The sequence below is a fragment of the Moschus berezovskii genome, chromosome 14, assembly GCF_049115385.1.
Source record: "Moschus berezovskii isolate FMDL1 chromosome 14, NW_MosBer_1.0, whole genome shotgun sequence".
NCBI classification, from domain to species: domain Eukaryota; kingdom Metazoa; phylum Chordata; class Mammalia; order Artiodactyla; family Moschidae; genus Moschus; species Moschus berezovskii.
In genome coordinates, this window is record NC_142473.1 from 53,699,626 (window position 1) to 53,771,714 (window position 72,089).

Consider the following 72,089-nt stretch of genomic DNA (forward strand, 5'->3'; position numbering starts at 1 on the left):
AACCTTTGCACGCACATGGAACTCTTCTGTTTACCAGCTCAAGCAAAAATCTTCAATTCCCACTGGGAAATTTGACCACAGAAATGAATGGTTTTGTTCAGCTGAATGAAAAATAAAATTATTGTCATTTGTTTTGGTCCTAAGAATTATCATTTTTAAGCAGATAAGTAGACTGTTTACCTGGATGGACTAAAATAACTTCACTCTGTGTGTGTTTAGTCTTTCTGTGCTTTTAATATGCATAGAAGTCCACACAGTGGTTTTAAATGTTTGAGAGCTGTGCTGTGCTGTGCTTAGTCGCTCAGTCGTGTCTGACTCTTTGCCACCCCATGGACTATGGCCTGCCAGGCTCCTCTGTCCATGGGGATTCTCCAGGAAAGAATACTGGAGTGGGTTACCATGCCCTCCTCCAGGGGATCTTCCCAACCCAGGGATCAAACCTAGGTCTCCCGCATTGCAGGCAGATTCTTTACCAACTGAGCTCCCAGGGAAGCCCCAAATGTTTGGGGGACTAATACACAATTAATTTGGTTTTGACTATTGTTTGCTTGTTTGAACTCTTTGATAAATTTAGGGGATTCTCATCTTCCTACTCCTTAAATTTAACTGAAATTGTCTTAGTAACTGCAGTGCCTGCCTGAGGATGACATGAATATAAATCCCTCTCCTACTTAAATATACTTTATGGACTGACAATTTCTCCACTTCAGTCCCACGATCCTCTAAGACCCCTCACATTACGGCTCCATGAACGTTTAGTGTGAAGCAGCTGGAGCATAGCCTGGCGGATCGTCCTGGTCTTCAAGCTGTAAATGATAGGGTTCAGTACAGGTGGTAGGAGCAAATAAACATTGGCCAAAATGCTACAGATCACCCTCGGAGTAGAGCTAAGGAGGCGATGTGTAAAGGACAGGCTGATCATCGGCACATAGAAAATAGTGACAGCACAGATGTGACACACACAAGTGTTGAGAGCTTTCTTTTGCTTCTTGGGGGCCACAATGCTCAGGACAGCACGGATTATCAGGACATAGGAGACAAGAATGAACAATAAGTCAGTACCAGTCATGTAGAGCTGGAGAAACAAGCCCAAAAAGCTGTTGATCCAGGGGTTGGAATATGTATCTCTGATTATATCTGGATGGTAACAAAATGGATGGGAAAGCTCCTTTCTTTCCTGGAAAGATACCCTCTTCAAGGCTAGAAGCATGAGAAAGATGAAAATTAGTTGCCGTACGCAAATGACTAGTCCGATCACCATGATCATCATGTCTTTGAGGACAGTGGCATATTTCAGTGGGTTACAGATAGCCATGAAGCGGTCAAAAGCCATAACTGCCAGTACTGAGGACTCCAGGAAGGAGAAAGCATGTACAAAGAACATCTGAATGAGGCAAGCTTTAAAGCTGATTTCCCGGGCATGAAACCAGAGAACCCCAAGCACAGTGGGGAGGGTCGTGATGGTCAGACACAAATCAGCAGCTGACAACATGGAGAGGAAATAGTACATGGGCTTGTGGAGACGCTGCTCAACCAAGATGACAAACAGGATCATACTATTTCCCAAGAGAGCAATGATGTAGAGACAGCAGACAGGGATGGAGATCCAGACATGAGCGAGTTCCAGCCCAGGGAATGCAGTGAGGAGGAAGGTTGAAGCGGAGGATGTGGTGTTATTGAAAATCATCATGGTGGGTTGAGGACACGCCCTGAAAAAAGAGAATACAATAATAGTATTTGTCATATTGATCCTTTTTCAAGCACTAACTCTTCTATAAACTCTTCCCAAATTACACAATGTATCTCTGTATTCAAAACCTCCAATTTAATTATGATACCTATCACATAATTCTACAGTATCTTAAATTTTTCTTATCAGACCTGGCCCTATTTTTCTTTCTCTACCATCTCCCAATGAAAACCATCAATCTCTCTAGGTTCATCCCACCCTATTGCCCGGACCAGCCCTGACTTGAAGTAGGAAATACTTATAGACTTATGTCACACACATGCACACACACAAACAAAACAACAACTGCGATCACAACTGTTGGCTCTTAGTATTAAATCTCCAAGCTGGGACTTCTCTGGTGGTCCAGCAGTTAAGACTATGAGCTTCTGCTGCAGGAACAATGGGTTCCATTAAGATCCCACAGGCTGCGTGGTGCACTCAAGGAAAAAAGTCTCCAAATTATATGAGTTGTTATAGAAATAATGGAGAAGTGCTTAAGGGCACTTCTTAAGGGCACTTGTGAAAGCATACTTCACAATGTTCTTGCTGGAAGATGGGCTAGGATTTTATATCCAGAAATACCCTTGTACCTGAATTATTAGCCATTCTCTCCTAGTGGACTCTATTAGAAATGTCCTTTAGGTATCAGAGCTTCTTTATTTCTTTTCCTTTAACGGAACAGCTTCCTTAATTCCTCTCTCGTCTTCTCCACATCATCTTGTGCTCTAATTCTGTTTCTCCGTATCCTTTTCCTGGTCTACTGAAATAACAAGACCTTGTCTTCCTTTTGTCCAAGCTTAGGTCTCTACCATGTTACTTGTAAGCAACTCACTGACTAGATTGCCCTAATAATCCTGTAAAAATTTCAAATAATATTCTAGAATACATGATTTCAAGCATCCTAATCTAGGGATCGTGGGTAAGGCTAGACAAAATACTCATATAAAAAAATGTGAGAGGCCCTCAGCAAAATGAGATGAATGACTTTAAAAAGCATTAATGGAGAGGAAGTAGGGACCAAGAGCTTAAAGAGAGACACTCAGAGACAGACGGGATGAGGTGCTATCTTACACTGGAATATCAGGTAGTTCACTGAGTTAGAAAGCCCATAGAATAATAGCTGCAAACACACACACACACACACACACACACACACACACACACACATACCCACAGAGATGATGTCATGAGGGAGGCAGAACCTGCAATTGATATTTAAGACAAGCATTGCAATTCTATTTAGGACTGTTTCAGTGAGCTCTAATGTCATTGCTCATTTTAATTTTTCACTTGGGACATTTAGTTATCAAGAAAAACAACAAAAAGGAATGATATGCCTAGCCTAACCATTGTGTAGATATAGCCAATCATAATTTTCTTACTCTTATTTTTCACTAGTCTAGGCTTTCTGTACCAGTGACAGAGTAGATACAAGGAATTTGTGCATAGCAGATCCTTCCAGTTGTTTTATAAAGAAAAATGAGGGATTGCTGGTTATTTTCTTCCCATCCTTCAGTCTACTCTGGATGGTTATGGATAAAATTACTTGTTACACCAAAGAAAAAAATTAATTGCTTTTTCTGCTATAATATTTAGTATTGTTATATTATACTTGATTGAGAATAAAAGAGAAAGAAACAGGAAGACTAGTGACAACTTCTTTTCAATTTGATAACAAAGATATTAAAAGTGAATTCCTTTTCTGTGATAACCATCCTGGAATCTCTCTGCAATAAAGTCGCTCAATCTATTGACTGTCTTTCAACAGTGCTTTACATATGCTTTTTATTACATTAATAGTGTATTGGTTGATCACATTACTTTCTTCCTTCCTCTAAAATTCTGGCTCTCTGGACATAAAACATATGTGTTCATCTTTATGTTTTCTCCAGAGACAAAGCATGGTGATAAGAGTTCAGATAAACTAATTTTCATTAGGTGTGTTAACAGGTGGATAGATAGATAACAGAGAGATAGATAAAGCCTAGATGAGAGAAATACAAATTGAGACTGGAAGTTTTGAGGGCAAATTGTTTCCTTATATATGGGGAGCATAAGGAGAGTAATTAATCCTCTTATTGATTGGGAGAAGAAGGAGGGTAATTTAAGAGAAAAGGAAAAGAATTAAAGTCTTTTATATTGTTAGCCAATTTACATGTAATTTTATATAATATCAAAAATTGATAGATATGTTTATGCTTCTATTTTAGAGAAAGGAAATGAAACTGACAAGGTAAAATTATACATATACATTCAAAATTCAAAGCCAAATTTACTAACTTCAAAATCCATTAAACCATTTTTTATTAAACCATAGACCATTCGAGAAATCAGGCTTATGAGAGAAGTTAAACAGTTGAACACTGTGATATTCTTCCTTGAAAATGAAAGAACAGTTTCTATTATATACTTGTATGTGACTTAGAGGAAGTATAGAGATGAGAAATAAGTAAAACAACAATGTCCTTATGGCTTATTTAAAGAATATTTGTGGAGTTGATCAGTTTGCATAAAATATACGTGGATCTTCACATATATTTGTATCGTGTATACCTCCATATGCTACTGGACGTAGGGAGTTTTAGAATGGGAATGTAATCAAAAGATGACAAAAATCAGATCCCAATTATCTTCTCTTATTTGAACTGTATCTCATAAAGGACAAAAAAATAATATGGGATGATATGAGGGGTTAGGAGGAAAGGAGACTCATTTCAGTTCATTATGCTACTGGAAAAAATTGTTTCCAATGGGATAGGGATATGTAGGCAGGAGAAGGTTTTCTCTCCAGCTCACATAAGCCCATGCACTCTGGAACAAGTTATAGGACAAAACTCAGTGCCTAGTTTTGTCAAGATTTTCTCTGTACTAACTACTAACCAGAAGACTAGGCTAGTGCTTTATAGTACCAGTTGTTCACCTGACTGGTCAGGCAGAAGGTAACATCTATCAATTCACATACAGAAAGCAAGATTGAATGACTTGGAAAAGATCCACCCAAGTAAATAATGTAGTGGTCCAAAGGACAGCATCACTGCTTACTGGCATCAGTAAAGTATAGACCAATCCCCACCTTCTTCTATTCATTTCTCAACACTGAAATCTATTCTCTCCACAATCTGGAACCCTGTCGTGACAGATCCAGGCCATATTAACCTGAAACTTTGCCTCCACTTCTCTGTACCACTTTATGGTTGGATCTTACATTTGACTCAATAATGAGGTCTGGTTAATATCGATCGGTAAGTTACATATGCAAGCACCATCTCCTTTTTCTGCTTTGAGTGTGAGTTTCTTAAAGGTTTGGAAATGCCTGATTTTCTTCTCTTAGTGCTAGCTACATAAAGGAGGATATGGAATAACATAAATCGGTAATTATTGTTGACTAATTTCTAAATGATCTTGACCACAGGCAGAGAGTTATGAGTTCTATCCCTTTTTCTCTTCCTTCCTCCCATTCTCTCATGTCCTTCATTTCCCTGTCTCAATTTCTTCAAGGCTCCATCACACCCCTCTGTTTATTGATCCTACCTTATTTATAGTTTCCGTAACTTCATTGATCTTCTCTTTCCCTCTTTCTCCTAGCATTTCTCACTTTTTAATCCCTTCCCTTCTGTTCCTACCCACTAATGCATTCTCCTTACCTGCTCAAGTCATCAGGAAATGGCACCAACTTCTCTTCAATCCCACCACCGAGCAGGGACTGAGCCAGCTCCCAAGAGTGGGCGCTTTAGAGGAAGATTAGTAGAGTCACCAGGCAACAGAGGGCTGGTGAACGAACTGGTTGGATCAAGAGTTATGGCGCCCATAAGACTATGTTCCTCTCCAACAGCTCAGATACATCTCCCTGACACGCTTCCAACCCTGCTCCCAGGCCCAAGCAAATCCCATATATCAGGGGCTGTAAGCAAAGCCCTGGCCCTGGGGGCTGACAGTAATGGGTGTCTTCAAAATCTGCCTGCCTGGGTCAGAAAACTGCAACCATTCCTCTTCACCCTGCCTTCGGCTACAGATTCTTAGCCCAGGATGCTCCCTGATGTCAGAGCAGGCTCAGGAGAGTGCAGAGAGAGTCATCCCTATGTTCCCAGCTCCAATATGTGCTCTTTCTAACAAATCTTGTTGTCCTTCTTGTCATTCCTATGTTCCTCCTCTTACTCAGGATCCCTTTCTAAGAAGCCATCTTATTAACTGAATCACATCTGCAGCCTACCTACCCTTCTAAGCATAATTAAACTAGCATTTGATGAGGTCATAACACTTGCCAAAAATAACACTAACCCTTGAAACACATTGTTGTATTTATTTATTATCTTGCTTATGGGTTAAGTATTATTTTCCATTATTCCACAGTTGAGGAAATTGAAACTCAAAGAGGTTTTGAATAACTGTAAAAATTAGCTAGTTACAAAACTGGTATTCACCCGTGTCTATCTTACTCTAAAGCTGTTAATCTTAAACAATATGCTATACTGCCTTCTCTGGTCAACCGCTTCCACTGATATTTCAGAAAATGTGATTGTAATACATGGTTCTAGATCTATCCATTCTATATTGCTTGATTCTCAACTCCATTCTTATAGCTCATTTTAGCCTCATTTTGACAAGAATCTGTCTCTAAATGGCAACCCACTCCAGTACTCTTGCCTGGAGATTCTCATGGACAGAGCAGCCTGGTAGGCTACAGCCCATGGGGTCACAAAGAGTCGGATAAGACTGAGCAACTTCGCTTTCACTTTCACATAGTAGGCAGTAAATTAATAATTCTTACCATATCTAATGGGCTTCCCAGGTGGTGCTAGTGGTAAAGAACCCACCTGCCAATGTAGGAGACTGAAGAGACATGGGTTTGATCCATGGGTCAGGAAGATGCCCTGGAGGAGGGCTTGGCAGCCCACTTCTTGCCTGGACAATTCCCCGGACAGTGGAGCATGGTGGGCTGCAGTCCACAGGGTCCCTAAGAGTCAGACACACCTGAAGCGACTTAGCATGTGTGCAGCATATCTAATAATCCTTGATTTTTTATCCTTCTTGAAGCATTTTTCCAACCATGTCTCATTTTATCATAGCCAGATGCACTGGGCAAAGATGGAGATACCTATCCCAATGTATATCTAGAGAGATTATGTTGTAGCATATACTTTTTATACAACAAGTAATGTTTGGATTTATATATAAATACCATCCTTTCCCACTGGCTCTTCTCAGCAAAAATGAATGACGCTGGAAATTTCAAATGAGACTTATTAAAATTAAATGAGACAGAGAAGTTAGGCAGCATGAAATCAATCTTGATAAAATAGAGTTTTCACTCATTCATTAATTCACAAAGGACATATCTTATGAACTATATTCAGTACATACTTGACATAGACAGATGCAGTATAAAAAGGGTCTCTTATGGTGTGGTTCTTATGAAGTACGTAGAATAGCAGGGACACAATGCTATTAGGTAATTAGAACATATATACTGTGAGAAACCCTAACATAATAAAGGGCATGTTAGAAAAGTCTTCTGGACAGAAATAAAGTTGAAGTTTATATCAAAAATGTATCCAGAGTTCCCTATTATTGTAGCTCACTGAATTCATCATACGTTTTACTTGCTATTTTATTTGTAATATATTTCTCTCCTGCTTCCAAACCATTATATATGCCTACACTATTTTTATGAAATATATTTACAGAACATATAAATAAACACTAAAGACAAAAGAAAACATATCCTATATTCAACAATATACATCAGCATGATTATAATGGAGCAAAAACAATTGGAGAATTTTTCTTAAATAAGTTGTTAAAGGTTGGCATTCTATAGAATACTAGTCAGTAATAAAGAGAAATAAACTACAAAGACCCACAACAACATGAGTGAATCTCAGATGCATTGCACTATGAAGCCAGACATGGAAGATTATGTGCTGAAGGGCCCATGGCATTCTGGAAAAACAAGAATTATATGCATGGAAACAAATTAGAGCTTGTCAGGGTTGGGCATGGACAGAGGGGTTGACTAAAGGGGTAGCATGAGGTAATTTGAGACAGTGATATAATTTTTCTGTATCTAGGTATCAGTGGTGGTTGCATGACTATGCATCTGTGAAAACTTAATAGAACTATATACCAAAACCAGTAAATTTTATTGTATATAAATATTGAGAAGTTGCTATACACCATTTTGAGAAAGAAACATTCGTATTTGTATCAAGTTAAATTTTTGCTTTCATCAAAACTACTATGCAATGGCATATAAAACGCTATTAGATCCTTCTCTCCACATGTGACCATTTAAACCTTCATTTCAATTTATTAGAATAGAATATAATTAAAATATTCAGTTCCTTGGTTGCACTAGCTAAGTATCAGATGCTCAGTAGCCATGTGTGGCTAGTGGTTACTATATTAACAATAGAGATTTAGAACATTTCACATCACTGCAGGAATTCCTATTGGACAGTGATGTACTTGATCCTATTCTCTGACTTGATTGTGTTTGCACAGAAATCCTAAGAACCCACCCTGCCCCCACGGAACACTTGGACAATCCACTGACGGATCTGCTTGGTCCTAACACTGTATACAATCAGACTGAGCACAGGAGGTAGTGGAAGTTAGGTACAGGCCATGACTGTGTACTACGGGAGACACATGCTTCCCAAAGCGGTGAATCACAGTCATGCCAATGAGAGGTAGACAGAAGAGCAGCATGGCACAGATATGAGAAAGGCAGGTATTGAGAGCCTTGAATCTGTCTTCCCAGGAAGCAGTGCCCAATACTGCCTGGAAGATTAGAAAGTAAGAGGCCAAGAGGATCAAGGCATCTAGCACAATGATGAAGATCAACGCCAGGAGGCCGTAGATGCTGTTGACATGGGTGTCAGCACAGGCAAGCCTCATGGCATCCTGATGGAGGCACTATGCGTGGGAGAGGGTGTTGGAGAGGCAGAAAGGTAACCTTTTGATAAGGAAAGGCACAGGGAGCACAGTCCCCACACTCTGCAGCAGGACTGCTGCTCCAATCCTGCCAGTGACTCCATGAGTGAGAATGGTAGCATAGTGCAAAGGAAAGCGAATAGCCATAAAGCAATCAAAGGCCATGGCCACCAGAACACCTGATTCCACTCCCTCAAAGGTGTGGATGAAGAACATTTGAGTGACGCAGACATAAAGGGTTACTGAGCACCAGCTGAGCCAGTGAACACTGATCGTGATGGGCATGGAAGACAGTGAAAGGCTGAGGTCAGTGGCAACTAGCATTGCCAGAAAATAATACATGGGCTCATGGAGATGTTGTTCAACTTTGATGACAGCTAGGATGGTGGCATTACCCAGGAATGTGAAACTGTAAAGAAGAAGAGGGGCAGGGCCAACCAGAAGTCCTTCTCTGGCATTCCTGGAGTCCCAGTAAGGGTGAAGGTCTGATGGTTATTAATAGTTGGGTTGAATGACAGCACTGTGGATCAAAGGCTTGACTAGGCAAAAAGAGAAGAACTCATTAAGCCAATCAGCTTCAATTACAATCACTGACAATAAGTTTTGAGATGTTAACCATGAGAGGCAGTGACAAATATTTTATGTTCACATTCGATACAGAAACTGATATCCCCACCCCCATGAAGCAATTCTATTACTGACCGCCATATGCTAAAGTATCTAGGAGAACAACAACAAAAACTTTAATCAACACCTAAGCTAGGTGAATTGGATTACAATTCACCTAGAAATATGAAGTAATTGCTTGCCTCCTTCCTGAGGAAAAATGATACTGTACATTTATCTGGGTCATAAAAACTGATGCAAATAACCAGAAAAGAAATATTATCAGGCACAAACAAGACATAAGGACTGTTCATGAACACATATATGAAGACCTGTATGTATCTTAATTAAGATCTTAAATTGTTGTGATTTAGACAAAATCCTCATTGAGATTCAAGTCTTCCACTTGCATGATGTGGGACAGAATGAGAAAGATAGTCTTCAAGGACTAAACTTCTGACTATCTGCATTCCCAGTAGTGTATGGGTACTAAAAGGACCTGAGATTACCGTAGGTGATGAAGGAAGAAATTACTTGGCTTTCCAAGGAATTTTATAAGGACCCACTATGATAGACAGAATAGCAGTCTCTGAGGATGTTCACCTCCTAATTCTTGAAACCTGTGAATATAGTGGCTTGCATGGCAAAAGAAACTTTGAAGATGTCATTAAAGTTAAGGACTTCAGATGGAAATTTATCCTGGATTACCCAGATAGGTCAAATATGATCATATGAGTTCTCAAAAGTGAACAAAATTCACCAGCTGCAGAAAACCAGAGAGACAACAGCTTGAGAAAGACTCAGCAGGACTTGTGAAGAAGAAGGTGGGGAACCAAGAGCCGAGGAATGCGAGTAGCCCCTAGATGCTGGAAAAGGCAAGGGAGTAGAATTTTCCCTGGAGTACTCTGAAAGGAATGCAGACTTGATGACACCTTGATTTTAGCCCAGTGAGAACAGTGTTGTTCTTCTGACATGCAGAACTGTAAGATAATAAACATAGGTATGCTGAGTCACTACATTCATGGTAATTCGTTGTGGGAGAAGAAAACTAATATCCAGAGGAGCCAGAGGAGAGTTGCTTTAACCCCTTTTCAGAAATATTCCCATTCAGTCTCATGGACTCAGACCCTGTCCTTTTTCTTCATGGAAATTAGACTTCTCTGTCCTAAGGTATAAAGAAAAGAATTCTGAGATCCATTTCTGTGTTACACCTGAAAGAACAGAATGCCAGATAGAACTTGCGATGAGTTTTACAACTAAAAACTGATCCAGTCAGGTGAAATCCACCTCTGGAGAATCTCCCAAAGGACAGGTTCAAACATTACTCAGATTGATATAGTCATTGGCCTTGGTGTTGAGAACACAATTGGACTTAGTTTCCCTGTTCTTGCATAGAGATCTCTCATTCTATGCGTTCCCACTACTGTGCGGCTACTTTGGTAATCTCCTTGAGTTTCCAGCAGTTCTATTTCTTATTGTAATCCTGAGTAAGACCTAGATGAACTTATAAATCATTCTAGATGTTAGTGCCTAACAGTTGCAGTAACAAAGACCAATATTAAAATCTTGGTGTCATACAATTAAATATCTTCTATTTCAATTGCTTGTTATCTTTAGGAAGATGTATCCAAATGTACAGCTGAGATATCACTTTTGGGGGGTCAGTCTAGCCACAAATGATAAGAATTCAGGATTGAAGGAAGAACAGTGCTGTGATGGACAGGGAGGCCTGGCGTGCTGTGATTCATGGGGTCGCGGAGAGTCGGACACGACTGAGCGACTGAACTGAACTGAACTGAGCCATGTGTTATGATCCTTACTGAGCATCTCATAATGAGTTTCTCAAATAAAAGTATTCATATATTACACATACATGAATACAAGCAAAACTCTGCATAAAAATTAAGTGAATTCACATATTATTGAAGCCCATCTCAGGATCCAGGTTGAAGAAAATGGAACAGAAGCCTGAGTCACAGAAAGAACAAAGTCACTAGACAAAATCAAGGGTTGGACATAAAGGGCAGAAAACTCTGGATGCTCGGGAATAAATGCAGACAGGAAAGAGTTACTCCAAGTTTCTTGACAGTCGATAGCTTAGTGCTGCACTGTCCACTCTGGTAGCCACTAGATACCTGTGCCCATTTATCTTTATATTAATTAAGCTAATGACATCATCAGTACCTTAGCTGCCCTCGCTGTCTGTCAAGTATTCAGTTGCTACATGTTGCCAGGGACTGCTGTATTTGGAAAGTACAGATGTAGAATGTTTTCCTCATTCCAAAAAATTCTATTAAGATTTGAAAAATCAGTGATGCAGACTGCAAATTTAGAGAATACCAACATTCTAGCTGACCTTTTGCAAAATCTTAGCTCCAAGTGGATTTGAGTCTTTCATACTGCATAATCTCTGCCTCTCTTTGCCTCTCTGTCTTTGTCTCTTTTTGGGGGAAATTAAATAGGAAAGTACCACTAAAACTGAAGATTCTGGAGAGAGACCACCTGGGTTTGAATCACAGTTCTATTTCCTTAGACAAGTTACTTAAGAATCTCTGTGATTTATTCCTCACCTCTTTAAAATGAGTGGGATAGTTAAGAGTATCAACTGGGGATATTGGGCATTTTGTTAAGTACCAGGCAAATTAACACTAAAAATTTAGCTATAATTAATGAGCGTCTTTTTTCTCTGAACTTTGTCATATTTGGCTAACTGTGAGAATTAATCTCAAAACTATCAATAGGCTGTGGAATTTATTTACACACTGAGAGATATATCTACCTACTCATATATTCCGTTCCGTTCTGTTCCGTCGCTCGGTCGTGTCCGACTCTAGGCGACCCTGTGGACTGTAGCCTACCAGGCTTCTCCAACCATGGGATTCTCCAGGCAAGAATACTGGAGTGGGTTACCGTTTCCTTCTCCAGGGGATCTTCCGACCCAGGATTGAACCAGGGTCTCCCGCATTGGAGGCAGACGCTTTAACCTCTGAGCCACCAGGGAAGCCCACTCATATATTACTGATGTATTTTAATCAAATTCTGTATCATCTAAATCTTTGTCTCCACCAGTGAATTTATCCCATCACTCAGTATCAGTGGCTTGAATGCTGTGACTGTTGCAGTGCTCAAGATCATGAATTCCACTGACTCTTCACTTAATCATGAATGCTTATTGTGAAGAATTTATTGCAAGCAGATCCTAGACAAAATAGAGATGAAAGGATAATATACTAGTAGAAATCATAGGTAGTGAAAATCAGTAAGAGGAAGAGAGGAATAAAGAACATTGATTCTGAGAGACTAGGAGTACAAAACAAACACTGCACTGACCATCTGAGGAGATTCATCCCAGAGATCAACACAGCCCATCCACAATTCAAGATGAGGTTTGCACGTAAGCCTGTTGATTCCTTAAGATCTGATGAACCCAGGAAAAGCTTTCATGTTTAACTAAGTTACTGATAAGTGACTTTGTTGAATGCCTACTAAGTTCGAGACAAGTCATAATAATCAGAGGATCAAAATGAGATTTTTTTTTCTTTTTGCCTTCCAAGACCCTTAGAAAAGAACACATGAAAAACAAGATCAGAAAGAAGAGTGGAATGTGTGCCTGGGGTTGAATAAAAACAAGCTTTACAGATGGGTCAATATGTTCACCTTGTTCACCTATGTATCCTCAACTGGACTCAAATTCACTCTGTCTCCATCAGTAGTAGTGACAGACAATGGAGAAGATGAAATGTAAACTTTCCTCACAGCAAAAGGACAGAAAGTTTATGGCGTAAGAAGAGTATGTGGGGAGGTGGAGGAGAAGTAGGAAATGAGATTTTTCGCTTTTCCACCCACAACATTGAAGAACATTGACGTATTATTCAAAGTTCTTTACCACCCAGGCAGTCAGGGAGAAGAACTCTACCCTGAAAGACTGAGAAATCTATACTCTAAGTGTCTGAGCTACAGGCTGAAACAGAATTCTGGTCCCTTGGATTTGTCTTCTGAGGAAACATAGACTCGTCTTTCACTTTGAGAAGAAATGTATTTGCTATTGGCCTTGAGCTGGCACTTAGGCAGGAAGGGCAAAATTGTCAGTGATCTTGTTACTTCTCTAATTGGCCTTTGGTAAAATGACACACTCTCCACCTAATTCTCTCATTTAGAGAGAGAGAGAGAAGGAAGTGGGACTTCCCTAGTGGGCCAGTGGTTAAGAATCTGCCTTCCAATGCAAGGTATAAAGGTTCAATCCCTGATCATGGAATTAAGATCCCACATGCCACTGGGCAACTACTGAGCCCATGTGCCCCACTAGAGAGAAGTCCATGTGCCTCAACTAAGACCCAACAGCCAAAAAAACAACCTTAAAAAAGAAGAATAGAAGGAAGTGAAATAATTCTCGCTGAGACTCTGATGATTCGAGGTTTTTATAGAAATAGAAGTCACAAGCAATAGATTTATATTGTCATAGATAGACAATGGCAGGGATAATGGGCAGATATTTTAAATTAAATCCTTTAATAATAAAAACATCTAAAATTTGCTCAGTGCTTATTTATGTTCCAAGTTTTCACATGTACTCCATTCAAATGATCATGAATACTTAATGGAAAATTACTGTTTATTATTGCCACTGTATGCATGAGTGAAAAATAGGGTCAGGCAAGTTAATTAACGTGACCCAAATCCCAAAGTAAAAGTTACATTGGGGTGCTCTAATCATTTTTCTTTTAAGTTCTATTTGATCCTAAAAAAGAGGATGAACTTTTAACCACAGAGACAACTTCTGTCATCAAATTCAAGAATGAACAGTAGACGGACCTCAATAGAGCTGACTTCCTTCACTCCCACCACTCAATCAGTTCAGTTCAGTTCAGTCGCTCAGTCATGTCAGACTCTTCAACCCCATGAACCGCAGCACACCAGGCCTCCCTGTCCATCACCAACTCCCGGAGTTTACCCAAACTCATGTCCATTGAGTCAGTTGATGCCAACCAACTATCTCATTCTGTCATCCCCTTCTCCTCCTGCCCTCAATTTTTCCCAGCATCAGGGTCTTTTCCAATGAGTCGTAGTTCAAAAGCATCAATTCTTCAGGGCTCAGCTTTCTTCACAGTCCAACTCTCACATCCATACATGACCACTGGAAAAACAATAGCCTTGACTAGACGGACCTTTGTTGGCCAAGTAATGTCTCTGTTTTTTAATATGCTGTCTAGGATGGTCAAAACTTTCTTTCCAAGGAGTAAAGGTCTTTTAATTTGATGGCTGCAGTCACTATCTGCAGTGATTTTGGAGCCCCCAAAAATAAAGTCAGCCACTGTTTCCCCATCTATTTGCCATGAAGTGACGGAACAGGATGCCATAATCTTAATTTTCTGAGTTTGAGCTTTAAGCCAACTCTTTCACTCTCCTCTTTCACTTTCATCAAGAGGCTCTTATTTCTCATGATGTACTCGGCATATAAGTTAAATAGCAGGGTGATATATACAGGCTTGAAGTACTCCTTTTCCTATTTGCAACCAGTCTGTTGTTCCATGTCCAGTTCGAACTGTTGCTTCCTTACCTGAATATAGGTTTCTGGTATTACCATCTGTTTCAGAATTTTCCACCGTTTATGGTGATCCATACAGTCAAAGGCTTTGGCATAGTCAATAAAGCAGAAGTAGATGTTTTTCTGGAACTCTCTTGCTTTTTCGATGATCCAACAGATGTTGGCAATTTGATCTCTGGTTCCTCTGCCTTTTCTAAAACCAGCTTGAACATCTGGAAGTTCACTGACTTCTTTCATTTTTTCCCCTAAAAACTATATACTGCAGCTCTCTACATTCTGTGACAGCATTCTAGAAAAAGTACCACCCAAGTTTTGGTCTCCAACTTAATTAAAACCCAGTCTAGGAGATGAGAATCATTTCTGATGCTGACAACTACAGCAGTAAAACTGGGATTATAAACTAGCAGCATTTAGTCTAGAATCCCCTCTGCGGTGATCCTCTGGAGACAAGAGTATCAGTCTTGCTGAAGATGTCACCAGGGGCATAGACCATATAGACCCAGGCTTCTGGGCATATCGAACCTAATTTTCCCTGATGCAAACCTTTGATGACAAACATTCAAATACACAATCAATCTGAATCTCATATGAATGGTACTTCCCCAACTATATCCAACTACCGATATACTCTCTTGCCTAATCTTTCCAATTCAGTCTAAGAAAAAAAAGAGGGGAGGGAGGGAGGGATGTGGGGAGAGAGAGGAAGGAAAGAAAGAAGAGAGAAAGGGAAAGAAACTAAAAGAAAATGTGGAGCTCAGTCTTGTATCCACATACTTGTTTTCTTTTTTCTGCTTCATGAGTGTAGAGCCCTGCAACGCTGTGCTCCGTGGGCCCTCTTCCCACTTGCTTCCCATTTTCTCTTCAGTCAGCCTCGGTGAGAGCTCCTTCCCACTCCTCTGACATTGTTTTTGTGTGTGTCATCAATGTCTGCTTATTGCCAAACATTCCTCATCGTACTTTCCTTTTCAGCAAAATTCAATACAGTGGAAAATTGCCTTGATGTTGAATTGCTTTCTTTTCTGTTTTTCTCATTGTTTGTTTGCTTTTTTAATGTGTGTTTCACTATGTTTTTCTCCATCTTTAATGTCCACTCTTCAATATCTTTTGGTGGCTTATCTTCTTCCTACATCACTAAATGTTAGTGTATCTCTTATTAGGTCCATTCTCCTACTGAATGATATTATCAAGTCCCATTGCTTCACATACCAGCTATACACTAATTTAGTTCTGCCTTAATCTCCAGGAACAGCTTTCTACATGATAATTCCACTCGGATATCAAATAAGAAGCTAAAAATTAGCATGATGAATACTGTAAACGTTTTTGCTGGTAAATTTCAAGAAATCAGACTAACCATACAACAATTCCCTCAGCTGCTCAAATCAAAACTACAGATTATTTTCCCCTTCTTCCTTCTATCATTGCCAAGTCCTATTAAGTCCAAACCAAAGTATTTTCCACATACTTTAAATTATCTTCCTCTTCACCTCTATCATTTTAGCAAAGTCACCATGACCCCTTATCTGTAATATAGCAATAGCCTTCTAATTATTGATTTTTTAATATGCTTACTTGTTTGTTTTGTTGTGGTAAAACAGCACGCCAGGCCTCCCTGTCCATCACCAACTCCCAGAGTTTACTCAAACTCATGTCCATCGAGTCGGTGATGCCATCCAGCCATCTCATTCTCTGTCGTCCCCATCTTCTCCCACCCCCAATCCCTCCTAGCATCAGACTCTTTTCCAGTGAGTCAACTCATCGCATGAGGTGGCCAAAGTATTGGAGTTTCAGCCTTAGCATCAGTCCTTCCAATGAACACCCAGGAATGATCTCCTTTAGAATGGACTGGTTGGCTCTCCTTGCAGTCCAAGGAACTCTCAAGAGTCTTCTCCAGCAGTCCCAAAGAGTCAGACACGACTGAGCGACTAAACTGAACTGAACTGAACTGAATTTATGGACCATAGAATTTATCCATTTTATATGTACAATTTGAAGAGCTTCAGTAAATCTATACAGCTGTGAAACTATCATGCCAAACTGATTTTAAGACTTCATCACACAATGAGATACCATTTCACACCAGTCAGAATGGCTGCTATCCAAAAGTCTACATGCAATAAATGCTGGAGAGGGTGTGGAGAAAAGGAAACCCTCTTACCTTGTTGGTGGGAATGCAAACTAGTGCAGCCACTATGGAGAACAGTGTGGAGAGTCCTCAAAAAACTGGAAATAGAACTGCCATATGATCCAGCAATCACACTCCTGGGCATACACACTGAGGAAACCAGAATTGAAAGAGACACATGTACTCCAATGTTCATTGCAGCACTGTTTATAATAGCCAAGACATGGAAGTAACCTAGATGTCCATCTGCAGACGAATGGATAAGAAAGCTTTGGTACATATACTCAATGGATTATTACTCAGCCATTAAAAAGAATGCATTTGAGTCAGTTCTAATGAGGTGGATGAAACTGGAGCCTATTATACAGAGTGAAGTAAGCCAGAAAGAAAAACACCAAACAGTATACTAACGCATATATATGGAATATGCTGCTGCTGCTGCTGCTGCTAAGTCACTTCAGTCGTGTCCGACTCTGTGTGACCCCATAGACGGAAGCCCACCAGGCTCCCCCGTCCCTGGGATTCTCCAGGCAAGTACACTGGAGTGGGTTGCCATTTCCTTCCCCAACGTGTGAAAGTGAAAGTGAAGTCGCTCAGTCGTGTCCGACCTTTAGCGACCCCACGGACTGCAGCCTACCAGGCTCCTCCATCCATGGGATTTTCTAGGCAAGAGTACTGGAGTGGCTTGCCATTGCCTTCTCCGATATATGGAATATAGGAAGATGCAAATGATAACCCTGTATACGAGACAGCAAAAGAGACACAGATGTATAGAACAGTCTTTGGGACTCTGTGGAAGAGGGTGAGAGTGGGATGATTTGGGAGAATGGCATTGAAACATGTATATTAGCATATGTGAAACGAATCACCAGTTCAGGGTCGATGCATGTTACAGGATGCTCGGGCTGGTATGCGGGGATGACCCAGAGGGAGGATAAGGGGAGGTGGGAGGTGGGAGGGGGGGTTCAGGAAGGGGAACTCATGTACACCCAGGGCGGATTCATGTCAATGTATGCAAAACCAACCAATATAATATTGTAAAATTAAAAAAGAAAAAGACTTCATCACATAAAAATATTCCCTGATGGTGGTTTGTTAGTCCTAGGCCTGTCTGTAGCTCCAGGAAACCACTGATACACTATCTATCTGTTTAACTTGACTTTACTAGAAATTTCATGTTAATGGAGTCATATTAATACATTATCCTTTATGTCTATCTTTGTTCACTTAATGCAATGTTATGAGTTTTATTCCTGTTGCTGAATATATTCATAATTTGTTCCTTTTCTTTCATGAACAGTATGTCACTGTACAGATAAAACATCTTTATTTATCCAGTCACTAGTTGATATATATTTGGATTGTTTACAGCATTTGACTATTATAGTAGTGCCACTACAAACATTAATGGATAGTCTTTGTATTGGCATGTTTTTAAACATATCAGGAGAAGGAATTACTGGATAGTGTGACAGGTGTTTGTCTAATTTTGAAGATGTCAAACTGTTTACCAATGTGCTGAATCATTTTATACTCACATCAACCAGTTGTCAAATCCCACTTTACTTTCACTTTCCAGCAGAATCTTTGGCTGCCAACTTACATTTTTCCTTGATGAAACAGAAAGATACATTTGGACGTCTGAGGAGCTCCAAGACCCAGTAAGTCTTCCGGTGTGACCCAGGCAAACTTCTCTTTTCAGCACAAAGTGTTATTTGGGTATTTTGTCTGTTGGTTCTGACATATATCTGACACTGAAGACTGTTTGTGAGCACCAAGTGTCATTTGGGCATTTTGTCAATTGATCTGACATGTGTCTATCATTGAGGAGTTGGTTGGGGAACCCTGAGTGTTATTTGGGCATTTTGCCAAAATGTGTCATGTGTCATGTCTGGAACTTTTCATGTTGAGCAAGTGTTTATTTTTTCATATTCTTGGGGGACTTGTGACAGCTCTGTCTTCTGGTGTGTGAGTATATATTTCATTTGTGTGACTGGTGTCATTGTCTTTTGTAAAATGGGAACTTCAGGGTCAATTCATTGGAAAAAATTTAATCATGAAATCATGAATAAATTAAACATTATATGGCAACAGTATCCTTTAGACGCCAAAGAAAATTGGTTAAGGTGAAGCTCTTTTGAAATTTAAAAACTTATACTTTTTGCATATGCAGTTAGAAAAAGCTAGCTTGATAAAATACCGTTTTCAGAATCTGACCCTGTGAGAACAAAAATATGCCTACGAGAAAGCTTGAAGTAAACTCTTACCATGTCCTTGAAATACACAACAACCCAGTTTGCTGGAAGCCTCAGCGTTGGGTTAATTAGTAGAACTTCAAAGATATTTGGGTGCATTAAACACACATCTTGCACTACATCAAAGGGAAATTGTGGTATAAGAAAAATGTATGTATTTAGAAGCTATAGAATATGTTCTTAAGTTTACCAATGAGAAAATGCTGATATAACAATTGTTACTTGTTTTTTGGTTTTGTTAAGGTTCTTTAAAAGTTAAAAATTAGAATATGTAATTAAACCTACTTAAATGATAGGGGAAACATTTCAGTATGTTAAGCAAGTAGGATATGTGTTACCAGTGAGAGAAAGTATAAAGACTGGTGATATTTTTGTTAAGGAAAGAAAAGGAGAATGATTTTGTCCTAGAGCTTGTTGCTTATGTATGAGGATAATACGGGACAAATTAATCTGGATCCAGAAAGTGAGAAAAGGTCTGTGAAAAAAGAAATTTGAGAAAAGAACTTTGTACATTGTCAGAATTAAGATTAGATTGAATTTAATTAGATGAATGAAAGTTTTCTTAATAGTAAGCTGCTATAAGACTTTACTGATTCCAGAGTGGTAAGCAGCTGGGCCTCACTTTTGGGTAACACTGCTGCCAGGTTTGCTGATAGCTGACAAACCCTCGGATTTTTTCCCCCCATCTCAAGTTGACTCTGTACTCTCTGACAACATAGCAGCTGGCTTTGAGCCAGCTCCAGCCCGGTAAAACTACTTTTGAAAATTTGCTGATTAAATCAGTTGTGAAGGAATATGTCCTTACCTGAAGCTGTAAAAGGTTTTCAAATAGTTTCTCAATCTGTTGTTTGACTTTGGTCAACTTCTAGAACCTTAGAATCTTTTGTTGTTGTATTTTTAAAAATTATTTTTCCAGGTTTATGCATTTCTTTCCTTTTTTTTTTTCTCTGCAGAGAGTATTCACCAACCTCTTCCCTTCAAAGTAGGCAGAAATCTATCTTTTCCTTTTTTTTTCTTTTCTGCTTTAGAGATTTTACATTCAGTTCAGTTCAGTCGCTCAGTCGTGTCCGGCTCTTTGCGACCCCATGAATCAGAGCACGCCAGGCCTCCCTGTCCATCACCAACTCCCGGGGTTCAATCAAACTCTTGTCCATCGGGTCGGTGATGCCATCCAGCCATCTCATTCTCTGTCTTCCCCTTCTCCTCCCGCCCCCAATCCTTTCCAGCATCAGAGTCTTTTCCAGTGAAAAGGAAAGCAAAGAAATTAGACAATACCAGTGAAAAACTTTCTTTATGATGAAAAATATCATATCACGTATGATATTGATAAAAATAACCAACCAGAGAGTAAAAACTTCATGATAAAAAGGTGATAAAAAGAAGTGTCTAAATAATGTTGTTGAGTAAATGATAAGGACAGGATCTAGTACAAAAATGGAAGGATTGGTTTTAGAAAGGAGGACGAATAGTTCATCTAATTTATATAAGGTAACAAAGAAATGAGCATATATTTGACCCTGTTAAAAGACGAGTAAATGTGGTCAGGGCCCTGGATGTTATTTTCTGATAATTCAACTTTCTTGATGATGTAGGAAATAAAGTCATCAACAAAGAATAAGTATTTGGAAAGATGTAATGGAGTAGAAGAAGAGACATAAAAAAATGATCATTTGAAAGCTCTGAGGGAGTCCATGAGGTCTTTGGTGATACGTTTAAAGTAAGAATACAGTACTCAACATGGTTGTATGATCTTCTCTAAGTGTACTGGGCTCATCAGTGCAGATGGAGAGGAGAGGGAACAGCTGGACTTAAACGGTAGATGTTGTTTAGTAATAGATAACAAGAAAATGTTGATTGAATAAGAAAATTAGTGACTTTCTCTAAGATCAAACTTCCAGAAAATTAAAATGGTGATTTCAAGCCAGGTGCATCTGATTTCAGACTCTACTCTTTCTGCTGAATTTTACCATTTTGGGGTCTGGAAAAGCTTACCCTTTATAAAGTAGAACTCCAGATATTAGGAAATTCTGTTAGAATAATATGGAGGCTTTTCTGAATGAAGTTATTCTAAAGGGGACATCAGTTTCTGTAGATATGGATGACGCAAATCCTGATGTTTTCAGAGAAGCCCAAGTTATCCATTAAACGCTCAGATCAAGCATATTGTGTAGGTCTATTTATGTCTCTAACAGCACTTCAAGAGAGGTTGGGAAGCATTAAATATTCTCACAGATTAGAAACACCTTGAGGACAAAGATTTCGTCTTTTAACTCCTTCACATAATGTCAAGGGATGCTTAAAGAAAAGGAGATCTTCATATATATATATATATATATATACATAGTAATAAATATCTCCATATACATATAGACATATATACATGTATATAGCCCACATAAAGGATTATGTAAAATATAAATATACTGAAAATTATAGATTTCTAGGTGTAGTCACATACTCATATTAAAAAATATACAGAAATATCTATTATAAAACACCAACCTTTCACATTTATGATAAAGTTAGTCTCCTGAAGATTAGAATACACATTTGGAAAGAAATGAGTTTGAATTAAAAATTTAAACCCAAATTAAATTTAATGCAATTTAAAGTAAAAAAATAAATAAAAATAAGTAGAAAAACTTCTTCCATACATTCTCTATCATACTTGAAAATAAGTATCTTGTATCATGCATTGAGATGCTCGGGGCTGGTGTACTGGGATGAACCAGAGGGATGGGATGGGGAGGGAGGTGGGAGGGGAGTTCAAGATGGGGAACACATGTACACCCGGGGCAGATTCATGTCAATGTATGGCAAAACCAATACAGTAATATAAAGTAATTAGCCTCCAATTAAAATAAATAAATTTAAAAAAAAAGAAAATAAGTATCTTCATAAGAATTGTTTATATCTGGCTTTTGTTTTCTGCTGTTTAAAATGCAAATATGCCTATAAAGGTAAAGAAATGTTATGAAAGGAGACATGAAGAAGTGGTGGAAAGGGTTTGTGGACATTTTAATGACTGACCACACAAAGGCACACACTGATGGAATAATGAGCTGTTTCTACAATCCTAAGAATTACCTCAATGAAAAAAATATTATTATAGAAAAATGCATTAAAACAAATGAAAGAAATTATAATTAAGATATATATAGTATTACTAAAGAATTCTGTCTTCTTTGTTCCCAATGAAAATTCCAAGCAATTTTTCCTATCCAAAACAACAGTAGACTTCAGTGCTATTTCAAGGTAAATCTCAGCACTATATTAGCAATGAGACTTAAACTGGTTTTGGAATCAGAAGCTCTAGGGAAAAATTAGCCTGGGATTCTAGGACTTCTTGAGTAATATTATATATATATATATATAATATATATATATACATACACATACACACATAAATGTATAAAGTGTGTGTGTGTGTGTTTGGGAGAAGAGGTAGATCCTTTTTCCTTCCTCAGTCTTGGCTGAGAGGACACAAATAAAATCAAAATGAAGGAAATTTTGAAACAGGTGTTGGTAGAAGAAAGGGCATGTTTGGGAGAAGAAGTAGATCCTTTTTCCTTCCTCAGTCTTGGCTGAGAGGACACAAATAAAATCAAAATGAAGGAAATTTTGAAACAGGTGTTGGTAGAAGAAAGGCAATTTGACAGATGCAGGAGCAGCTTGGCGTTCTTTGGGAATTCACGATGGAATAGCTCAGGCAGCACTACATAACAGGCCTCAAAGGATTTCTCCAGAGGAATTAGGAAATCATATAGAACCATGATGGCTGAGACACCACCAGAAGTTTGAGGAGGCTTCATAAGTGCTCTGTTTACTAGTCTCAGGGAAGGAAAGAAGCCAAATTAATTCTGAACAAGAGCACAGAGGTTGACACAGGTAATAAATTTATCTTAAAATCTTTTTGGCATGACCTCTATATACCAAGCTCTGTGTAGGATTATGTATGCACATTTTTCATTAAATCTTCATAAAAATTCTGGTGAGGAAAATGACCAAGGCAGATGAGAAGCACCTGGAGAGTGTCCAGTGTCAGGGGTTGCTGGCAAACAAAGAAAAGATGAGAAAAAAAGTAAAATGTACGTAATGTTATTAGGAGTAAAAGAAGAGATACACTGTAAGGGAGGGTCTATCAAATAGGAAAAAATGAAACGAAAAGTGGATGGAAGAGTACATGAGAAGTGAATTGGAAGCTAGAGAAAATAAGGGTCTGAAAAATCAGGGAGAATGGAAAAAAGATGAAGAATAGAGATAGAAATGAGATTGTTTAAAAAGGAGAGATGGGGTAAAACATATTCAGGTAAAGAAAAACAGAGTCAAAGGCATGTAAAAGAAAGGGGAACATAAAATCAGCAATTTCCATAGAATAGCAGTGCTTCAGCAGGCCCTGGGGACTTAATAGAGACTATCAAATATTTTATGAGTTTTTCCAAGAAAAATATCTACTAGGGATGAGCCAACTGATTCTTCTCAAGTAAAAGCCATCACCAATTGCTTGGGAAGAGGGACCAGCCAACTGAAGGTCTCTCACTTAACCTGTAAAGTATAAAAATGTCCCTTCCTCAAAGTGCTCCAGAGGGTTAGCTGGGCAGCACAGAGTGCTTTGTTTAGATCTGAGCATTGGGACTTATTTGGAGAAAAATAACTTCACTGTAGTATTGTCCCCCAACCACAAACTCTCCTCTCACAGCAGGGAAACAGGAGGAAGAATGAGCCTGGAAGCCCACCTGGTCTTATGTACCTGTCAACACCACCACCGCCCGTCCCCAACTCTCCCAGAAACACTCGTTGATTTTTCTTTCTCCTTTCTCACAATCAGTAGCTGGATGATGACAAAGAAATTTTAATTCCTCTCAAAGCCCCTTCATTTAAGCTTTTGTGCCCTGTGTTCTTGCCTGGAGAATCCCAGGGATGGGGGAGCCTGGTGGGCTTCAGTCTATGGGGTCACACAGAGTCGGACACGACTGAAGTGACTTAGCAGCAGCAGCAGCAGCCCTGTTAGAAAAAGAGATTTTTCTCTAGATCAATGATTTTCAACCCACATGCAGAAAATCAAGGAGGAGTTTGAGAGTTTGTAAAATATCTGAAAAGAATGATATTTAATCATCCATATTCATTTATTCTTTATTTAATTCCTTCATTCAACACATATGGAAAGCTAACATATGCTTGGCATGTGGTCTTTTAAAGATTTATTGATTGATTTTCTTTTGCTTGCACTGGGTCTTCATTGCTGCTTGCAGGTTTTCTCTAGTTACAGTGTGCAGAGGCTACTCTCTAGTTACGGTGTTCAGGCTTCTCATTGCAGTGGCTTCTCTTACTGTGGATCACTGGCTCTAGGCACATGGGATCAGTAGTTGGTCCTACTTTATGCAACCCTGTGGACTGTATATAGCACAGGCTCAATAGTTGCGGTGCACAGGCTTAGTTGCTCTATGGCATGTGGGATCTTTGGGGATCAGGGATCGAACCTATTTCTCCTGCATTGGCAGGTGGATTCTTTACCACTGAGCCACCAGGGAAGCCCAGCACATGATCTTTTAGGTGATAAACAGAGTCCTTTCCTTCAGGAAGTTTAATTCTAGTAGGAGAGATAGACACTAAACAAATATCTATGCAGTGTTTAATTAACTGCACTTACTTATAAGAAGAATATGAAAACTATGTACTGAGGCATCTTAAACTCTTATGAGAATTGGAAAAGGCTATTTGAGAAGGATTATTATTTGGGCTTCCCTGGTGGCTCAGAGGGTAAAGCGTCTCCCTCCAATGAGGGAGACCTGGGTTGGATCCCTGGATTGGGAAGATCCTCTGGAGAATGGAATGGCAACCCACTCCAGTATTCTTGCGTGGAGAATCCCATGGATGGAGGAACCTGGTAGGTTACAGTCCACCGGGTTGTCAGATATGATTGAGTGACTTCACTTTCTTTCACTTTTTCTTTCTATTTGAGGATAGATAGGAAAGTTATGACCAACCTTGATAGTATATTAAAAAGCAGAGACATTACTTTGCCAACAAAGGTCCGTCTAGTCAAGGCTATGGTTTTTCCAGTGGTCATGTATGGATGTGAGAGTTGGACTGTGAAGAAAGCTGATCGCCGAAGAATTGATGCTTTTGAACTGTGGTGTTGGAGAAGATTCTTGAGAGTCCCTTGGACTGCAAGGAGATCCAACCAGTCCATTCTAAAGGAGATCAATCCTTGGTGTTCATTGGAAGGACTGATGCTAAAGCTGAAACAGCAGTACTTTGGCCACCTCATGCGACGAGTTAACTCACTGGAAAAGACTCTGATGCTGGGAAAGGTTGGGGGCGGGAGGAGAAGGGGACGACAGAGAATGAGATGGCTGGATGGCATCACCGACTCTGTGGACATGAGTTTGAGTGTACTCCGGGAGTTGGTGATGGACAGGGAGGCCTGGCGTGCTGTGATTCATGGGGTCGCAGAGAGTTGACACGACTGAGCTACTGAACTGAACTGAACTGAGGCTTTGATTAGGCAAAGAGGAACTTTATCAAAGATGGAGGAAGGCACAAGAAACAGGAAGGAACACATGGGAAATCCCACATCTGGAAGTTTCTTAGTGAGATCCAGGAACTTAAAGACTGCAAATTTGACTGGATTGAAGAGACCGAAGTTGGGGGGGAAATGGTGTGAATTGTCACTGGAGAGGTAGACATGGACTGAACTGTGCTGTGGTTGAAGGAAATGATAAAGATTTAGCACTCTGTGCTAAGTACAATAGAAGATCTTGAGGGACCTTTTGCTTTTGGTGAATAAAATTTTTCTAAATATTCAAAGTGTATTCTGACTGCAGAAAAATTTTTGAAAGGGGGCACTGATGGGTGGAGGATGATAAGCTAGGCTGCCTGGAAGAAATGAACTATGCTATTTTTGACTACACAAAAGGAAGAAAGGTAATAATGATTTTGTATGTTTTGAAATTTGAAATTCATTAAGTGTTGGTTTAATGAAAGAAGAGGTTTCAAGAATGGCCTCAGGTTTTTGGAGTGTTAGAAGACTCTCGATTTTGTGAATGGCTACTCTCATATCATATATGTGGTTGTTTCTGGGTCAATAGCCTTTATTCTTTACCCCTTGATATTTTAAAATGAGGTTATGGAAAGTTATAGGTCAAAACTTGTGAAGATTAACTTGAACAGTTATATCCACTAATGTGTCTATTTACAAATGTATGTGTGTGCTCAGTAGTTCAGTCCTGTCTGACTCTTTGTGACCCCAGGAATGAACTCCGCCAGGCTTCTCTGTCCATAAAATTTTTCAGGCAAGAATACTGGAGTGGTTTGCCATTTCCTACTTTGGGGCTTCTTCCTGACCAAGGGATTGAACCCAAATTGGCAGGAAGATTCTTTACCTCTTAGCCACCATTATAAAAACAGTGAAATAGATGCTTAGTCATTTGCAAGAATATATACACCCATATATATGCATGTGTGACACAATATATGCATATGTACACACATATATATACATGCATACACATGGATTTATATAGACCAGGGATGTAGGTTTGGATGGTGATGAAATTTTGTGAAGGTGTGTTTGTGGTGATGATTCTGTGAGTTCTCTCTTTGATTATTTAGCAAAATTCTCAAAGCTATTAAGTCCTTGGATGTTGCTGCTGCTTTTCTGCCAAATATTCAATGCGGTTAAAGGAAGATATAAAAATTTTCTTCTGTCTAAACACTAGTTGTTTCATCTTATCTCCCTTTTTAAGATCAGCAAATTAAATTCAAGTGAATGGAGGTCGTCGCGTGTGATGGTCTAAGAAGCAAAAAGATGCAAAAACCTCTCAGACCCTGATTTAAACGTAGTTTTCCCCTCTGTTGTTCCACTGTTACATCCGTAAAGCCATTTACCTATCTTAAAAGCTTTTTTCAATTTAGGAGCTGGAAGCCCGGTGGGAGAGTCCAGCCTCAATCAGTGGTAAGAACATCAGGATGAACTCTAGCGCATCACATGTCAACCACCAAAGCTTCATTTTGACAGGTATCCCAGGAATGCCAGATAAAAACCCATGCATGGCTTTTCCCCTGGGATTTCTCTACACCATGACTCTCCTGGGAAATGGTACCATCCTAGCCATCATCAAGGTAGATCGGAGTCTCCATGAGCCTATGTACTACTTCCTCTCTATCTTGGCTCTGACTGATGTTGGTCTCTCCATGTCCACCCTGCCCTCCATGCTCAGCATCTTCTGGTTTAATGCCCCCGAGGTTCCCTTTGATGCATGCATCACACAGATGTTCTTCATCCACAGTTTTGGAGGGGTAGAATCAGGAGTATTAGTGTCTATGGCCTTCGACAGATTTGTGGCCATCCGAGACCCACTGCACTACGCTTCCATCCTCACCCCTGGCATCATTGGCAAGATTGGAATAGCTGTCATCATCCGGGCAGTCTGCGTGGTCTTCCCGGTGCCCTTTCTTATAAAGCGGCTGCCCTTCTGCCATTCCAATGTCTTGTCTCATTCGTACTGTCTCCACCAAGATGCAATGCGGTTAGCCTGTGCCAGCACTCGTGTCAACAGCCTCTATGGCCTCGTAGTCGTCATCTTCATTTTGGGATTTGATGCCTTCATCATTCTCTTTTCTTATGTGCTCATCCTGAAGACAGTACTGGGTATCGCTTCCAGAGCTGAAAGGCTCAAAGCGCTCAACACCTGCCTCTCCCACATCTGTGCTGTGCTCCTTTTTTATGTTCCTCTCATTGGTGTCACCATGATCCACCGGTTTGGGAAACATCTGTCACCAGTAGTACACACATTCATGGCCAATACCTATCTGTTACTGCCCCCTGTATTAAACCCTGTTGTCTATAGTGTGAAAACCAAGCAGATACGGAGGAGGATCACCCATGTGTTCCAGAGGAGAAAGAACAGGGTCTAGGGTCGTGGAATCAAATGTAATATGGAGAATAAGAAGCATTTTGAGCAACTACAATGCAGTCAAATGATACACATCTGGGAAAACCGAAAGGGCAAGGTTTGTGGGTGAGAGTCTTTCTTGTTCTGTACATGCTTCATTTTGGAATGCATATTTTTTGATATCTGGTGTCACTTGAAAAATCTAATGTAATTAATAAAACTTTTCTTCTCTGAAACTGGAGATGAGCATCAATGAAGACATAACTCATCACCTGTTTATCCAGGTAACACTTTTGAGTGTTTATCCATATAATATTATGTAATATTGCTCTTTAGTTATTAATTAAATAATAATTAGATAAGGAAAGATTTAAAATGCTATATAGCACTGCTGAAAGATCTGAGATATTTTTTCTTAATATGGAGAAAAAATTTCTTCCATAATCAAACAGCTTTTATTTTGTTGTTTCAATGTTTATTGGGTAAAGAGAGTTATGTTAAAATTAAAACAAACAAATGTGTGGTTACGTAATATGTGCCTTTTCCTTTAAGGGTTATTACTTCTTTACCAGTCACATATTTAGTAGAAGCACAGGTGCTCTGCCTTTACTCTCTAAACCCAGCAGAAATGAACTCTATTTTGCTGTGTACAAAGGACCCAGCAAAACTTTATCAAGTAAAAGTACTGCCATGCTTTGCATAAGGACAAGTGAACACTTGCAGCACTGGGAAGTTTAAGAAAGCAGGGTACCCATGTGTGGGATTGAGTATGTCAAAGGCAATGTGTCTTTGCACTGAAGCTCATACCTGCTGTGTGTATTTTGTTAATCATTACACTGTCAAGTTGCTAGAGGGATTACTTATTAAATAAATGTACATTTACCACTAATGAAATGCCAGTCGTGATGCTGGACCCTGCATGTGGGTTCAATCATTCAGTTATATCCAACTCTTTGTGACCCCCTGAACTCTAGTCCACCGGGCTCCTCGGTCCATGGAATTTTCCAGGCAAGAATACTGGAGTGGATTGCCATCCCCTTCTCCAGGGGAATCTTTCTAATCCAGGGATCAAACCCAACTCTCCTCAATCTCCTGCATTGGCAGGTGTATTCTTTACCACCGTTCCACCTGGGAAGCCTTCTGCTCCCTGAAGAGAAAAATGCACCAACTTTCTACACAGTCTGTGGCATATTTCTCTGCAAGGAAATATGTATACAAGTCAAGTAGGTATTACGTTACAATATCACATTTAATTTGCTATACTAGTAGTTTTAGTTGCCTTTATATATTCTCTCAGTGAATTCTCCCAACAATCTTTGAGAATAATGTTATCACATTTCATACATGAGGAAATGAGGTTTAAAGAAGTTAAGTAACTTACTCAAAATCATACAGCTTCTAAGTGGAAGAACTCAATTCAAGTTTAAATCCATTGATTCTAAAACCTGTGAATTGAGACTTGACACATCTCAGAGTTTTCTAGACTTACAAGAAGATTTGAGGTAGAGGGAAAGAACGAGTAATCCTAAAATGTGATGTGTGAGAGATGTTAGTAATCAGTATCATAGAAACGTTATTTCAGTTCAGTTCAGTGGCTCAATTGTATCCGACTCTTTGTGACCCCATGGACTGTGGCACGCCAGGCCTCCCTGTCCATCACCAACTCCCAGAGTTTGCTCAAACTCATGTCCATTGCATCGGTGATCCATCCAACCATCTTATCCTCTGCCGTCCCCTTCTCCTCCTGTCTTCAATCTTTCCCAGCATCAGGGTCTTTTCCAATGAGTCAGTTCTTCGCATCAAGTGACCAAAATATTTTGAGCTTCAACTTCAGCATCAGTCCTTCCAATGAATGACTGATTTCCTTTAGGAATGACTGGTTTGATCTCCTGACAGTCCAAGGGACTCTCAAGAGTCTTCTCCAACACCTCAGTTCAAAAGCATCAATTAAGCATCTACCTTCAATGCAGGAGACCTGGGTTCGATCCCTGGGTCGGGAAGATACCCTGGAGAAGGAAATGGCAACCGACTTCAGTATTCTTGCCTGGAAAATTCTATCGACAGAGGAGCCTTGTAGGCTACAGTCCATGGGCTCACAAAGAGTAGGACACAACTGATTGACTTCACTTCACTCACATCCATATAACTCCTGGAAAAACCATAGCTTTGACTAGATGGACCTTTGTTGGCAATGTAATGTCTCTGCTTTTTAATATGCTGTCTAGGTTGGTCATAGCTTTTCTTCCAAGGAGCAAGCATCTTTTAACTTCATGGCTGCAGCCACCATCTGCAGTGATTTTGGAGCCCAAGAAAATAAAGAGAGGCTGAGTCAGACTAGATTTGCAAGACTGATTTGGAGTTTACATTTTCAATGTTACCAAATTGCTTGAGATTTGTTAGTTTGTGCAGAATGCAAACATCATCCAAGGCCTCAATATAGATAAATGCTATCTAAACGGAAAACATGAATCCCAAACAAAGCACATTATAGTCAATTGGCCTATAAGGAGAAAATAGTAGACCTTTTATTTGTATTTACATTTATCTCATCTTTAAAAAATGTTATTTTTCTTAATGTGTTGTCATATACAGGTTAGTACAGTGTGCCTATGTACAATATTTGATTGAATAAACATAAAATATATCAATGTATGGCAGAAACCACTGCAATATTGTAAAGTAATTAGCCTCAATTAAAATAAATTAATTAATTTTAAAAACATATTAAGAAGTCTTATCTGATACAATTACATAACCAAAACTTGAAATCCTTAAATTAGAGGTAAAAGCCAACCACCATGGATTATGTTTACAGTGTTAAATACTGTGATAACAGAGGCAATTAGGAGAAAGTGCCCATTAATCTTTGATTCAATGATGGAGCCATGCAGTGGCAAGATCAAAAATCTAATTTTTGTTACTGGCAATACACACACATACTCCAGATCCTCACTGCACACTCTCTTTTCTAGCTCCTGCAGTCTGACTTCGTTTCCATTGCTAGATGAAACCTGTTCCCATGGCTCAGATTTATTCTGAAATAGCAAGTCCTCCTTCAGCTTGATGTATTTGAGTAGATTATAAATATTTAAAGTCCCCTCCCTTTTAATCTTCTTTCTGGTTTCATGGCACTCTATTGCATCTCCTACTTCCAACTTCTCTTGTTTCCTAGCCTACCTTCCTTCACGTCTTCCTCTCAAACTTGATGTGAGTATTTCTCCAAGTTCTCCCCTTGCCATTCAATAACCTCGGTAAATTTCTCTCTTCTTGATACCAGTCATGCTAACAGCTTTAAAAGAGAGCCCACATGCGTCTTTCTTTCCCTCTCCTTCTCCTCCCCCTCTTAAGATCGAACTCTTAATTTTTAACTGCCTTTGCATAATCTCTACATGGAGTTTTCTGTATACCTCACTCTCATACAAGCCATATTTAACTCTTGCTTTTCCCCACAGTAATCACTTTCCATTTTTTGAAGGTATAAATTCTCCATTCATGTAACATTCAAAAACACAGGCACATATCCAGAAACTGTCCTTCTGTCTTTGATTTATTTGCCTCTGTCATCCATGTCTGCTTCCCACGTAGCATAGTGGTAAAATCCACCTGTCAATGCAGGAGACACAAGAATGTGGGTCCGGTCCCTGGGTCAGGAAGTTTCCCTGGAGGAGGAAATGGCAACCCACTCTAGTATTCTTACCTGAATATTTCCATGGACAGAGGAGCCTAGTGGGCTACAGTCCATGGGGTTGCAGAGTCAGACATGATTGAGGGACTGAGCACACAAACATCCATGTCCATGGTAATCACTCTAGTTTAGTCCTCTTACAAATGTAAGATACACATTTGTATCTTGCCAAGAGGAAACCAGAAAAGGAGGCAGAGTCAGAATAAATTTTCAAGATTGACTTGGAGTTTACATTTTCAATGTTACAAAATTACTTGAGAATTGTTAGTTTGTGCAGAATGAGAACATCATCCAAGGCCTCAATATAGATAGATGCTATCTAAATGGAAAACATGAATCACCTCAGAATTTGGAGGTGATATGGAATGAGGGGGAACTTTTCTCAGGGGGAAGGAAACAACCAGCACAGGAGACAATATGTCAAACTACATCTTAAAAGAAGATATCTTAGAAAAACGTATCTTGAATATATGACCAAGTTTATTACCTGGACCTGTTTTAGATAAGCTTCTTAGCCAGGAGACTTGGTCTCATGCTATTATTGTTTGAAACCTTTTTGCAGTCTTAAGGAAAGGTGACCTTGAAACCTTGAGAATAGGGGGCTGAGGTCAAAGCCAGTATGAAAGACTTCACATAAAATTGGAGCTACTCCTTCGTGTTTTCCAATGTTGTGAAGAGCAGAACTCAGGCTTTTTAACATGGTAAAGAGAAGTTGTAGTCTATTTAGATTCCTGAAAGTGGTAGAGAGGGAGAAATTGAAATTACATTGTGTGGCCCTATGAATTTAGACTTGAGGGTCCAGTCATGACACGAAATGAAACCAGTGTTGGTTTCATTATTTTCATTGTGCAGCTCTGTGCTAAAATAACTAAAGAAAACTCAACGGACTGAAAGAAAATGAAATATCCTCCCTTCTTTTTAAATAAAACTGTGTTTCTCAAGCTGTATGTGGTAAATGAATTTTGAGTTTTGTTTCTTATTTTTCCAGTTTATCTGGAACAAATACAACTTTATTGTTCTGAGTTTGGACACAAAACTGTGTGCTTCAGTGTCACTGCAAAGTCAAACTGTTACGCGGATTTTCAAATGCTCTCCCTCTCTGTACTTGCGTCATCACACAGATACATACTAGACCATCCCCAGCCAAGCACCAGTACATGGTTCTGGTGTACCCGTGTTCTAGTAGGTCAACAATAGTGTTGGTTTCAATAGTGTTGTAGTAGATTCCCCCCTTCTTTAGTTTTTCTCCCCGATCTATCTTTTGGAATGAAAATCTTATCATTGTGAGAGACTACATTATACTTCCTCTTTTGTATGGAGATTATACAGTTCTTTCCTGCTGACACCAGGGAAAGGGCATGAAGAATATGAGGGGGAGGATACGAATGAGACCCAGTAGGAATCAGAATGGATTTGAGAGCTGCTGTGTGAACTTGATCAAGCTACACGAACCCTCTGCACTTTAGTATATTTCATTTTAATTGAAAATAATAATTCCAACAACAACAATACCAACTGACATTTATTGAACGCTCATTATTTCTAGGCCCTGGGAATTTACATCCATTAACTCCTTTAATCTTTATAATTCTATAAAACAAATAAGAACTAGTCTAGTCCCGATTTTGTGGATTAGAATGATTAGCATTGAATAAATTAGGTATCTTATCCATATTACACAGATGGAAAGTGGCACAGTCAAGAATTAAATCCAAGCCTTTCCTCTCAATATATTCACTAGTAGAGTTGATCTGGGAGTAATGAGACCATACCTAAAATACCCATTATTGTGGTTCTTATTATCAGATGGTACCGCACATATTACTATTACTGCTGATGCTGCAGTTGGTGTGGCAATCATCATCTTCATCTTTAAAGGAGAAATGTGAAGGAGACACAAAATAGATAGAGGAAAACTCAAAAACTCCTTCACCAATACGCTTGTTTCTGGGGTTGGCTTTTAAGTATTTACAGCACCAAAGACAACAGTTATGGAGTGCATTTCCACCTGTCTCTGAAATGTAGAGTGTGATTTAGAAATTTGGTGCAATTTGTATTCCTTTTATGTCTTTTTCTGCTATGACTGTTGTAACCAAAACTTCCAGAACTATGTTGAATAGTAGTGGTGAGAGTGGTGTTCCTGACTTTAGGGGAAATGCTTTCAGTTTTTCACCATTGAGGATAATGTTTGCTGTGGGTTTGTCATATACAGGTTTTATTATGTTGAGGTATGTCCCCTCTATTCCCACTTATGGGACCTAATTAAAATCAAAAGCTTCTGTACAGCAAAGGAAACTATAAGCAAGGTGAAAAGACAGCCTTCAGAATGGGAGAAAATAATAGCAAATGAAGCAACTGATAAAGGATTAATATCAAAAATATACAAGCAGCTCCTGAAGCTCAATTCCAGAAAAATAAATGACCCAATCAAAAAATGGGCCAAAGAACTAAACAGACATTTCTCCAAAGAAGACATAAAGATGGCTAACAAACACATGAAAAAATGCTCAACATCCCTCATAATCAGAGAAATGCAAATCAAAACCACAATGAGATACCATTTCACACCAGTCAGAATGGCTGCTATCCAAAAGTCTACATGCAATAAATGCTGGAGAGGGTGTGGAGAGAAGGGAACCCTCTTACACTGTTAATGGGAATGCAAACTAGTACAGCCACTATGGAGAACAGTGTGGAGAGTCCTCAAAAAACTGGAAATAGAACTGCCATATGATCCAGCAATCGCACTCCTGGGCATACACACCGAGGAAACCAGAATTGAAAGAGACACATGTACTCCAATGTTCATTGCAGCACTGTTTATAATAGCCAGGACATGGAAGCAACCTAGATGCCCATCTGCAGACGAATGATAAGAAAGCTTTGGTACATATACACAATGGAATATTACTCAGCCATTAAAAAGAATGCATTTGAACCAGTTCTAATGAGGGGGATGAAACTAGAGCCTATTTTAAGAGTGAAGTAAGCCAGAAAGAAAAACACCAATACAATATACTAATGCATATATATGGAATTTAGAAAGATGCAAATGATAACCCTGTATATGAGACAGCAAAAGAGACACAGATGTATAGAATAGTCTTTGGGACTCTGTGGGAGAGGGTGAGGGTGAGATGGTTTGGGAGAATGGCATTGAAACATGTATATTATCATATGTGAAACGAATCGCCAGTTCAGGCTTGATGCATGTTACAGGATGCTCAGGGCTGGTATGCAGGGATGACCCAGAGGGAGGATAAGGGGAGGAGGGAGGTGGGAGGGGGGTTCGGGAGGGGGAACTCATGTACACCCGGGGCGGATTCATGTCAATGTATGGCAAAACCAACCAATAGAATATTGTAAAATAATTAGCCTCCAATAAAAAATTAAATAAATTAAATAAATAAAAAGACCAAGATCAAACACAGGAGGAGAAGGGGATGCCAGAGGATGAGATGGTTGAATGGCATCACCGACTTTATGAACATGAGTTTGAGTAAGCTCTGGGAGTTGGTGATGGACAGGGAGATCTGGTGTGCTGCAGTCCATGACATGACTGAGTGACTGAAATAAACTAAAGATGCACACTCCCATTTGTTGTGCATAAACTATAGTTAGGATATGTGATTAACAAGACACTGTCATCTACACCCATTGTGCTTCTATGACGTTGTGAGTGTTGTTCAAAAGTTTCACCAGGTCTTTAAAATTAGTTACAGTGCATAATATCCTTTGGGCTTCCCATCTAGATAGCTCATGGAGACACTCTCTTCTCTTTCTCTATCCCCAGGGTATGTGATAATGAGGGCTGGGAAGCCAATCCTAGTAGGAAATAGATTAAATATCCTTAAAAGGTTTGCAATGGGGCTCTCAGGCAGTTTCATAAAAATCAGGAAGTTAAGAAGCATTCACCCTCCAGTCTCACCATGTCCCCAGGGCATTTGCTCTATTGTAAGGCCTGGAGCTTCTGGATCCAGCTTGGTATGTAAGGAGTCAATATAGTGAGCAGGTATTTGGTGCTGAGCTGTAGAACCAAGAAGAGGCCCCTAAAGTGTCAGCCTGAGCTTTGGAGACAGAGAGGAGAGAAGGGACTGAAAGTGACAGGAAAGGCTGTCGAGGGTGCCTGCCCAGGGGGGTGACTGCTGCCATCAGATCTTGCTGACTTAGTAGGCAACCTCAGGTCTGTGTTTAGTCTTACAACAGCTCTCTCATATCTGCTTAGTTCCTTAGTTTCCTGCTCAGAGAGTTGGGTCAGACGTGGTAACAGTAGGAATATTGCTGAGATCTGGGGAGACAGGCAAGGTAAGTAGGCAAAACTGAGATGTAGGAATGAGATGAGTTAAGTTACTATAGGTTCCATATCTACCTCTTAGCCTCAAAACAAGATGACAAGAGTCAGAGGTTATTTCCAAGAAGCAAAGAGTGGTAGCAAGTAATGTGATCCTCTGGAGAAAAGCTAGACTGTGATATAAAAGGACATTTCCTGGAATGACCACAGCATATGACTAATGGGATTAGAAGTGATCACTGCAATTGTTTAAGTCCCTCTAGGAATGATCTCCAAGCAGAACAACTGGAGCAGAAAGGCCATCTGTTAAATCTGCCACCCACCTCTACCCTGGACAACTGATTTTTGTCCAGTCAAGAACAATGACATTCTCGGCAAACCTGAGGATGAATACTCTAAAGATCCTTTAACTAAGGAGAGCTTAGCATAGTCATCTTATTGAAATCTCTTCCATCAATCTTTTCCAAGCAGAGATCTCCAGGCTTCACTCTTCTGAATTTTCTTTTTTTCCAAGTTCCCTACTTCCTTTTTTGCTCATAATTCCTCTTTCTGATTCCTGTTCTGCTCTGCTCCCTTAAATTCTGAAGTACAAGCATTGATTCCAGAGAGTCTGTCTTGACTAAATGGAGGTAGGCACCCAGACGTTTCATATTTCTCTTTATCATTTTTCATTTAATCTCTACCCATTTCAAGCTGTCTCAGGCTGGATCTGTTAACATAAACGCTTCTGAATTTCCAGACTGTGCCTTGGAGTTCCAGAGATTGAAGCTTGAATCCTATCTCTGCTGCTGGTTGGCTGTAAGACTTGAGGCACATTATCAAATTCTCTAAGCTTCTCTTGCCTTCTTTGCCAATTGAGGCAACAATATTAACTTGCAAAGCTTTTCTAAGGTCTAAATGCTATTTCACTTGCTGCGTTCTTTGTGCAGTGACTGACATATAGCAGATGTCAAAAAGTGTTCTTCCTTCTTCACCATCCTACCTCATTTTCATGTCAAAATATTTTCTGCCTTAGCTTTCATGCATTTCATTGTTAACCACCATGTACCTTGCCTGTCACCACATAGCTTACTTGACATGGAAGTTTACCGCAGCTCTTCTGAATTTACTTTGATAAATAATGTGCTGAGCACTGATCATGGCCAAAGAAGAAGCTGAGGAACACTGAGAGTCAACCTGACCTTCAAGTGAACAGTGAGTTCATGACACTTACTATTCATTTCATTGGTATTTGTAGCAAGAAAGAAAATGTCTGTGTATACAATTGTGTGTATTTCTCCAGGAAGTTTATTTATTAATTCAACTAAAGAGTCAGTACCTTTTTTTGAAGGTCCATTAAGCCTTGATTTCATGCTAGTTGCTGATAGTTGACAGTGTTTTACGTAGCCATCATTTAAAGCTTGAAATCTATAGAAAAATCAGAGCTTGATTCAAATCCCATTTTGGCCATTGTACTTTGAGTTTGATCGCAGAAATGTCAAATTTTTCTAAGCCTCTGTTTCTTCATCCATAACAGCGTACTGTTAATAGAACTTTATTCACAGATTTTTTTAAGGAGATAAAACGTGCATGAAGTTAGTAACAGTTATCTAAATAAAATTGAACTCTTACATAAAAAAATTGCTGGGCACTTTCTGTGTCCTAAGTTACCTTCTAAGCACTGTCTTGACAGAAGTCAGCAAAGCAAAACCCTCACCCATTTTGAGTTCACATTGTAGTGGGATTAGTAGTGGGAAGATCAATGCCCTGGAAGTCGGGAGGCAAAAATTAACACATGGTTTCCACCCAGTGACTATCTTCTTCTAAGTCTTCATCTTCTCACTGATAGAATAAGCCCTCGCATTGTTGCCTTTTGTTCTCTGGAGGCACTTGGACTCTGCCTTGTGATTGGGATCATGGCCACGGTTGATGGTGCACCAGCATCTCTTCCCACCTAGGTTCACAGAGGTTGAATTCATAGACTTATAAGGAATGTCAGTTTCTGACTAATTTGAGCATCAGAGCTTTGATTTCTTATTCCAGCAGCCAATTCCTGTACCCTCCAGTTCTCTCTGGAATTCTGTGAGCTGAGTATCATTTACGTGTTCTGTGAATCAAGCTAGGCTTCCAAAGCAGGAAGATCAAAGGAGAAAGTGAGAAGGTATCTAAGTTTACCAATTATATACAACTGATGAAATTAAACAAAAACAGAGAGAAGGAAGGAGAAAGAGGGAAGGAAAGGAAGAGAAAAGGAAGGAAGGAAGAAGGGAGGGAAGGAAGGAAGAAAAAAGATAATGCAATAGGAAAGGAACTAAGAGGGAAAAGAAGAGACGCTGGAAGAAAGGTTGAAACGTTAGTGAGAGCCCCAGCAGGAAAGAGGCATGTGAGGAAGCGCTTCTTTAAAGATCTACTCATAAGAGGTAAATGAAATTAAGTACAACCAACTTAGATATCTGCTACAGTGAATTATATGCACCGTAGTGAAGACATTTCACAGCTCTTAGCCTGAAGAAGCAAGGCAAAAAGATTTCAAAGAAAGTATTTTCTCTTAAAAAAAAAAAAAAGAGGAAAGCAGGGACCAGAAGGAAATGACCTCTGGAGGAGTTAAATCTGTTTGATTCTAACCTTTCTCTTTTAAAAAAAAAATATCTTTCTAGGTGCAGTCACTAGCTTTTCCTCAGTTCATTTCAGGAATTTGAAGGACTCTAACTTTCCCCTTCCCTCCAGACACAATGACATTGAGGTCCCTGGAGAACAGCAGCAGCCTGTCCTCCACCTTCCTGCTGAGTGGCATTCCTGGCCTGGAGCACATGCACGCCTGGATCTCCATCCCACTGTGCTTCATATACACAGTCTCCATCCTGGGCAACTGCAGCATCATCTTTATCATTAAAACAGAGACCTCACTCCATGAGCCCATGTACCTCTTCCTGTCCATGCTGGCTCTGACTGACCTGGGTCTGTCTCTTTGCACCCTCCCTACAGTGCTAGGCATCTTTTGGGTTGGGGCACGAGACATTGGCCATGATGCCTGTTTTGCCCAGCTCTTTTTCATTCACTGCTTGTCCTTCCTGGAGTCCTCTGTACTGCTGTCTATGGCCTTTGACCGCTTTGTGGCCATTTGTCGCCCCCTGCACTATGCTTCCATTCTCACCAACTCAGTCATTGGCAGGATTGGCCTGGCTTCGTTGGGTCGCAGTGTAGTTCTCATTATTCCTTTACCTCTTATGCTCAAAAGATTCCCATATTGTGGCTCCCCAGTCCTCTCACATTCCTACTGCCTCCACCAGGAAGTGATGAAGTTGGCCTGTGCAGACATCAGAGCCAACAGCGTCTACGGCATGTTTGTCATCGTTTCCACAGTGGGTCTAGACTCACTGCTCATTCTCTTCTCCTATGTCCTGATCCTGCGCACCGTGCTGTCCATCGCATCCAGGGCCGAGAGGCTCAAAGCTCTTAACACCTGTGTTTCCCACATCTGTGCTGTGCTCCTTTTCTACACTCCCATGATCGGCCTGTCTGTCATCCACCGCTTTGGTAAGCAGGCACCTCATCTGGTCCAGGTGATTCTGGGCTTTGTGTATCTTCTCTTCCCTCCTCTAATGAATCCCATCGTCTACAGTGTGAAGACCAAACAGATCCGCGATCGTGTGACCCATGCCTTTTGTGCCTAGCTGGGTCTAATCTTGGAGGCACTGTTTTTTTAAATGTACCCTTACTCTTCTAGTCTTTATAATATATAATGTGCATGAAGTGGAAGAGATTGTTATTTATTTACTGAACAAATAAGAAATCACAGCTGTCATGGAACCCTTACTGTGGTAACAAGGAAATACGTGGTAATATGACGTGGTGGCTTGTATTTTCCAAAGAAGGCCACAGGGTTACACCTCATCCCCACCTCTCTTCCAGAAATGCCTGAGTCCTCCATCAGGGGATGGAGTATGTTGCTTCTCCCCTTGTAACTGGGTCAGACTCAGCCGCTCAGTGGATTGGCTGTTGAGGTCGCGATGCTATAAGACTTCTGAGGCTGGGTCATAAGAGGTGATGTGTTACCCACTGGTGCTCACTCTCTCTCGCCCTCTTCTTCTGTCTCTCTTTCGATATGGATCTATAGCTCTCACTCAGTGCTTGCCTTTGAAACCTGGCCATCATACTGAGCAAAAGCTCAGACCACATGGAGAGGTCACATTAAGGTGTTTTATCCAATAGACCCAGCTGAGGCCTCAGACTTAGTTGGATCATTATCAACTACTAGTGGGTCAATGCGGAGAAGGCAATGGCAAGCCACTCCAGTACTCTTGCCTGGAAAATCCCATGGATGGAGGAGCCTGGTAGGCTGCAGTCCGTGGGGTCGCTAAGGGTCGGACACGACTGAGCATCTTCACTTTCACTTTTCACTTTCACACATTGGAGAAGGAAATGGCAACCCACTCCAGTGTTCTTGCCTGGAGAATCCCAAGGACGGGGGAGCCTGGTGGACTTCCGTCTATGGGGTGACACAGATTCGGACATGACTGAAGTGACTTAGCAGTAGCAGCAGCAGTGAGTCTATGAATCTTCAAATTATTCCAGAACCCAAACTTCCTGTCTTTCCCATTTGCACCTGGTGAACCAATCAATGTACTCTGAGCCCAGCCCAAATTGCAAATTTGTAAGCTAAATGAATATTTGCTTTTTTGTTTGTTTTTTTGTGTGTATGTATGTTTTTATGATGCTACCTTTTGGGATTCTTTGTTAACCATATGTTAACTGTGTTCCATATGTTAACTGTGTTAAAGTGAAAAATGCTGATATAGAAGCAAAAAGAAAGGTATCTTCCTCCAACTAGGGAAAGAAGTGGCATGAAAAATTTCCTTGAGTTGGCATAGAAGGCAGCATTCAGGGATGTATTGAAGTTAGACAAGCAAACTGGAAAGTGATGGTCCAGCGAGAGAACAGCATATGCTAACCTGACACAGAGGTGAGAGAGAGGACACTGTTTTCAGGAAAATATCTGAAGCTGTCCTTGTTGCCATTGTTCGTCCCTAGCAAGTCAGAGAAGAGTAGAAGAGGGAGTGGGTGGTGGTAAGCGGACTGAGGTTGAGGCACTGACCCTATCGTTATAAGCCAATGAACTAAAAGGAGAGAATTCCTTACACCCTCCTATTTGTGCACTGCAACTCTACTACATTGCTCCAGATTTTTTTTTAAATAGATCTTTTGAATAATACTTGTCAGAACAGTATTTGTAATTTTGACTTGGAGATATTCACAAGGAAAGCAGGCCCAGATAAGCTATTACCAAGGGGAGTTTTGAGCATCTAGAGGGAAGCATGAGGATGTTGTGTTCCTGCATAGTTTTAGTTCAGGGTCTAGAAAGGGAGTGACAGAGGGCCAAAGATGGAATTCTCTACTAGGACCTTTATGTGGAGCCTGTTCTCACTGGAAGTTAGTCTCATTCAAGGCTACCTATCACATTTGGCATTTAACATCTGATGTGTCATGTCCCACTGCCAACCAGTGCTTCATTCAGCCTGGCATAAGAAAACTGTTTCTGCAACGACAGCTCTGTGGGAACCTTGGATGATATCACTTGAAAGATTCAAGATTACTTACAGACAGCAAATAGAATACGTCCTTGAGTATCATGGGTGGTTTATGGATTGAACCCATTGCTCTTGTGTTTCCTGCATTGTCAGGCAGGTTCTTTATCACTAGTTTCACTTGGGTAGCCCCCACAAAACTTTATATTGACAACAAAGCCACTGCAAATACTGAAGCATACGTTACAACTCCACATCTGGAAACTATATGCATGCCATCTACAGGCAATTTCAGTCCTCCAGTGGGAGTCATGTTCTCGTATATCTTACAATGAATTAAAGAGTTATTGTGATATACTAATCAGTAGAGTAAACTTGGAGTCAGTTTTGAGAAAGTTCTGCATTCTAACTGTGAACTTAGGAATTTTCTTTATTAAAATGTATCTAACAATGTCTATCCCACAAGGCTTTTTACATAGTTCAAATATTATATATATATATGAAAGTTTCAAAACAAGTCTTAGCATGTTTTTTAGCTTCAAAACATTTAGTTCCTGTCATTCCTAAAACAAAGCCTAATCACACAGAATAAAACATACCATGAGGATGTATGATCAGTCAGAGAAGAACCCCTGAAACAGCCCTGAGGTAAAGGAGAACGACTTCCTTCCAAAAAAATGGAAAATTTTCCAAGGGGAATGTCCTAGCTGATTCTTAAAGAACAAGCAGAATGTATATAGACAAAACTCTGTGCTGTACTGTGCTATGCTTAGTCATTCAGTTGTGTCCAACTCTGTACCCCACCAGATTCCTCTGTCCATGGGATTTCCCAGGCAAGAATACTGGAGTGGGTTTCCATTTCCTTCTCCAGTGGATCTTCCCAACCGTGGAATCGAACTGGGGTCTCCTGCATTGCAGGCAGATTCTGCCAGCTGAGCTACCAGGAAAGCCCAAACTGTGTGAGTGAAGGAATATTCCCTCAGTCCACAAGTATTTGTTGAGTGTTGTTTTTTTTTTTTCTAGGCATAGTCTGCACTCCAGGAACACAGTGGTCAAAAGATTAAAGAAAAACTTGGTTCTTAGTTTATTTTTTTCGTTTATTTTTTTGTTTTATTTTTAATTGAAGGATAATTGCTTTACAGTATTGCGTTGGTTTCTGCCAAACATCATCATGAATGACTATCCCTCCCACCTCCCTCCCCATCCCTCCCCTCTAGGTTGTTACAGAGCTGAGAGACACAGACAATAGAAAAATCAATGAGTAACCATTTCAGACAGCACCAAGTGCTCTGAAGGAAACCAAATGGGGGGAGGGGTTCAATAAAATTCTAAATTATGTGAGATATGAAATGATTGAAAGAAAAAGCATTCCAAAAATGCAGAATCAATGGTCTGAGGTGGGAAAAACCAAAGACAAAGAAAAAACCCCCCAAAACTGAAAGGTTGTAGGAAAAACAAAAAGACCAGTGCCAGTATGGCTAGAGCTAAGTGAGTAATCATTAACCAGTGGAAATTAGAAATCAATATTGATATTGAATACAGGGGACAAGAATGCTATGCAAAGCTGAAGTTTTAAGGTCACTGTCAGAAAAGATTCCTTGATTTAGGTGACTGTGAGCTTTTAAAATGCTCTGAGGGACCTAGGATGAAGTCCTTTGTATCTAATATTGTAATTGTTAAACTTTGCAATGTATGTAACCCAGAAATAATGGGGAAAGGGAAGAAATGAACTGCACCTTCCTGTGAGAATTCTGAGGCTCAGACCCCTCTGAAGACATTTAAAAGTACCAAAATCTGGTTCACTCATACTACTTATAAATATTCCATCACTATTTGTCAAGTTAAATGCTCTATTCATAACGTATTCATGACTTTATAATAAATTCCATACTGCACAGGTTTTCACTCTCCCCCCAGTCTTCCATTAAATAGTAAGTGCTGTGTCACTGAATACACTGTATGTGCTTAGTTGTTCAGCCATGCCCAACTCTTTGTGACACCATAGACACTACCCTGCCAGGCTCCTCTGTCCATGGGCTTTTTCAGGCAAGAATACTGGAATGGATTGCCATTTTCTTCTCCAGTGGATCTTCCTGACCCAGGGATTGAACTTGTGTCTCCTGTGTCTCCTGCATTGCAGGTAAATTCTTTTACCTGTTGAGCCATCGGGGACAGTCCTGAATATATTGTTCAGTTCAGTTCAGTTCAGTTCAGTCACTCAGTCGTGTCCGACTCTCCGCGACCCCATGAATCACAGCACGCCAGGCCTCCCTGTCCATCACCAACTCCCGGAGTTCATTCAAACTCATGTCCACAGAGTCGGTGATGCCATCCAGCCATCTCATTCTCTGTCGTCCCCTTCTCCTCCCGCCCCCAACCTTTCCCAGCATCAGAGTCTTTTCCAGTGAGTCAACTCATCGCATGAAGTGGCCAAAGTATTGCAGTTTCAGCTTCAGCATCAGTCCTTCTAATGAACACTCAGGATTGATCTCCTTTAGAATGGACTGGTTGGATCTCCTTGCTGTATAAGGGACTCTCAAGAGTCTTCTAGATGCCAATAAATACTGGTCCACAGTTTATTACCTAAATATTTAGTTCTTGTCTCTTGTTGTTGTTGGTCAGTCGCTAAATTGTGTCTGACTCTTTGCAACCCCACAGACTGCAGCACGCCAGGCCTCCCTGTCCCTCACTATCTCCCGGAGTTTGCCTAAGTTCATGTCCATTGAATTGGTGATGCCATCCAACCATCTCATCCTCATCTTGTCTCCTACGTATGTTAAATAGCTTCCCCAAGACCTTCTCTGGGATTTGTTGAGTCTTTACACAATACACAATGGGGTTCATTAGGGGTGGCAACAACAAGAATGTGTCTGCAATAAGGATTATAGCAAAGGTGCTTTTGTTGCTGGCAAAGCGATGCATGGCAGCCAGTGTAATGATGGGCACATAGAAAATGAGTACAGCACAGAAGTGGGAGACACAGGTGTTAAGGGTCTTAAGCCTCTCTGCCAGAGATGCAATGCTGAGTACAGTCTTCAGGATCAGTGTATAAGAAAGAACAATGAAAGCCAAGTCCAGCATAGTACAGAGAGCAACAAAGAAACCATAGATAACATTGATCTTGTTGTCAGAGCAGGCCAGCTTCATGGTATCCTGATGAAGACAGTATGAGTGAGAAAGGACATTCTTCTGACAATATTTCAATCTCCTTAGTGTGAAAGGAAATGGAAGCACTAAGAGAAGGCTCCTGGTGGCTAAAATCAGTCCCATTTTAGCAACTCTGTTGCTAGTGAGGAGAGAATTATATCTCAGAGGATTGTGAATGGCAAGAAAGCGATCCAAAGACATAACCAGCAGTACTGAGGACTCCATGACTGTGAATCCGTGGATGAAAAATTCTTGAGGAAAGCAGGCATTGGGTGAAATTTCCATGGCATTGAACAAGAAGATTCTCAGCATGGTAGGGAGAGAGGAGAAGGACAGGCCCAGGTCAGAGACAGCCAACATGGCAAGGAAATAATACATGGGTTCATGAAGTGAGGGCTCTGTCTTTATGATAAAGAGAATGGTACTGTTGCCCATGATGGCAACCAGATATAGAAGGCAAATGGGAATGGAGATCCATGCGTGGGCATGTTCCAATCCTGGAATTCCAATCAGAAGGAAAAGCTGGACCTCAGAGTTATTGAGAAGAGCCATGAGAGGTGGGACTATGAATTCTTTAGCCAGATCTGAAATCACATCAACAAAAAGTAGTAACACTTTTGGATAAAGCTCAGTGCTGGACAGGAGTGGGGAGGAGCAGAGGGAGACGAGCAGTTTTTCTTACACTACACACAGAAGCATATATTTGACATAATATTAATAAAAAGGAACTGCCAACATTTATCAAAAAGCCTTGAACATGTTCATGTCCTCTAACGTAGGAATTTTACTTGCAGCAATTTATCCTAAGGTGGTGGCTTTCCAACATTTCTAGCCAAATATGAAACTCATGTCAAAGCAGAGCTGCTTTGACTGAGTTACTGACAGATACTCAGAATCTTTTCTACAGCTTTTCGACATGATCTTCAGTAGTTCCCCTACAAAGAGATCCCTGTATATATCTACACTATGGTGAATATCTAATGCTAGAAAGTAAATTTTTAAACTAATTTAATTCTTAATTTTATATCTTGGTATTTATTACTCCATTTTATCCATGAGCATAAACACCACTCTAGGCTCAAAAACTAATGAACAAGTATCTGTAATATATTAATATTGATGATATAGTGGTTTTCAAATGAAAAACTGGGAGAAATGGAGCATGGATACACCCTTGGGAGTTATGTATCCGTAATGCCTTCATTTTCCTACACAAAATATGATAGTTTCCAGCTCAAACACCTATGGGCCACACTTTAAGTTATTATTTTATTATTTCAAGAGAAAATGTTGAAGCCATACATTAGTGTCATATTCATCTTGTTTCTCTTGATCAATTATCTTATATTTTTATCTCTATGACTGAATTAATCAAAGAAATTCAAAATGAAAAATATCCCAATCATTCCATTTACCTCTGTAAGGTAAAATTTTTAAGACCACCTATGCATTAAACTAAATTTTGATTTTATTGTTGAAGTCTCCTACATGAATCTGAACAAACTGGGAGACAGTGAATGACAGGGGAGCCTGACTGCAAAGAATCGGACACAACTTATCAATTGAACAATGTCAGGAAAGAGTTCAGAGTTTATGTTTTCAAAGGGAAAATATACAGTCTTGCAGCTTATGAAGTTGTTGAGCTTTAAGATATCTCAGTGTTGGATAATTGATATAAATTACCAGAGAAATATGCTAACCATCATAAATCCCATTTGTATTTGGTAAGCATTATGAATACATGCAGAGACATTACTTTGCCGACCAAGGTCCGTCTAGTCAAGGCAATGGTTTTTCCCGTGGTCATGTATGGATGTGAGAGTTGGACTGTGAAGAAAGCTGATCGCCGAAGAATCGATGCTTTTGAACTGTGGTGTTGGAGAAGACTCTTGAGAGTCCCTTATACTGCAAGGAGATCCAACCAGTCCATTCTAAAGGAGATCAATCCTGGATGTTCATTGGAGGGACTGATGCTAAAGCTGAAACTCCAATACTTTGGCCACCTCATGCGACGAGTTGACTCACTGGAAAAGACTCTGATGCTGGGAAAGGGCGGGAGGAGAAGGGGATGACGGAGAATGAGATGGCTGGATGGCATCACCGATTCTGTGGACATGAGTTTGAGTGTACTCCGGGAGTTGGTGATGGACAGGGAGGCCTGGCGTGCTGTGATTCATGGGGTCGCGGAGAGTCGGACACGACTGAGCGACTGAACTGAACTGAAGTGAACTGATGAATACATGCATATGTAAATGAAACTTATTAAAGTAATAATTTCAATTGCAAAAGAATAATGGCAAAACACAAAAATATAGGGAGAGACAAAGGAAGTCAAGAGTTCATGTGAGGCATTAACCTCATTAGAGAATTTATTTTATTTATTTTTTTTTTAGGTAATTAATTTATTTTTTATTGTAGGCAAATTATTTTACAATATTATATTGGTTGGTTTTGCCATACATTGATATGAATTTGCCCCGGGTTTACGTACGTTCCCCCTCCTAAACCGCCCTCCCACCTCCCTCTTCCCTTTATCCTCCCTCTGGGTCATCCCCGCATGCCAGCCCCGAGCATCCTATAACATGCATTGACCCTGAACTAGTGATTCGTTTCACATATGACAACATACGTGTTTCAATGCCATTCTCCCAAATCATCCCACCCTCACCCTCTCCCATAGAGTCCCAAAGACTGTTCTATACATCTGTGTCTCTTTTGCTGTCTCGTATACAGGGTTATCATTTGCATCTTCCTATATTCCATATATATGCGTTAGTATACTGTTTGGTGTTTTTCTTTCTGGCTTACTTCACTCTGTATAATAGGCTCCAGCTTCATCCACCTCATTAGAACTGATTCAAATGTATTCTTTTTAATGGCTGAATAATACTCCATTGTGTATATGTACCAAAGCTTTCTTATCCATTCGTCTGCAGATGGACATCTAGGTTGCTTCCATGTCCTGGCTATTATAAACAGTGCTGCAATGAACATTGGAGTACACGTGTCTCTTTCAATTCTGGTTTCCTCGGTGTGTATGCCCAGGAGTGCGATTGCTGGATCATATGGCAGTTCTATTTCCAATTTTTTGAGGAATCTCCACACTGTTCTCCATAGTGGCTGTACTAGTTTGCATTCCCACCAACAGTGTAAGAGGGTTCCTTTCTCTCCACATCCTCTCCAGCATTTATTGCATGTAGACTTTTGGATAGCAGCCATTCTGACTGGTGTGAAATGGTATCTCATTGTGGTTTTGATTTGCATCTCTCTGATTATGAGGGATGTTGAGCATTTTTTCATGTGTTTGTTAGCCATCTGTATGTCTTCTTTGGAGAAATGTCTGTTTAGTTCTTTGGCCCATTTTTTGACTGGGTCATTTATTTTTCTGGAATTGAGCTGCAGGAGCTGCTTGTATAATTTGGAGATTAATCCTTTATCAGTTGCTTCATTTGCTATTATTTTCTCCCATTCTGAAGGCTGTCTTTTCACCTTGCTTATAGTTTCCTTTGCTGTGCAGAAGCTTTTGATTTTAATTAGGTCCCATTTGTTTAGTTTTGCTTTTATTTCCAATATTCTGGGAGGTGGGTCATGGAGGATCCTGCTGTGATTTATGTCGGAGAGTGTTTTGCCTACGTTCTCCTCTAGGAGTTTTATAGTTTCTGGTCTTACATTTAGCTCTCTAATCCATTTTGAGTTTATTTTGGTGTATGGTGTTAGGAAGTGTTCTAGTTTCATTCTTTTACAAGTGGCTGACCAGTTTTCCCAGCACCACTTGTTAAAGAGACTGTCTTTTCTCCATTTTATATTCTTGCCTCCTTTGTCAAAGATGAGGTGTCCATAGATGCGTGGATTTATCTCTGGGCTTTCTATTTTGTTCCATTGATCTATATTTCTGTCTTTATGCCAGTACCATACTGTCTTGATGACTGTGGCTTTGTAGTAGAGCCTGAAGTCCGGCAGGTTAATTCCCCCAGTTCCATTTTTCTTCCTCAAGATTGCTTTGGCTATTCGAGGTTTTTTGTATTTCCATACAAATTGTGAGATTATTTGTTCTAGTTCTGTGAAAAATATTGTTGGCAGCTTGATAGGGATTGCATTGAATGTATAAATTACTTTGGGTAGTATACTCATTTTTACAATATTTATTCTTCCAATCCATGAACATGGTATATTTCTCCATCTATTAGTGTCCTCTTTGATTGCTTTCAGTAGTGTTTTATAGTTTTCTATGTACAAGTCTTTTGTTTCCTTAGGTAGATATATTCCTAAGTATTTAATTCTTTTCGTTGCAACAGTGAATGGAATAGTTTCCTCTCTTTCTATTTTCTCATTATTAGTGTATAGGAATGCAAGGGATTTCTGTGTGTTGATTTTATATCCTGCTACTTTACTGTAATCATTGATTAGCTCTAGTAGTTTTCTGGTAGAGTCTCTAGGGTTTTCTGTGTAGAGGATCATGTCATCAGCGAACAGTGAAAGTTTTACTTCTTCTTTTCCAATTTGTATTCCTTTTATGTCTTTTTCTGCTCTGATTGCTGTAGCCAAAACTTCCAGAACTATGTTGAATAGTAGTGGTGAGAGTGGGCACCCTTGTCTTGTTCCTGACTTTAGGGGAAATGCTTTCAGTTTTTCACCATTGAGGATAATGTTTGCTGTGGGTTTGTCATATATAGCTTTTATTATGTTGAGGTATGTCCCTTCTATTCCCACTTTCTGGAGGGTTTTTATCATAAATGGATGTTGAATTTTGTCGAAGGCTTTCTCTGCATCTATTGAGATAATCATATGATTTTTATTTTTCAGTTTGTTAATGTGGTGTATTACGTTGACTGATTTGCGGATATTGAAGAATCCTTGCATTCCTGGGAGAAAGCCCACTTGGTCATGATGTATGATCTTCTTAATATGCTGTTGGATTCTGATTGCTAGAATTTTGTTCAGGATTTTTGCATCTATGTTCATCAGTGATATTGGCCTATAGTTTTCTTTTTTTGTGGGGTCTTTACCAGGTTTTGGGATTAGGGTGATGGTGGCCTCATAGAATGAGTTTGGAAATTTCCCTTCCTCAGCTATTTTCTGGAAGAGTTTGAGTAGAATAGGTGTTAGCTCTTCTCTAAATTTTTGGTAGAATTCAGCTGTGAAGCCGTCTGGACCTGGGCTTTTGTTTGCTGGGAGATTTTTGATTACAGTTTCAATTTCCGTGCTTGTGATGGGTCTGTTCAGATTTTCTATTTCTTCTTGGTTCAGTTTTGGAAAGTTGTATTTTCCTAGGAATTTGTCCATTTCTTCCAGGTTATTCATTTTATTGCCATATAATTCCTGATAGTATTCTCTAATAATCCTTTGTATTTCTGTGTTGTCAGTTGTGATCTCTCCATTTTCATTTCTAATTTTATTGATTTGGTTCTTCTCCCTTTGTTTCTTGATAAGTCTGGCTAGTGGTTTGTCAATTTTATTTACCTTCTCAAAGAACCAGCTTTTGGCTTTGTTGATTTTTGCTATAGTCTCTTTTGTTTCTTTTGCATTTATCTCTGCCCTAATTTTTACAATTTCTTTCCTTCTACTGACCCTGGGGTTCTTCATTTCTTCCTTTTCTAGTTGCTTTAGATGTAGAGTTAGGTTATTTAGTTGACTTTTTTCTTGTTTCTTGAGGTGTGCCTGTATTGCTATGAACTTCCCCCTTAGCACTGCTTTTACAGTGTCCCACAGGTTTTGGGTTGTTGTGTTTTCATTTTCATTCATTTCTATGCATATTTTGATTTCTCTTTTGATTTCTTCTATGATTTGTTCGTTGTTCAGCAATGTGTTGTTCAGCCTCCATATGTTGGCATGTTTAATAGTTTTTCTCCCATAATTGAGATCTAATCTTACTGCATTGTGGTCAGAAAAGATGCATGGAATGATTTCAACTTTTTTGAATTTACCAAGGCTAGATTTATGCCCCAGGATGTGATCTATCCTGGAAAAGGTTCCATGTGCACTTGAGAAAAGGTGAAATTCATTGTTTTGGGGTGAAATGTCCTATAGATATCAATTAGGTCTAACTGGTCTATTGTATCATTTAAAGATTGTGTTTCCTTGTTAATTTTCTGTTTAGTTGATCTATCCATAGATGTAAGTGGGGTATTAAAATCTCCCACTATTATTGCATTATTGTTTATTTCCCCTTTCATACTTGTTAGTAATTGTCTTACATATTGCGGTGCTCCTATGTTGGGTGCATAAATATTTATAATTGTTATATCTTCATCTTGGATTGATCCTTTGATCATTATGTAGTTTCCTTCTTTGTCTCTTTTCACAGCCTTTGTTTTAAAGTCTATTTTATCTGATATGAGTATTGCTACTCCTGCTTTCTTTTGGTCTCTATTTGCATGGAATATCTTTTTCCAGCCCTTCACTTTCAGTCTGTATGTGTCCCTCGTTTTGAGGTGGGTCTCTTGCAGACAACATATATGGGGGTCTTGTTTTTGTATCCATTCAGCCAGCCTTTGTCTTTTGGTTGGGGCATTCAACCCATTTACGTTTAAGGTAATTATTGATAAGTACAATCCCGTAGCCATTTTCTTTATTGCTTTGGGTTCAAGTTTATACACCCTTTCTGTGTTTCCTGTCTAGAAAAGATCCTTTAGCATTTGTTGGAGAGCTGGTTTGGTAATGCTGAATTCTCTCAGCTTTTGCTTGTCTGTAAAGCTTTTGATTTCTCCTTCATATTTGAATGAGATCCTTGCTGGGTACAGTAATCTGGGCTGTAGGTTATTTTCTTTCATCACTTTAAGTATGTCTTGCCATTCCCTCCTGGCCTGAAGAGTTTCTGTTGAAAGATCAGCTGTTATCCTTATGGGAATCCCCTTGTGTGTTATTTGCTGTTTTTCCCTTGTTGCTTTTAATATTTGTTCTTTGTGTTTGATCTTTGTTAATTTGATTAATATGTGTCTAGGAGTATTTCGCCTTGGGTTTATCCTGTTGGGGACTCTCTGGGTTTCTTGGACTTGGGTGATTATTTCTTTCCCTATTTTAGGGAAGTTTTCAACTATTATCTCCTCAAGTATTCTTTCATGGTCTTTCTTTTTGTCTTCTTCTTCTGGGATTCCTATGATTCGAATGTTGGAGCGTTTAACATTGTCCCAGAGGTCTCTAATATTGTTCTCATTTCTTTTAATTTGTTTTTCTTTTTTCCTCTCTGTTTCATTTATTTCTACAATTCTATCTTCTAGCTCGCTTATCCTGTCTTCTGCCTCTGTTATTCTACTGTTTGTTCCCTCCAGAGTGTTTCTGATCTCATCTATTGTATTATTCGTTGTATATTGACTCTTTTTTATTTCCTCTAAGTCCTTATTAAACCTTTCTTCCATCTTCTCAATCCTTTTCTCCAGGTTATTTATCTGTAACTCCATTTTGCTTTCAAGATTTTGAATCATTTTCACCACCAAAATTCGAAATTCTTTTTCATGTAGATTCCCTATATCTTCCTCTTTTGTTTGTATTGGTGGGCATTTATCTTGTTCCTTTACTTGCTGGGTATTTCTCTGCTTCTTCATCTTGCTTATAATGCTTTGCTTGGGGTGGCCTTTCCCTCTTCTGGCCGTTTGTGGAGTTCTCTTTATTATGTAGTTTCCTTGCTGTGTGTGGGGTTGGACAGGTGACTTGTCAAGGTTCCCTGGTTATGGAAGCCTGTGTCGGTGTTCTGGTGGGTGGAGCTGGATTTGTTCTCTCTGGAGTGCAATGAAGTGTCCAGTAATGAGTTATGAGATGTTAGTGGGTTTGGAGTGACTTTGGGCAGCCTGTATATTGAAGCTCAGGGCTAGTTTCCTGTGTTACTGGAGAATTTGCGTGGTATGTCTTGCTCTGGAACCTGTTGACCCTTGGGTTTAGTGTAGGTATGGAGATGTTTGATGAGCTCCTATCGATTAATGTTCCCTGGAGTCAGGACTTCTCTGGTGTTCTCAGGATTCGGGCTTAAGCCTCTTGCCTCTGGTTTTTGGTCTTATTCTTGGAGTAGTCTCTAGACGTCTCTATCTGTCATTTCCAAGGTGGTTCCCTCTGTTTTACCTTCTGTCTGCTGGTCTCTTCAGTGTCTAATTTCCGCCCTGATACTAGGGGGTGGGTGGACACTTTTTAAGGCTCAGTTGTTCAGTCCTGTTCTGGGAAGGGAGGAACGCTGCAGTCGAATATCTCTGGCGTCTGTGGGGAGTGCTTGCAGCGTCTCAGCCACACTGGGTTTGCCCCCGCTCACAGCACGTATGCTGTCCCAGTCTATACTGCACAGGCTCTAGGTTGCTCTGCCGGGAACTGTCCGAGGCCGGCACCGGGTTGTATGCACTTCCCAGGTCTGAGCGGCTCAAGTTCAGGTTCTCAGGTACTCCACAAAGGCGCAGCCTTGGTTGGGCCTGCGTTTTGTGCCTTCCCCGGTCCGAGCAGTTCAGGGGACCAGGTGTTTGGCGAGCGCGGTCTCTGTGACTTATCGCCTCCCCAGTCCCCGCCACTCAGTTTTCTGGGTGTACAACCGGCGCACCTTCTCAGGGGGATATCAACCGGCCCGAGCCCGAGAAGTCCTGATTAGCAACAAGCCTGTCTGCAGTTTGTATCAGATGCCTTTCTGGGGCCGCGGTTGCCCGCTCCGGCTCTGGCTGAGCTCCCTGCCTGTCTCGGCGGGGGATGGGGGATAGGCCAACCGCAGCCGGCTCCCTCTGCTCAGTCCTTTATTCTGTGAGCGGGGCTGGCCGAGTCATAGGTTAGAGCTTTCCGCCTTTTCGTGGGGAAGCTATCCCACAGTCTGCTTTGCTCTCCCCAGTTCTCTCAAATTGTTCTTACGGCATTCAAGCCCAGTCCTCTCTCTAGGCAGTTCAGCCGGCTTCTCCCTGCCCAGCCCCCTCTTGCTAATGGCGTATGCAGGCGTCTGCGCTGCTTCTCCACTGGGAGTTACCGTTTGGCAGGTAATCTGTGGGTTTTAAAAAAATCTTAAAAAAAAAAAGAGGGTTATGTGGCCCTCTGAGCTTCCAAGGCTCGCCACAGATTCGCCAGTGAGAATGTTTCCTGGTGTTTGGAAACTTCTCTCTTTTTAAAGCCTCCCTTCCCAGGATGGAGCTCCGTCCTTACTTCTTTTGTCTCGCTTTTTATCTTTTATGTTTTTTCCTACCTCCTTTCGAAGACAATGGGCTGCTTTTCTGGGTGCCTGACGTCCTCTGCCAGCATTCAGAAGTTGTTTTGTGGACTTTACTCGCGTTCAAATGTTCTTTTGATGAATTTGTGGGGGAGAGAGTGGTCTCGCCGTCCTATTCCTCCGCCATCTTGTTCCTTTCTCCCGAGAATTTATTTTAAAGATCAAGTTGCAACAGATGAAAAATCATCAGTCTCCAAGGAAAAATATAGGGAACATTGGCAATCATTTGGCTAAAGTGAAGTTTGATTGTGAATTGATATTTTATTTTGTAATTCTTTAGAGGATAACCAAGAAAATGTAATAAATAACCAGCAGCCCTTGGCTCATATTATATATCAACATTTTGGGGTATTTTCTATGCAGTTCTGTTTTATCAGCTTATAAATGAGGCTCACCTGCTGACTTGGAGCCCCTAAGCAGTTGGACAGATCTTATTTATCTCCCACCATGGCATCAAGCCTCCTGCCAAGTCCAAAGAAAGTGCATTTTGGAGATGGCAGTAGATTTTCAAATGCTGTAAACCTCATTCTGTATGTAATCTGTCAAACTTGGCCTAGTTAGCAATTTTATTCTGATCCTTCTAGCCCAGGAAGAAGTCCTCATTTCCCAAAAGCACATAACCCTTTCCTTCTTTGCATTTTTTGGCTAAGGGGTATTGCTTTTGGTCTTCCAGGAAATATTTCTGCTGTGCAGTTTTTACTATAGGCTCTTCTATACTTTTATAATGTGCTATTTTCATGTATACCTACCCAACCAAACCCCAATCACATACACGGACTGCTAAATACTGTAAAGTAGAGATGGGATTTTATTTGTCTTCATATAGCTGCCATCAACATAGTTTCTAGACTATGGAAGTTTCTTGGGAGGCATGCAAAGAGTGAATGTGAGTGGAACAAATATAAGACATAGAATCATTTTTTAGTGCCATCTCCCTTTCTTTTGTAGTGGAAACAAGGGATATTTATGCTCAGTCCATTCACATACATTTTCAGTGGTAAACTTATTCTTACACACTATGCTTTTGAATATAGAGTCTGAACTTCAGGAGAAACAGCTCAACAGAAATATTGGTCATCAATTCAGAATATTGAACTATTAGTTGATATTTCTGGTCATTGGAGTAGATGAGATCCCCTAGGAAACTGTGCAAAACACAAAATTGAAATCCCAGATTGAACCCTGAAGAGCAGCAAGATTGTTGAGAGCACCTTGCTCAAGAATATCCGGACATCAGGAAGAAAAATTAAGAGAGTGGGATATAGTATATTCCCATGGAATATTTCAAGGAGATGGTCATCAGTTCAAACATTGCCTAGATTTCTTAGAATTTCCATTCTTTAAGGTAAGAAATAATCCCTCAAGTCTGATACAGAAACATCTGGGTATGTCTCATCTTTGCAGATCACCAGCTGTGTGAACTTGGGTAAGTTTCTGATGTTTACTCTTCTGTTAAATATTGTAAATAATAATGTCTATCTAACATAGTTATCTTAGAAATTCTGATATAGTTTTTGCATACTGAATATATTAGTATGTATCAGCTACTATTAAATATTTCAACAAACATTTCCTAACCATTTCTTCTTCACATCAAGTCCTAGACTGGCCAAAGATTTTTTTTTTCAGTTGACATTAAGGCTTGTTATTACTTTATATTATCCAATAAAAGGGATCCTGCTAATAACATATTTAATAAAATTATTTTTAACTTTCAGACCACACAACCCCATCCATACTTTATACACACACACACACAGTCTCTCTCTCTCTCAAGCTATTTCTTCCTCCCCATAGTCATTTCTTCAGATATGAAGTGTTTCACAAAGCCTTAGCTTTGAGTTTTCAAATGGAGTTTTAACTACTAGCACATATTAATACTGGATGCTCAGTATATCCGTGAATGACAAGAGCAAGAAATTTCAACTTTAACATTTAATTTATCTAGATGCACCTACTTCTATTTCCCTCTGGGAAGCAGCCCCTTGGGTGGAATAAAAAACTATCCAGTTATCTGTAATCTCCCAGGAAACTTAAGTAGAAAGAGTTTGACATAGTACATTTACCCTTTGGTACCCAGGAACCCCAATAGGAGCTAGAGACCAATTGAGGCAAAACGCAATTAGAAAACTACTCAAGTTAAAAGTATGCTGGAAATCATATTGATGAAGGATGCTTAATATGTGTCAGTCACAGAGACTCAGCAATATAGGCAAAAGAATAGGCTATTTGTTATCAAAATATTTGAGTTCTAATTTGAAATCATACCACCTACCTTTTCAGTTCAGTTCAGTTCAGTTCAGTCGCTCAGTCGTGTCCGACTCTCCGCGACCCCATGAATCACAGCACGCCAGGCCTCCCTGTCCATCACCAACTCCCGGAGTTCACTCAAACTCATGTCCACAGAGTCGGTGATGCCATCCAGCCATCTCATTCTCCGTCATCCCCTTCTCCTCCCGCCCCCAGCCTTTCCCAGCATCAGAGTCTTTTCCAGTGAGTCAACTCGTCGCATGAGGTGGCCAAAGTATTGCAGTTTCAGCTTTAGCATCAGTCCCTCCAATGAACATCCAGGATTGATCTCCTCTAGAATGGACTGGTTGGATCTCCTTGCAGTATAAGGGACTCTCAAGAGTCTTCTCCAACACCACAGTTCAAAAGCATCGATTCTTCGGCGGTCAGCCTTCTTCACAGTCCAACTCTCACATCCATACATGACCACGGGAAAAACCATTGCCTTGACTAGACGGACCTTGGTTGGCAAAGTAATGTCTCTGCTTTTTAATATACTATCAAGGTTGGTCATAACTTTCCTTCCAAGGAGCAGTTCAGTTCAGTTCAGTTCAGTCGCTCAGTCGTGTCCGACTCTCCGCGACCCCATGAATCACAGCACGCCAGGCCTCCCTGTCCATCACCAACTCCCGGAGTACACTCAAACTCATGTCCACAGAGTCGGTGATGCCATCCAGCCATCTCATTCTCCGTCGTCCCCTTCTCCTCCCGCCCCCAACCTTTCCCAGCATCAGAGTCTTTTCCAGTGAGTCAACTCGTCTCATGAGGTGGCCAAAGTATTGGAGTTTCAGCTTTAGCATCAGTCCCTCCAATGAACATCCAGGATTGATCTCCTTTAGAATGGACTGGGTGGATCTCCTTGCAGTATAAGGGACTCTCAAGAGTCTTCTCCAACACCACAGTTCAAAAGCATCGATTCTTCGGCGATCAGCTTTCTTCACAGTCCAACTCTCACATCCATACATGACCACGGGAAAAACCATTGCCTTGACTATACGGACCTTGGTCGGCAAAGTAATGTCTCTGCTTTTTAATATACTATCAAGGTTGGTCATAACTTTCCTTCCAAGGAGCAAGCGTCTTTTAATTTCATGGCTGCAATCAGCATCTGCAGTGATTTTGGAGCCCAAAAAAACAAAGTCTGACACTGTTTCCACTGTTTTTCCATCTATTTCCCATGAAGTGATGGGACCAGATGCCATGATCTTTGTTTTCTGAATGTTGAGCTTCAAGCCAACCTTTTCACTCTCCTCTTTCACTTTCATCAAGAGGCTTTTGAGTTCCTCTTCACTTTCTGCCATAAGGGTAGTGTCATCTGCATATCTGAGGTTATTGATATTTCTCCCAGCAATCTTGATTCCAGCTTGTGCTTCTTCCAGCCCAGCGTTCCTCATGATGTACTCTGCATATAAGTTAAATAAGCAAGGTGACAATATACAACCTTGACGCACTCCTTTTCCTATTTGGAACCAGTCTGTTGTTCCATGACCGGTTCTAACTGTTGCTTCCTGACCTGCATACAGGTTTCTCAAGAGGCAGGTCAGGTGGTCTGGGATTCCCATCTCTTTCAGAATGTTCCACAGTTTATTGTGATCCACACAGTCAAAGGCTTTGGCATAGTCAATGAAGCAGAAATAGATGTTTTTCTGAAACTCTCTTGCTTTCTCCATGATCCAGCGGATGTTGGCAATTTGATCTCTGGTGCCTCTGCCTTTTCTAAAACCTGCTTGAACATCTGGGAGTTCACGGTTTACATACTGCTGAAGCCTGGCTTGGAGAATTTTGAGCATGACTTTACTAGCGTGTGAGATGAGTGCAATTGTGCGGTAGTTTGAGCATTCTTTGGCATTGCCTTTCTTTGGGATTGGAATGTAGACTGACCTCTTCCAGTCCTGTGGAGCAAGCGTCTTTTAATTTCATGGCTGCAATCAGCATCTGCAGTGATTTTGGAGCCCAAAAAAACAAAATCTGACACTGTTTCCACTGTTTTTCCATCTATTTCCCATGAAGTGATGGGACCAGATGCCATGATCTTTGTTTTCTGAATGTTGAGCTTCAAGCCAACCTTTTCACTCTCCTCTTTCACTTTCATCAAGAGGCTTTTGAGTTCCTCTTCACTTTCTGCCATACGGGTAGTGTCATCTGCATATCTGAGGTTATTGATATTTCTCCCGGCAATCTTGATTCCAGCTTGTGCTTCTTCCAGCCCAGCGTTCCTCATGATGTACTCTGCATATAAGTTAAATAAGCAAGGTGACAATATACAACCTTTTACTTCTGTTTAATCATCCACAAAATGGAAATAATAATACACAAAATATCAAATGTTTAAGAAGGCACTTCATAAACTGGAAGATAGTTTATCAGTGATTTCATTGACCCATTTTTGGCAAATGTGATTAGAGGAGCCTTGAAATAGTCATGTTCTACCACTTCCTGTTAGATTTCTAACCAAGTATTCCAAAATTATACGTACTCCAGCTAATGTAAAATAGTAAAAGATGGAAACTTAGATTAAACAGAAGAGAATGACATATATTAAAAGGGATGAATATGTGAGTAAACATAAAATATTTTTTATCTTTTTTCATTTGCTAAGAAAGATGATTCACTTTTTAAGGTTAAAATATATATACTACATTGAGAGATTTGTAACAAAGGTAGAAATATGTACTCAGCAATAATTGCATAGAGGTCAAAATGAGATAAACGGATGTATACTGTTAAAAGTTTCTTAAATTACCTATGGGGTAGTATAACATTTTATTTTTTCAAATTTATGTTTTAATTGTTGAAAAATTGCTTTTCAATGTTGTGTTCGTTTCTGCTGTGAAACAATGCAAATCAGCCATAATTACACATATACTCCCTCTCTAGGGAGCCTCCCTCCCCTCCCCCAGCCCACCATTTTGGGTCATCACAGAGCTCCAGGCTGGAGGCCACCTTGTGTTATAGAGCAACTTCTCACGGGGTATCTGTTTTACATATAGCAGTGTGTATGTGTCAGTGCTACTTCCGCCATTTGTCCCACTCGCTTCTTCCCCTACTGTATCCACAAGCCCATTTTCTACATGTGTGTCTCCATTTCTTCCCTGTAAACAGGTTCATCAATATCATTTTTCTAGATTCCATATATATGCATTAATATATGATATTTGCTTTTCTTTTTATGACTTGCTTTACTCTGTACAACAAATTCTAGGTTCATCCACCTCACTAGAACTAACTCAAATTTGTTCTTTTTATAGGTGAGTAGATTTTATTTTGGGCTTCCCTGGTGGCTCAGAGGTTAACGTGTCTCCAATGCGGGAGACCTGGGTTTGATCCCTGGGTTGGGAAGATCCCCTGGAGAAGGAAATGGTAACCCACTCCAGTATTCTTGCCTGGAGAATCCCATGGATGGAGAAGCCTGGTAGGCTACAGTACACGGGGTCGCAAAGAGTCGGACACGACTGAGCGACTGAACAGAACAGAACAGATTTTATTTTGGGGGGCTCCAAAATCACTGCAAATGCTGATTGCATCCATGAAATTAAAAGACGCTTACTCCATGGAAGGAAAGTTATGACCAACCTTGATAGATATTAAAAAGCAGAGACATTACTTTGCCAACAAAGGTCTGCATAGTCGAGGCTATGGTTTTTCCCATGGTCGTGTATGGATGTGAGAGTTGGACTGTGAAGAAAGCTGATCGCCGAAGAATTGATGCTTTTGAACTGAGGTGTTGGAGAAGACTCTTGAGAGTCCCTTGTACTGCAAGGAGATCTAACCAGTCCATTCTGAAAGAGATCAATCCTGGGTGTTCATTGGAAGGATTGATGCTAAAGCTGAAACTGCAATACTTTGGCCACCTCATGCAATGAGTTGACTCACTGGAAAAGACTCTAATGCTGGGAAAGGTTGGGGGCAGGGAGGAGAAGGGGACGACAGAGAATGAGATGGCTGGATGGCATCACTGACTCTGTGGACATCAGTTTGAGTGAACTCCGGGAGTTGGTGATGGATAGGGAGGCCTGGCGTGCTGTAATTCATGGGGTCACGGAGAGTTGGACACGACTGAGCGACTGAACTGAACTGAACTGAATATTCTGTTATATATATGTACCACAGCTTCTTTATACATTAATACATAGAAGCACATCTAGGTTGCTTCCACGACCTGGCTATTGTAAATAATGCTGCAATGAACATTGGGGTATACGTGTCTTTTAGAATTGTGGCTTTCTCAGGGTATATGTCCAGTAGTGGGATTTCTGGGTGGGGTAGAATATATTAATTCATGGGTGGACTCTAATAAGTTAAGGTTGCATACCATAATCCAAGGAGCAACTACAAAAAAACAGAAACAGAAACTTGTAGTCAAACAGTCAACTGAGTAAATAATATGGAATACCAAAACTTACTTGAACTGATTTGATTTAAATATTAAAAAGAAATGAGTTAGTGAGTAAAGTTGTGACAGAGAAGGGAAAACAGATGAAGTAATGAGGAAACAAAATAATGACAGACATAAAATCAAACTATTAATAATTATGTAAACTATATTGGGCTAAAGATTCTAATTATAAAAGAACTCTTATCACACAAGATTTAAAAACATTCTGACTACATATATTGCATGAGAAATAAAAAGACACAGATAAGTTTAGTGTAAAAGGGTGGGAAAAATGTCATTCATTCCAATACAAATGGTGAATATGACCATAAATTCCAGGGCATATAGAATTTAAAGCAAGAAAAGGCAGAGGAACCAGAGATCAAATTGCCAACATCTGTTGGATCATTGAAAAGCAAGAGAGTTCCAGAAAAACATCTATTTCTGCTTTATTAACTATGCCAAAGTTTTTGATTCTGTGGACCACAACAAACTCTGGAAAATTCGTAAAGAGATGGGAATACCAGACCACCTGACCTGCCTCTTGAGAAACCTATATGCAGGTCAGGAAGCAACAGTTAGAACTGGACATGGAACAACAGAATGGTTCCAAATAGGAAAAGGAGTACGTCGAGGCTGTATATTGTCACCCTACTTATTTAACTTGTATGTGGAGTACATCATGCCAAATGTCAGGCTTGTTGAAACACAAGCTGGAATCCAGATTGCCAGGAGAAATATCAGTAACTTCAGATATGCAGATGACACCACCCTTATGACAGAAAGTGAAGAAGAACTAAAGAGCCTCTTGATGAAAGTGAAAGAGGAGAGTGAAAAAGTTGATTTAAAACTCAACATTCAGAAAACTAAGATCATGGCATCTGGTCTGATCACTTCATGGCAAATAGATGGAGAAACAGTAGAAACAGTGAGAAACTTTATTTTGGGGGGCTCCAAAATCACCTCAGATGGTGATTGCAGCCATGAAATTAAAAGATGCTTACTCCTTGAAAGAAAAGCTATCACCAACCTAGACAGCATATGAAAAACAGAGACATTACTTTGCCAACAAAGGTCCGTCTAGTCAAAGCTATGGTTTTTCCAGTCGTCATGTATGGATGTGAGAGCTGGACTATAAAGAAAGCTAAGTGCTGAAGCACTGATGCTTTTGAACTGTGGTGTTGGAGAAGACTCTTGAGAGTCCCTTGGACTGCAAGGAGATTCAACCACTCCATCCTAAAGGAATCAGTCCTGAATATTCATTGGAAGGACGATGCAAAAGCTGAAACTCCAATACTTTGACCACCTGATGCGAGGACCTGACTCATTGGAAAAGACCTTGATGCTGGGAAAGATCCAAGGCAGGAGGAGAAGGGGACAACAGAGAATGAGATGATTGGACGGCATCATCAACTCAACGGACATGAGTTTGAGTAGACTCCAGGAGTTGGTGCTAGACAGGGAAGCCTGGTGTGCTGCAGTCCACAGGCTCTGTGGACAGCACAGAGCAACTGAACTGACCTGTGTCACCAAGATAAAAGGAAACATTTTGTAATGATAAAAGCATCAGTTCATTAACATGTCATAGCAATCTTAATGTTATACACGTGTGCTGATTCATGCCCAACACTTTGTGACCCCATGGGCTAGCCCGTCAGGCTCCTCTGTCCCTAGGTATTCCCAGGCAAGGATACTGGAATGGGTTGCCATTTCCTTCTCCACTGGATCTTTCTGACCCAGGTATCAAACTCACATCACTTGTGTCTCCTGCGTTGGCAGGTAGATTCTTTAATACTAGCGCCAACTGAGAAGCCCTTTGTTTATACATGTAATAGGAAAGTTTCAAAATACACAAAGAATAAGTAACAAGACTAAAAACAAAAAGACAATTTTTTTAAAAAAATTTTGTTTTGGGGTATAGCCAATGTACAGTATTGTGATAGTTGCAGTTGAACAGTGAAGGTACTCAGCCATACATATACATATACCCATTCACCTGAAAGATCCCTCCTATCCAGGCTGCCACATAATATTGAGCACAGTTCCCTGTGCTGTACAGTATGTCCTTGTTGGTTATCCATTTCAAATATAGCAATCTGTATATGTCCATCCCAAACTAACGATCCCTTCCCCCCATCTTTCCCCTGGCAACCATAAATTCTTTCTCTTAGTCTGTGAGTCTCCTTCTGTTTTGTAAGTTCTGTTTTTAGATTCCACATATAAGGGATGTCATATGATATTTCTCCTTCTCTGGAAAAAGACACATTCTTAATCAGATTTGGAGATTTTAGCACTTTCCTTTTTTTGTGCTGCTGCTGCTGCTAAGTCGCTACAGTCGTGTCCAACTCTGTGCGACCCCATAGACGGCAGTCCACAAGGCTCCTCTGTCCATGGGATTTTCGAGGCAAGAGTACTCGAGTGGCGGGGGCGGATTCTGTGCTACTTTGTTGCATATGTAGATAAAAATGAAATTGAGCTGTACACTCCAGATGTTGCCATCTTACTCTATGTAAATTACATACTAATAATTAAAAAGGGAAAACATCGTCACTGACTATAAGAAAATAAGAAACTAAGAAGTGATGGGCAGCTTCCCTGGTAGCTTGGACGGCAAAACGTCTGCCTACAATGCGGGAGACCTGGGTTCGATCCCTGGGTCGGGAAGATCCCCTGGAGAAGTGATGAGCCTAAAATAATGGATCAAATAATTTGGAATTAAACAATGTATTGGTAGCTTCAACTGCTTTCTCTATTCTCTCAGGCAGTCTCTCCTTGATCTGTTCAAGTCTCCAAAACCTGTGGAATATTGCAGTCTGACCTTTTCATGTTCTTATGGGAACTAGTGAGTTAAAACTACAATCCTGTACCAGGCTCTCTTCTGGGAATTTCTAGGAAATTTCTCAGGGAAATCATTTGTTTACAGAGGATAGCAGAGCTGTAGGAATTGGTGTACCATAAATACAAAACTCAAAACACAGCTCAAAGAGTGATCTGTAGATCAATGTTGATCAACAGATGTGGTACACTGAGGCTGGGAAGCCTCTAGCCTAAAATCATTTCTGTTTCACTGTGTGGTTGGTTACATGGTAAGTGCAGTAGGGCCCTTACATACCATTTTCTTATAATATGGCTTTGTATCATGGGTATGTCTGAAACATTGAAACTGTGTGAACTGGGCCTCAGAGAGGCTGATGAATAAGGATGTCTTTTTGATATAGGAAGGGCTCAAAGGTAAACAAACAAAAACAAAAAGATTGCAATGGGGGAAAGAGGGTAGGAGAGCTTCTCTTGGTGATATGTTTACCTGATAAGAAGATACTTTTAACTGAAATTTGGAGAAGAAGCTATGAAAATGTAAAATGCACTAAAATGCTTTTAGCCATCCATTGCCACTGTTCAATTCACCTTTCTACTGTTTGTCTGAGAAAGCATCCAGTTGTTCATGTACAGTTAGACAAAATGCTGGATAGAGTTGGAACTCTATGTGAAATAGGGACTGGGAAATAGGCAGACTCATCAGCTGAAAGAGTAAAATGTATTCGTCTCAGCAAAGAATTGAGAGTTGGACTGTGAAGAAAGCTGATCGCGGAAGAATTGATGCTTTTGAACTTTGGTGTTGGAGAAGACTCTTGAGAGTCCCTTGGACTGCAAGGAGATCCAACCAGTCCTTTCTAAAAGAGACCAGTCCTGGGTGTTCATTGGAAGGACTGATGTTAAAGCTGAAACTGCAATACTTTGGCCACCTCATGCGATGAGTTGACTCACTGGAAAAGACTCTGACGCTGGGAAAGGTTGGGGGCAGGAGGAGAAGGGTATGAAAGAGAATGAGATGGCTTGACGGCATCACCGACTCTGTGGACATGAGTTTGAGTGAACTCCGGGAGTGGGTGATGGACAGGGAGGCCTGGTGTGCTGTGATTCATGGGGTCGCGGAGAGTCAGACACAACTGAGCAACTGAACTGAACTGAACTGAACTGAAGCAAAGAATAGGAAGGTAGACACATGTACAGAAGTCAGGCCATGGATGACAGATCTTAGTCACTAGATTCAAATCAGAGGAGAGGACTTCATTTAGTCTTGGAAGAAAGGGCAGGTGAGAGGATATTAAGGCCTCAAGTCAGTTGGAAGAGGGGCCTAAAAACAATCTAGCCTCTCCAGGCAATTTGCATGTGACTGCAAGGAAAGTACTGTAAGGTGCAGTCTAAGACAGTCCTTTGTATTCAGTCAGAGAATAAGACACACCTGGGTTTGAATTCTGGTTCCATCTGTATTGGGGCTTCCCAGATGGTGCAGTGGTAAAGAATCCACCTGCCAATGCAGGGGACACAAGAGATGCAGGTTCGATCCCTGGGTCAGGAAGATCTTATGGAGTAGGAAAAGGCAACCCACTCCAGTATTCTTGCCTGTAAAATTTCATGGACAAAGGAGCCTGTTGGCTTACAGTCCATGGGGTCACAAAGAGTTGGACGTGACTGAGTATGCCGCACATATATGCATACCTATCCATGATTAGCTATTTCTTTCTTTTTTAATTTGTAAAACAGAGATAACAGCAGTACTTGCCTCACAATGTTTCTCTGAGAATTAAGTAAAATGTATATAAAGAGCCTGAGATATCATTCCTCTTAGAGATAGTATCCCTGAATTTTAATTCCTTTTAGCAGTAACATGAAGGACTTTCTCTCAAAGCAACGAATTTACTTGAAATTCTTGAGTAATTTCTCCACATGAGTCACTGCACTTGAGAAACAAATGCACTGGGCCCGTTTGATAGTAACTATTGTTAGTAGTTACTATTACTATTGTTATTACTATTACTATTGTTATTACTATTACTATTGTATTGATACACAATACTATAACTAGTGTCTTTATATTTCAGACTGATCAGGACTTTGCCAGCTATCTCTTATCTTCAAAGTAATTCTATTTGACTATCTTCTGTTCATCAGTAAGTGTATGAGGCCACACAGATAAATATTTATTTTCAAGTTCACGTAAAAATGGAACAAATATTTTGAAAGTGAAACTATGTGTAAAAATTGCCTAATACAACGTTTACCACAGAGTAATAGTTTCTGATGTTTTCTTTTTTAAATCTCTCTCTTTAACATATTTATTTCTTTTTTCCCCTCTTTCAGCTTGTGAAGAGCCATCTCTCATCTTCATCTCTTGATCTGACTGAGCAAGTATTGATTTTTGTACCTTGACACTGTCACAGCTGTTTCTACTTGGTGGATTGTGCTACCAACAGTGGTAGCAAACTCTACAGACAGCTTGTAAGTGAAATCAGCTTTAGAAGCCTGGTCTTGAAAAGTATTTGGAGCAAACATTTCTAGAAATTGGAGAAACCACTTACTAACTGCTTTACTAAAATCTATTTTTTGCAGTTTCTTCTTCTTCTTAATTCTAGGCTCATTTTGGATCAAGCAGAAAGTGCTACCCTATAGTTCAGCCTGAGTGTATAAACTGTTTAATTAGATTATAGGTGGGAAGGGGCAAAACCTAACAGTAAAGGGGGAGTTTATTTGCAGAACATATCTTTACGTGGGTGCTTTTATTCTCAGGACCTGATGGGAAAGCGTGACATCCATGGTTCTCCTTGTCAGTATCATCTGACCATATTATCAATAGTCTGTTTGGAAGAAATACTTCATTCTTTTATTCCTTTATTCTTTTATAAGAAGTCTCTCAAAACTGTGTCTTCTCTGTTTATGTCTCAGACACAAGTGCTGAAAGAAAGGAGAAGTGCAGAGCAGACCTGTGCTGAAAGTGCCATTTCAGATCGGGAATAAATACTTCCCAAGCAATTTATCATGCACACTCTCAATTCCTCTAAGGTGGAGACCACCACCTTCTTCCTGATTGGAATCCCCGGACTGGAGCATGTTCACATATGGATCTCCGTCCCCATCTGCCTCATGTACCTGGTGGCCATCCTTGGCAATTGCACCATCCTCTTTGTGATTGGGACAGAGCCCTCACTCCATGCACCCATGTACTATTTCCTTTCCATGTTGGCTGTCTCTGACCTGGGACTGTCCCTCTCATCCCTCCCCACTATGCTGCGGATCTTTGCTCTCAACGCTACAGGAATTTCCCCAAATGCCTGCTTTGCTCAAGAATTCTTTATCCATGGATTCACAGATCTGGAGTCCTCAGTGCTCCTGGTCATGTCTTTTGATCGCTTTTTGGCCATCTGCAACCCTCTGAGATACAGCTCCATCCTCCCCAATGCCAGAGTGGCCAAGATGGGTCTGGCATTTCTCATTAAAAGCATGCTCTTAGTGCTCCCATTTCCTTTCACTCTCAGAAGGTTGACCTATTGTAGGAAGAGCCTACTTTCTCGCTCTTACTGTCTCCATCAAGATATCATGAAGGTTGCCTGCTCTGACAACACAGTCAACTTTTTCTATGGCTTCTTTGTTGCTCTCTGTGTGATGACAGACAGTGTGTTCACTGCTGTGTTCTATGTATTCATCCTGAAGACTGTGATGGGAATTGGACCCCACAAGGAGCGGCTCAAGGCCCTCAACACCTGTGTCTCCCACATCTGTGCTGTGCTCATCTTCTACGTGCCCATCATAGCTTTGGCTTCCATGCACCGCTTTGGCAAGCTCAAGTCCCCAGTGGCCATGATCCTCATTGCTGACATTTTCGTGCTAGTGCCACCTCTGATGAATCCCATTGTCTACTGTGTGAAGACACGGCAGATTCGTGAGAAGGTTCTGGGGAAATCTGGTCTAAAATAAAGGTATGGGGAAAAGTGAGGCAGGGTCAGCCAGGTTCAGAGAATAAAACAATACCTTTCTAAGCAAAGTATTACGGATGGGTCATTCTTATCTTTCCTAATCATGATTGTAATCAGTGGGACAACATATGGTCAGGGCATTGAGGTCTGTGAGCTTAGGACTTACATGGGCATTGATAGGTATGTATGGGATAGTTTTGTAATATAATTTAAATCATGAATCAATACATAGATGTGGAATTTTAGTCACAGTGTTTACAACACAAGGATGTAAAAATGGAAGTAGAGATTGTTTTCCCTTATAGAGAATGAATATCAGAGGAGCTGGAGGCTAAAGACATAACTCCAAACCAGTTACTCATTTTCTTTCCTGCAGACTTCAGACATGTAATCGCTGTGGGGACTCAATTTAAATTCTTGATTTCCCATTTTAAAAAGTCTCCTTTCAAATATGAATTGTGTATATATTTTCTCCCTTTGCTCTTGTTTTTTTATTTTACATTGGGTTATAGTTAATTTGGGCTTCCCTTGTGGCTCAGCTGGTAAAGAATCTGCCTGCAATGTGGGAGACCTGGGTTTGATCCCTGGGTTGGGAAGATCCCATGGAGAAAGGAAAGGCTACCCACTCCAGTATTCTGACTTGGAGAATTCCATGGACTATAGTCCATGGGGTCGCAAAGTGTCAAACACGACTGGGTGACTTTCACTTTTCATAGTTGATTTACAATGTGGTGTTAGTTTCAGGTACACAGCCAAGTGATTCAGTTACATATTCTTTTTCAGATACTTTTCCCATTTAGGTTAATACAGAATATGGAGTAGTGTTCTTCATGCTATATAGTAGGTCCTTATTGATTCTCTCTCTTATATATAGTAGTGTGTATTTTAATTTCTAATTTTTTTATCCTCACCACCTTTCCCCTTTGATAACCTAGCTTTGTCTTCTAAGTCTGTGAGTCTGTTTTTGTTTTGTAAATAAGTTCATTTGTATCTTTTTCTAGATTACACATACAAGTGATATCATACGATACTTGTCTTTCTCTGGCTTACTTCACTTAGTACGATAATCTCCAGGTCCATCCGTCTTGCTGCAAATTGCATTATTTCACTCGTTCTTGTGGCTGAGTAATACCTCACTGTATAAATATACCACATCTTCTTTATGCTTTCATCTGTCTATGGACATTTAGGTTGCTCCCATGTCTTGGCTATTGTAAATAGTGCTGTTATGAACATTGGAGGTGCATGTATCTCTTTGAGATGGCATTTTCTCTGGATATATGCCAAGGAGTGGTATTGCTGGAACATATGGTAACTATCAATTCCTGGGTCGAGAAGATCCCCTGCAGGAGGGGATGGCAATCCACTCCAGTATTCTTGCCTGGAGAATCCCATGGAGCCTGGTGGGCTACATTACATAGGGTCTCACAGAGTCAGACACGACTGAAGCTACATAGCAGGCATGCAAGCATGGTAACTATATTTTAGTTTTTTAAGGAACATCCATACTGTCTCCATAGTGACGGCACCAATTTACATTCCCACTAACAGTGTAAGAGGATTCCATTTTCTCTCTACCCTTTTATTGTCTGTAGATTTTTTGATGATGGCCATTCTGACCAGTGTGAAGTGATACCTCAAGTGAAGTGAAGTTTAGTTTTGATTTACATTTCTCTAATAATTAGTGACGTTGCTTTGCTCTATTCTTTTTATTATTATTATTTTTAATTTTTTAAAAATTTATTTATTTTAATTGGGGGCTAATTACTTTACATTATTGTATTGGTTTTGCCATACATTGACATGAATCTGCCCCGGGTGTATATATTCTTCACCATCAAATAGACACAAAGTGGTTCAGTGGTAAAGAATCTGCCTGCCAATGCAGGTGATGCAGGAGACATGGGTTTGATTCCTGGGTCAGGAAGATTGGAGGAAATGTCAACTCACCCCAGTATTCTTGCCTGGAAAATCCCATTGACAGAGGAGCCTGGCAGACTATAATCTATGGGGTCACAGACAGACACAGTTGAACATGCATGCAGCCTTGAACTGACACTAAACTCATAATATTCTTTAAGACAGAACAGGTTTGCTTTTCTTTTCCTCTAACTTACAACAGGGTTCCAAAAAGCGATATTTACTAAAAGAAGACAGAGGGGCAGTTCTGCTATTAGTAAGAAATAAGAAAGCTATTAATAGTAGCACAGTAACTATCAAAGCACTGATATTCTTAAATGCCTTAAAATATACGTTCTAAAATAAGGATTTTAATGCTTTTAGATACCTGGTATTTTGGTATTTAGTATTTGGCATGTTCAATTACACTAAGAATGCTAGAAACAATTTTGAGCTAACAAAATGACAGACATATATTAAGGAATATAAAATAATATTCATGCATAATAGTTCCACTTTTAAAAAGGTAAATAGCCAACTAGGAATGATTGGTTACCTCAAATTATTTCCTATAAATTATGTTATTTGGTTTTTGTTCATGTTTTACTCATGAATATTTAGTTGGGGACAAGATAGAAAGCATAAAATTTAGAATAAGCTAACCAACACTTAATTCATACTGTGCAGTGAGAGAAAATTACTATTAATACATTTCAATGTTTTACTTCCTGAGTCAAAATCACAAATAATTAATATTATTGATGTTACCAAAAAGCATTTTGACGAAGTTGTTCTCAGATGGCTAAATATTACTATAGATTTGATGTCCCCAGGTGAATTGGTGAAATTCTTGAGTTAGTGGAGTTCTTGTTCAACAACTGATGTTGTCTCGATGTCTATAGCTTCTTTAGGAAAATGAAGGACAAACTTTTGTACATCCTCCCAGTTTGTCCTACTAAATTCTCTGAGGACCCTAACAGTTTCCGGTTATGTTATGTTTATTAGTCCACATGTCTGCCTCTCTTTCTCGTAATTCATTTCTTTAAAATAACTGCACACATCACACTGATTGGCATATCTCCAGCACTTGTATGGTATATGGAAATAACATCTGAATAGTAGTCTGACACATTTCTCAACTCTCAACTCAACACATTTTATTGCTGAACAACAGCAGGAAAATCTTTTAACAATTCAGAATATGATGATAAACTTCAGGCATAGAGAATATCTGGAATGACAGAAAACATATTGCCAAAATCATTAAGGAGTAACTATACATTGTAGGTTAAAGAAGCTGCCCTAAAAAACAGTTAATGTTCTGTTTAACCACAGGAAAGAGCAAATACATTGTCATGAAAAACACGAGAAAGAGTACTTATTCTCTTTTTAGTGTTTACCCTCAACTCAGAAATTCAAATCTTTGCAATAACTCAAGTCATAAGATGTCCATAAATGTTTCTTGATCAGAAGAGTAAATAGGTTTCAGTTTGTCACTTTTCCTCAATTACCATACAGGTTTAATGCATTTTCAATCAAGCTCCCAGTAGCATATTTAGAAATTTGCCCAATAATTCCAAAAATAGATTTATAAGATTAAACTGAAGAGTATGATAATAAATAAAAATTGTAACAAGGCTCTTTATAATAAGAACAACCATTACTCAGCTATAAATTCTGTGTAGTTTGGTCAATGAATCAATGGGAAAAACAAGGAACTATAAAAAACACACTTCAATATACCATACATGATATGAAAACTTAATATATAATTAAGGACTATCAGAACAATATTGAAATAGGCTGACTATTCAAATAATTATGATAGAAAAAATTAGCACCTATTTAAACTACACATGTGTTTGTGATCTTTAATCGCACACAAACATAAGATAAATGAAGAAGTATGTTCAAAGCTAACTTTTAAATCTACTTTAATATAAGTAAATAAACTAACCTCTGGATGGGAGCAATTTTCTAAAGAAATTTTAAAAAATGTAAAAGCTGAAAGGAAAAGTGAAAAGCAAGTAAATATTTGAATGGCTTGTAAATCATTACAATTTAGAAGATAATAATAGATGCAACGTTCACAATTTATCAGGTACCAGACTTTGGGCTAAATAGTTACCTGCATTAACTCCATTAATTTTTGCAAGAGCATAGGATGGTAGATTTTATGAGTTCCCCCCTGTTATGGAAATTAAGAATTTAAAGCTTTGAGCACTTAGCTTTTCCAAGGACACAGAACTATGGTGTTAGAAACTTGAATCTACCCCAGGCAGTGTGTTTCCAGAGCCTACAAACTAACCCACTCAATTTAACAATTCATATTCTATGTGTGGTCAAATATGTATTTAGAAGAGTATATTTTGAGAGTTATTTTCTATGATAAAAATACCGTAAAATACTGAAATGTTAAATAATAGGAAGTATAATATAAACCATGATATACAAATAATATTAAATATTATTCACCCATGGAACACAACAGTCAGAACTAAGTGGTATTTGCTAACACAAAATTAGACGTTTAGGATTAAATGAAAATAAAACATAGGCCTACTCTCAAGCTGGTAGTCTGGTGGTAGGGAGAACAAACAATGAAATAATTGAATTGAGTAAAGTACTGTAAGTTTAAGCACGAATGTAAGAAAGCACAAATGAATGGCAGTTTGCCTATTTTAGTGAAGAATCAGAGGAAAGCTTCCTAAAGGAAGTTAGTCTAATATAAAATATGACTTACTGGAGACTAATGAGTAACATCAGGCAAATCTACAAGTAGAAATGTTGAAATATACCCTACTATGTTGAAATATACCCTACTACCTCGGTTCATATATATATGTTGTGTGTGTACTACGTTGGCTTATTAAAAAGAGTTTAGGTCATAG

At 39.8% G+C, this 72,089-nt stretch overlaps 5 protein-coding genes and 1 pseudogene across 6 annotated transcripts; 3 read left to right on the forward strand and 3 right to left on the reverse strand.

Moving 5' to 3' along the window:
* Positions 1 to 706: 706 nt before the first annotated feature.
* On the reverse strand, positions 707 to 1,744 carry LOC129553974 (olfactory receptor 51T1). Its single transcript, XM_055422640.2, has one exon. The coding sequence runs from the start codon at positions 1,742 to 1,744 to the stop codon at positions 707 to 709; it is 1,038 nt and encodes a 345-aa protein (XP_055278615.2).
* A 6,494-nt stretch (positions 1,745 to 8,238) lies between these two features.
* Positions 8,239 to 15,670, reverse strand: LOC148775610 (olfactory receptor 51H1-like; annotated as a pseudogene).
* An 11,497-nt stretch (positions 15,671 to 27,167) lies between these two features.
* Positions 27,168 to 28,115, forward strand: LOC148775611 (olfactory receptor 51H1-like). Its single transcript, XM_088843484.1, has one exon. The coding sequence runs from the start codon at positions 27,168 to 27,170 to the stop codon at positions 28,113 to 28,115; it is 948 nt and encodes a 315-aa protein (XP_088699610.1).
* A 10,665-nt stretch (positions 28,116 to 38,780) lies between these two features.
* LOC129553972 (olfactory receptor 51G2) lies at positions 38,781 to 39,722 on the forward strand. The gene has a single exon (XM_055422638.2). It carries the CDS (start codon positions 38,781 to 38,783, stop codon positions 39,720 to 39,722), a length of 942 nt encoding a protein of 313 aa, XP_055278613.2.
* A 1,063-nt stretch (positions 39,723 to 40,785) lies between these two features.
* Positions 40,786 to 45,272, reverse strand: LOC129553640 (olfactory receptor 51A7-like). Its single transcript, XM_088843388.1, has 2 exons — positions 44,319 to 45,272; positions 40,786 to 40,875 (listed from the first exon to the last, which is right to left on the reverse strand). The coding sequence occupies exons 1-2, from the start codon at positions 45,270 to 45,272 to the stop codon at positions 40,786 to 40,788; spliced, it is 1,044 nt and encodes a 347-aa protein (XP_088699514.1).
* Positions 45,273 to 57,627: 12,355 nt separating this feature from the next.
* Positions 57,628 to 67,300, forward strand: LOC148775612 (olfactory receptor 51A7-like). 2 transcript variants are annotated; one of them, XM_088843487.1, is made up of 2 exons: positions 57,628 to 57,651; positions 66,395 to 67,300. In XM_088843487.1, the coding sequence occupies exon 2, from the start codon at positions 66,470 to 66,472 to the stop codon at positions 67,298 to 67,300; it is 831 nt and encodes a 276-aa protein (XP_088699613.1). In that variant the 5' UTR covers positions 57,628 to 57,651; positions 66,395 to 66,469. The 2 variants fall into 2 exon arrangements, with proteins under 2 accessions (XP_088699613.1, XP_088699612.1); XM_088843486.1 differs by lacking the exon at positions 57,628 to 57,651 and having other exon boundaries at positions 66,350 to 67,300.
* Positions 67,301 to 72,089: the final 4,789 nt, after the last annotated feature.

Excerpts from the sequence above, each read along its gene's own strand:
- LOC129553974 (XM_055422640.2), bottom strand. The coding sequence starts at position 1,744 with ATGACAAATACTATTATTGTATTCTCTTTTTTCAGGGCGTGTCCTCAA.
- LOC148775611 (XM_088843484.1), top strand. The coding sequence starts at position 27,168 with ATGAACTCTAGCGCATCACATGTCAACCACCAAAGCTTCATTTTGACA.
- LOC129553972 (XM_055422638.2), top strand. The coding sequence starts at position 38,781 with ATGACATTGAGGTCCCTGGAGAACAGCAGCAGCCTGTCCTCCACCTTC.
- LOC129553640 (XM_088843388.1), bottom strand. The coding sequence starts at position 45,272 with ATGGCTCTTCTCAATAACTCTGAGGTCCAGCTTTTCCTTCTGATTGGA. Across the intron at positions 40,876-44,318 it reads GACAAGATGAGGATGAGATG|TTGGAGGAAGATACCTTTCT; the intron begins GTTGGATGGCAT and ends TTCTTTCCCTAG.
- LOC148775612 (XM_088843486.1), top strand. The coding sequence starts at position 66,365 with ATGCACACTCTCAATTCCTCTAAGGTGGAGACCACCACCTTCTTCCTG.